We start from the raw sequence: 72,089 nt of genomic DNA, 5'->3' as shown, positions 1-72,089 counted from the left end.
GTCCTGAATATGTTCCCCCGCCGCCTCCAGAGAGGAAAACGTATTACATGCAATGCGGTAGTGGCATTGAAAGTCAGAACCCCTTACGAGAAGTACACCCAGTTATGGGTACGGATAACGTCCTGAAACGTGTGTATGTTCACACACCATTGACTAAGTTAGAACTGTTAGAAATGAAGAAATTAGTTCTGTGCCATGATAAAGACCCTGCAGGTTTTCACAGAGAGCTTAAAGACATGTTACTGATGGGGGATTACACGTATGATGATATTATGAAAATGTTAAAAGTACTGTTGCCCACGGGCATTTACGAGAAATTAAAGGAAAAAGATTGGGAGGTGGGAGAGTCTAAGATAGCATGGGCAGAAATAGAAGACGAAGAAAGTAAACGGATCCCAGGGTTAGGCCTTGGGGATAGGACTAAAGCATTACCAGGTTTGATAGTACAGGTTTTGCCAAGATTATTGACAACTAGAAAGGAAGATTGGGACGCAATCTCGTCCTGTAAACAGAAACAAGATGAAGATACTAGTGACTTTTATTCAAGATTCGAGAAATGTTTCATCATAAATAGTGGCCTAAAAGTTAGCAGTGAGTCATATCCACACCTTTTTGTAACAAAACTAGTCGAGAATGCCCTACCATTAGTCAAAAATAGAGTGTACAAAGTTGAAAGTACTTGGCAAGCAAATACGCCATCTCAGATGTTACAAATGTTACAATATCACCAGAACAGAATTAGGGAAGAACAAGATCAGGAACAGAAACGTATGAAAGACACGAAAATGAAAATGTTAGTAGCTCAGACGGTCCCAGCCGACGGTCATAGGAAAGGTGGGGCCCAGACCAATCATTCTGCCGCTCCCGTTAAAGGAACATGTAATTATTGCAAGCAGCCAGGTCACTACGTACATGAATGACCAGTCCTGAAACATAACATCGAGACAGGTAAAACTAAAGAAAGACCGCGTCCGCCTAGACATGAACAGGGTCATCAACAGACCTCACAGAACGAACAGCCAATGCAGAATACACAGTCTATGCATGATCAGTCCCACACAGTACAGACAGTAGCAGTACCGCAGCCACAACATGCCCAGACACAGCCCGTTGCCGCAACTCGGCAAGTATCACAGCAGATGTACCAGTATGCCCAGTCGGCATATCCAGATTATCCCCGTTATACATGAAACAGCCTAGGGAGGGAAAGTGATTTGCCTCTTATTGAAATTCCTGTAGATCAAGAAGGTCCTTATGTACACAGTCACGTATTGGGAAAGGACAGAAAATTTTTAATTGACACAGGGGCAAGTCGCACTACAATAAGTCACAATGAAGTCCCAGGGGCACCCCTCTCAGGCTCACAGAATGTATCCCTTGGTTTTTCAGGACAGCCTATTGTAAATGAAGTATCGGAACCAGTACCATTAGCTGTAGGTCCATTATCTCGAGTTACAGATTTGTTACTTACGAAATCATGTCCAGAAAATCTGTTAGGAATTAAAACACTGAAGGCTCTAGGAGCTATAATATGCTGTTCCCCGGAGGGAGTCAGACTCTTTCTACGGGATTTCAAGGGTCATTATGTTTTACGAGATTTTGATGTCAGATTGAAAAATGTACCAGATCACTTATGGGCAAAAGGCCCAGCTGATGTAGGTTGTATGCATATCACTCCATATCGTGTAACACTAAAGACAGGAGTTGTTCTACCCAGAATCAGACAATACAAGTTACCACCCGATGCTGTAGTGGCTTTACTGAAAATAATTGAAGAGCTTATTGCCCAGGGAGTGGTCGTAGAGACCAACTCCAATATCTGTAATTCACCCATCATTCCAATTCTTAAACGTACAGACCGCAATGCACCGCCAGTATATCGGCTGGTGATTGATCTTCGAGAACTGAACAAATGTATTGTACCACAGTACCCTGTGGTCCCCGATATCTCTTCCCTATTGACTGCTATTGATTCAGAAGCAACGTTCTTTACTGTAATCGATCTCAAGAACGCTTTCTTCAGTGTACCTATTGATCCGGAGAGCCAATATCTCTTCGGATTCAGTTTAAATGGACGAAGTTTCAAATTTTCCCGCGCACCTCAAGGATTTACAGAAAGCCCCAGCATCTATAGTCAAGCACTGAAAAGACAACTAGATTGTATCCAAATGCCAGTTAATACAGCTTTACTGCAATACGTCGATGATCTACTGATCACCGCACGAAGTGAGCCCGAATGTGAACAAGCATCTCTGACAGTTTTGCATTTCCTGGCCGATAAGGGACACAAGGTGTCTCCTTCGAAGCTACAATTCTGTGTTCAGCAAGTTGTGTACTTGGGTCACTTGCTGTCCAAAGTGGGGAGACAGCTCACTCCCGATCGCATTCAGTTAATTGTAAATATGCCACGACCCCAGACACAAAAGGAAGTGCGGGCCTTCATAGGCCTCACCTCGTACTGCAGACAATGGATTCCTCAATATGCATTTCTAGCTAAACCACTCATCCAGTTAACGACACAGGAGGCAGCAACTTCGCCTGCCCTCCCTTGGACTCAGGAACATACACAAGCCTTTGAGGAATTAAAGAAAGCTTTATGCCAAGCACCAGTTTTAGCAACACCATGTTACAGCAAACCGTTTACACTTTTTGTTACAGAACGTGAAGGTACAGCGTTGTCTGTCCTCACTCAAGATCAAGCAGGTTCACATAAGCCTTGCGCTTATTTTTCAAGTACATTGGATTCAGTAGCCCAGGCACTCCCTGCATGTTTAAAGTCAGTAGCAGCAACAGCGTTAGCAATCAGACAAAGCGACTCAATTGTTTTAGGTCATCAGTTAACAGTACAAGTTCCACACTCTGTAGAGGTTCTGTTAAACAGAACCCAGACTCAACACTTGACTATAGCACGACTCACAGGTTACGAATTGACATTATTCCAACCACACATAGAAATCAGACGCTGCAGTATCCTGAACCCAGCAACACTGTTACCTACAGTTATGACAGATCCAGCTCCGCATGATTGCATAGAGATCATTAATACAGTAACAAAGCCCCGACGAGACTTAACAGATGTTCCATTGACAAATCCAGACCTGACACTTTATGTGGATGGTTCATGCATGAGAACAAGTACAGGAGAGTTAGTGGCCGCGTATGCCGTGACCACTGAAACTGAAGTTAAAGAAACACATCGTATTGATACACTGTCTGCTCAAGCGGCAGAGCTCATCGCTCTGACCCGAGCCTGTATTCTAGCCAAGAACAGAAATGTTAACATATACACTGATTCCCGTTATGCGTTCGGAGTCGTACACGACTTCGGCATGCTCTGGCAGGAACGAGGTTTTCTGACCTCTCATGGTACAAAGATACAACATGGCCCTCTCATTCAAGCACTGTTAGAAGCAATACATCTGCCTTCAGCCATATCCGTCATGAAGTGTAAAGCACATACTAAAGCCACAGATTCTGTTTCCCAGGGTAACGACCTGGCAGATCAGACAGCAAAACATACAGCACTGACTCACACTCAGATAAATGATACGACAAAAACAACAGATCCGACAAACTGTATGACAGTCAGGGATCCCACACTAGATGTTATTGACATTCAGACACATGCTACTCCAGAAGAAATAAAGAAATGGATTGAACTAGGAGGGATCCAGACAGATCAAGGTTGGATGACGAAGGGAAAATCTACATGGTTTCTCCCTGACTCTATGGTTCAAGTTATGATAAATACAGCACATAGTCCTGCACATCTAGGAGAGAAAGCAATGTTAGACAGTTTGCAGAATCTCTGGAACAATAAACACTTACGAGCAGCCGCAAAACAGAAAGTGCGTACTTGCATGATCTGTTGTCAGTTCAATCCAGGTAAAAGCGTCCCTGTAGAGCAAGGTGGATTTCATCCTCCCGATCACCCTTTTGAAGTCCTCCAGATGGATTATATCCAGATGGACCGTTGTCGAGGATTTAAATATGTTCTCGTAGTTGTCTGTGCTCTGTCCCGCTGGACCGAAGCATACCCAGTCCCAGATTACACTGCTCCGACCACTGCCAAGCAGTTGGTTCGTGAATTCTTCCCACGATACGGCCTGCCTCGTGTCGTGTACTCAGATAATGGTCAGCCATTCTCGTCTGCCTTAATGAAAGAAGTTTCCTTATTACTAGGATACCAGTGGAAGTTCCATTGTGTCCGACATCCAGAAGCCGCAGGCCTTGTTGAGAGGCATAACCAGACACTAAAGATCCGCCTTGCCAAAATATGTCAGGATAAAGGGGTCGACTGGATAGTCGCCCTGCCGGTGGCACTATTCTATATGAGAATGGTCGCCCATTCGAGATCAGGGCTATCCCCGTACGAGGTGATCTTTGGAAGACCACCGAATATGTGGGGGACGCCCATTCCTAAAAAGATTACTGATGTTGATTCTAATATGTTGACAGATTACCTTGCCTCCTTGATGTCTGCACTCCAATCATGTCGTTCACAGGTTGCCGCAGCCTTCCCTGACAACACTGATGTAAAGGCACATGACGTCCGTCCCGGTGATACTGTCCTCGTCCGCAACTTCGACAGAAAAAGTCCGTTGGAGGCCCGCTGGAAGTCTCCGAAGACCGTTCTTCTAACAACCAGGACGGCGGTGAAAATCGAGGGAAGAAAGGGGTGGGTCCACCTAAGCCATATCAAAACATTCCCAGGACTGAAACCGGAACAAGACACACCCACCCCCACCAAAGACTGTGTTACCAAAGACTTTACCGAATCGCAACGAGAAAAGACTCCTCAAGAACAATATCGCATGAAATTACGATCTAGCAAGTCAGACAGTTTAATTGTTTAAGTCCTCCCCTAGGTGAATCGGTTAAATAGTTTCTGACATGTATCCCCTAGATCGAGATAGAGAGAGAGAGAGAGAAGCAAAGAAAAGTACATATTGCAAATCACTTCGTAGTCACTGCATAGTGACACTAATAATAATGTTTATTCTCAGTATTTTAATTATTGTTGCTAGCATCTTATTGCCTATCTACTATCCTATTTTCAAGCGTGAACAATCTGCTTACAATGTCTCTGCTGAACACACTTTTAGTGAGTTACCTCCTCATGAGCTTTCCTACAGACTCGCGCTGCGCAACAATACATTCATTAGTATGTTACATCATTCTCATCAAACTAACAATGCTACAAATTGCTGGATATGTGGCCGACTCCCTCCCTACCAGAATTACAAGGGAGCTCTGCCCCTCTTTCCGTACCCGTTCTCTCACAATGGCTCCTGCGGAGCATGGTTCAAAATAATTAATTCTTTAGATCCCGACATTGCTGTTTTCAATGGGGGTTGGGTTTGGGGAAACCTGAACTTGGTCCTACTAGACGTCTGTTACCCAGATAAGGAGGGACTCCCCACCAGAATAGGAACAGATCTAGAAAATGAAGTATATGGATTAGGTAATTATACAATCAGTCTTATGATTCTTACTGTCAAATCCGAAGCCACACCAGTTCTACCTATTATGTCAGTACTGCCAGTCACTGGTGAATTATGTATCAAGAAGAAAGGTTCAGTACACTTAGGTCATAGTAAATGCACTACTGTGGTCGAATTCAGTGATCATGGAAAGTCATCTTTCAAAACTGTCAGTCATTCTTACTTTGTTTGTGGTCATACCGCATACATACGTCTACCTCCAGATTGGGATGGTACCTGTTACATTGCATTCCTTCTGCCACCTGTTTTCCTAGCTCCTCCTGATTACCATAGAAATAGCAATCTAGTAAAGAATAGACTCAGAAGAGATATCCCACTTGTCGACTACGCAGAAACGGCATGGGAACAGTACACCGATTTTAATAAAGGATTCTTTTTCTTTTTAGGACCTGTCCAGAATAGTAAATTAATACGCAGATTAACTAGAACACTTGAAGCAGTAGTAAATGAAACTGCCTCCGCCTTAGGTAACTTAACAGAAGAGCAGTCCGCTATGCGGGTTGTTGTCCTTCAGAACCGTCTTGTAATTGACGTCATCTTGGCAGATAGAGGTGGAGCCTGTAAGGTCATCGGGTCGAGCTGCTGTGTTTTCATTCCACAAAACGCACCATCTGTATATCTAGCTATCACCCGTCTTCATAAAATTGCAAATCAGATACATCAGAATCCAGGCACCTGGACTTGGTCCGGTTGGTTCTGGACAACGTTAACAGCTTGGGGATGGAAGATCCTATCCTTCCTAGGCATTGGCCTAGTCCTTGTATTCAGTTGCTGCCTGTGCCTGCAGTGTGGGCCAGCGATTTGTGGACTGTGTGCCACCTCTTGTATTGAACATTCCAGTTTTCACTCAAAACGTAACCGAAAGAAAGAAGAACAAATAATGTTACAAGAACAGACTGATCGATTCATGAGGATCGATATTTCATGAAGGGTCCGTAGGGAACAAGGAGGGAATGAGGAAAATTAAATTTTGGCCATGATGTGTTCCCTAGCGCGTACCCCACCGACTCCATGTACCAGCTTAAAGTGCATGTAACTTCCCTCCTGTGCCAGCTATGAAGACGCAAATACATTTGCGTCCACCGTTAACTTGTCCTCTTTCACATCCACCATGAATGGATTATGTAGTCCGTTCCTAAGTATGCTATGCCACCGTCTCTTTGTAGTACACTTTTCAAGTATTCCTGCTCTAGCAAGAGTAGGCCCTGAATTCCTGCCATCTGAACCTCTTTTGTGGCTCCTGACTCTGCCCAGGCTACCTCTGTACCCGTGAACTCTGTCCTACTTTCAGCGCGGCCCCTCGCGCTCAGCTCAAGCCTGCTTTCTGCCAAGACTGACTATAACCTTCAAGTTATCTGTCCGCTCCCCGAGAATACATTCCTGCCTACTAGATCCTGTAAACATCCTCCCCAGCTGCAGAGCCAAAGGGCCGACCTGTCTTAATGCAAGTAATTCATAGCCTCTGTTGCCATGCTTCCATGGAAGGCCCCGTGCCCCCACGCTTCACATGTAGACACTCAGGCGCTTATACACGCATCCACAGTTAGCATAGAATAGCTTCTGCCCTAGAGACCTTTCCGCCCAGATAGTATAGTTCCTAAAACATCAAGATATCAGATATGATAGAAGTACAAGTTGATCTGACATGCCAGACTTCTGTCTCTTTCCGTCAGTGTAAATGTCAAGTCCCCTGCACCCCGTCAATCACACGTCATGCAGCTGCGCGCGCATCCAAGCTTCCGATTTCTGCTGACATCGCAACATTCTGTTAGCACCACCCCTTGGTGCCACCCACTTGCGTCACCTATCAGTGACGTTTCCAGCACACACCTCTGGTTCACGCCTAGTTTACGCCTCTTGATGATGTACTAGTATCACGTGTATACTGTTATCTTGTCTTCTCTCAGCTGTTACGCCTCTTACATTGATTCATATGGTGTAAATCAAGTATATAAGCTATGTATTGTCAATAAACGAGAGCGCTCTATCCCTTCTGACACCCCTGTGGTGGTCAGAACATGATATCCTGATTCCTTTATGAGGAATAAAACCCCTAGAAACTCTAACACCACGGACTCTGTCTTTTTTCATTCTGATTGAGTTATTATTGATTAAGTACTTACCTGCATAGAAATTAAGAGAGTAAATTAATTATTTACGTCAATAGTATGCTATTCCATTTTATATATTTGGATTACAGAACTACAGAAGCTCTGTGTGTGCTCACCTGACTGCTGAAGGCATGGCCAGCGCTAGGCATGGGCAGTGGGGGCGCTGCCCAGGGACTCACACTCAGACCACCGGCATGGGACCCCACACCAGTGCAACACACCACCAGTCCTCTTGTAGCCCTGCTGATCCAACTGAAAGAGTGGTGTCTCTTGACCCTTCCCTGGCCTCTCAGGGATGATGTGGGGAGACCTAGGGGTGGGAGACACTTCCTCTTATCCAAGTTGCACGAAGACACATTTTGCAGGTTTGTCCTGCAATTAGGCCTCCTGCCCGGCTGCCTATTCAGAGACACTGCGGGACACCAATTGTCCAGCACTTTAGGGCCCCCCACAGTTTAACTTCAAATCCACAAACAATTCTCACTCATTCATTGGCTGAGAGGAGGATTTGTGGCCCAGGAGGAATCTGCACAAAGGAACTTCCGGAGACCTGAATGTTTCACTTACATTAAATTAGAGGGGCCTCGCACACTCCCTTTCTGCCCGGGCCCCAAAAATCCTAGAACCCGCCTTGGCTGAAGGAAGGAAGCAGAGGAAGTGGAAAGACATGGCCAATTCCAAAACTTGAAGATGAAGAGCAGTGGTGCAGCAGTCGCCGAACAGGACAGCTGCAGTGTTATAGTCGGAAGGGACCAGGACCCTGCGTCTGTATCATACCCTTCACTGTTTCCTACCCCCTGACCAAAAACCCGCTCCCCCTGAAGCTCGAACTTTTAGCCTGAAACAAGCAAACAGGACCTGACAAGTCTTGCTGTTAGCTCCGCTTTTGCCTGTCAGCTCGTCCGGGGGGGTGGGAGGCTTTTCCAGTCTGTGGCCCCAGGTGTTGGGGCTTCTTTGGATTTGTGCCTATTATTGTATGCCCAACCACCCCAAATTGGGACAGGGGAGATATAAGGCAAGATGAGACAAGGCGAGCTGTTGTGGAGCTGCTCATGTCCGTCTTAACAGGCTGGTGGAGTTTAACTCCAGCCTAACTCCGGTCCTGAAGCACTATATTTCTGCCTTATTTACAATTTGGGGCGAGCAAGGCCTCTCCAAAAACTGCGAGCTGCCACTCTATCTTAGCTACAAAGTTCCTTGCGAAAGCCCTGTTCTGGGGCTTTTTCAGTGGGCTCTTCCCCTTCCCTGGTATTACGGAGCTGCAATATGCATCAAAGAAGGTGAGGTGGCGCTTTTAGAAAAGAGATTATTTCATTTTTGTTCTACAACAGAACTTCCCAGTTATCGATCTGATGGTTGCCACACTCACAGCATCCTCCCCTGCAACATACCACACAGTGACTGCAGCATTATCCATGAGACATGGGCCAAAGCAAGAGCCGCTAAATAGAGGATGAATGAGAGATGTGACCTTGATGTAGAAAGACCAATTTGGGTGGGTTCTCCCTTAATAAGCCCTAACACAGCTTCCGAAGATGAAGCTGCAATAAATGGATTGTATGCTAGTAATGCGGTACGCACTTCACCAGGGAGTTCGGTGCCTAACAAAAGTGGTGAGAAACCATGCTCTGAAGACCCAATACTAACATCCATCAAACAAATAATGCACAAGTGTAGGTGATTAACACCATCACAAACTGTTTGGGATCCCTGCGGAGAATGTGCTTGCTAAGGCTACTGTGAACATTCCTACGCATATTCTCACATACCCACCTTCTCAACAGCAGCCTATCTGGTTTGCCTCCTGCCCCTTTGCAGTCCCAACTACCGGTCACTAATTGTTTAGATCACAAGTTAATTTCAATAGCCACATAGCCCTCTCAAGAAGTTGATCTTGAGCAAGATGCAATAAGATGTAGCAAAAGGCACCCGGTCACAGAAGCACATGACTCGATTGCAATTGACCCTAAAAATCTGAATAGTCTCTTGGAGATGGCTAAAGTGCACCAGACACTAAGAAGTACACTGAGTACCCCCAATTATTCAATCTATGTCTCCAGTTGTCCATTGAATTGGTCAACCAACGACACTGAACTAGTCCATGCCTTGTGTGGCTTGGCTTACCAAGGGCTTGTGAAGGATGTGAATATAATTCCAGGTTCGCACTGGACTCCAGTTTCTCATTAGATTCCTTTCCTATAAATGATGAGGATCTGATCAACATGAAATATTTTGATGATGTAGACACACACTTCATTGGCAGTCTACGGACAAACAGTCCAGTAGAGGACTATCCTCTTGCAGATCCTGTCCTCACAAGTGAAGGGCAACCCAAGGAATATGAAACACCACCTGCACAACACATTTTTAGTCTTATGAAAGCTATGTGCAGAAATTTAGACTCAATAGCACTGCATTGATGTTACAGTCATGAAAAATTGATTAGCAAACTCAGGTACGAAGAGAAACCTTAAATGCTGCAAAGGTAGTAATCCGGATTGATCAAAGAATGGCCACTATCGAAGAAGTTGTGTAGAGCAAGTTCAGCCAGACACTGACACCAAGGCAGCTGTGCCCCTGCTCCCTCATCCTGAACAAACTGCGTGAGGTACCACCTACCATAAGTATAAGCATCAAGGAATATAAAAACAAGCTCTCAAGGATGGCCGACGAGACACTCACTAACACGCTAGTGGACCAGCTCTCCCTAAAGAATTATCCTGGTAATGACTCCCAAAAAGAGATCTATGCTCAGGATCCATTAGGATCTAACAAAGTCTTGCGTCAGGGGCATATTAATCAAAATCCGGGTGGAACAGGAAATCCTTGTCTACATCAAGATCAACTTAAAAAATCAACAAAAGAAAACATGGAATAGGGCTTCCTATTGGGCACATGGGAAGGCCCTAAATATCTCTAGATCTCTCGATCCACCTTTCAATGTCTTGCTTCCAATACTGCCCCCGTCATTCAATACTTCGGAAGACAAAGCGTTTGCTATTCTGGGAGCCTTACCAGGTATTCCAGAGCTTTCCCAGTCCACTGACACTTCACTTCCACATCCGCCCCCCACTTACCCTAGCCTGCAATGTGATAAAAAGTGCAAGATACACACTAACATCAACAGATTTCCCACTGGCTAGAGATTAATCCAGGCACATATCCCCATGACCTGTAAAGGTGAGAGAGAGCCCCCCATACCTGCTGCACTAATGATACAGCTATATGCCTAAAGGTTGCCCAGGCATTTCTATTACAAGCATAGACTCTCCACCTCAAGTGTGCTGCCATCAGTTTAATACCATGGGGTCTCAGGGAAAGACCCGACAACATATTTATGCCACCAGGCCCTGGGGTGAGGTCAAATCACCTACAACTAACGATGGCACTAGGAAATGAGATAAGTGGGTCAGCAGAAAGAGACGCATGGAAGGATTCATCAAAGGATGACATGCTGCCATATGGATATTATTAGGGATTGCCTGGGACTCGATCACCACAAACGAATACTGTGGCTCGAGTATGTAAAAGCTTTATTACATGAACTGGGGGAAAGCCTTACCTATTCAGATTCACATTGTATTTTACAGTTTAGTAAAAAGGAAATAAGAATATTTTTTGGGGGAAAAAAGAGGACATTAGAGAGTCCCAGGAAAGAAAGAAGCCCACAGTGGATTGATATTGTAGGAGTTTATCCCAACAGGGGATCCATGGATACTTGGTAAATGTGATAATAACCCAGGACAGAGTCCAGTTAACTAGATTACACCTAGAGCTCCATCACCGTCTAGGGGCTTTCCCCAAATCAGATTTGTGGCTTATGAACCTCCCAAGGTGCCCTTGTGATGGAAAGGCCAGACAAAAGACAATTCTTTTCATGTTGTTCTGCAAATTTTATAAAGATATTAGATCTTGCACATTACGTTCCCTTTTTTGACACAGGGCTTTATCTATCATCAGGAGGCTTTTAGTTTACAAAAAAAACTTTCTAACATGAATATATGTGGTACAATTCTTGTTTACATAAAGAAGGCTATTTGAAGATGTAAATCATTGGCATATTTAGATTGCCTGTGCTATGAAGAAATTTGCACTAGTAATTGAGATGTCTAACGATTGACTCTTGCTGCATCCAACTGTTAGCACTGTGCAGAGCAAATCAATGAAACAGAAACTCTGAATATTTTGGATTGTTTAAGTGCAAGAAGTCTCCTGACTTTGTCTTTTTTGCACTTTAGTTCCCTGAATTTATGTGGATCTCCCTCTCTTCTTTTATATTAAATGTGTTTTTAATAGGACGAGGCTTATCAGTACAAAAGGAAATAGTGATAAAATCGTAATATTTACTTTGTTCATTTGTACTTTTAATTTACACTGAATGGTTTGGCCTCGGTTGTTTGTTAATTATCTGTTTAAATGTAAATATTAGTTATGTATTCCTAATGTATTGTATAACTGGTTTTATCTTAACCAGTGTATGTGGACCTAATATCCAATTTGTAACATTATTTTATGCTGCTTTTATTGATTTGTATATAAATCTGAATAAAGAGTTTTGACTTTGACATGCAACCAGTTATCCAATGCAGGATGGCATTTGGCACAGGAGCTGCGTTAGCTCAGGAAAGCAACTTCACCGATGTGGCTCTACCTAATGCCAATGATAACTTAATGAACTGCTCCGCAGCTCACCTTCAATTTAAAAATCAGAACATAGCGAGAATGGTGGTAGAAGACGATAATGATGACCTTCTCTTTACTGCCTCTACTAGATCCATGATACCAGACTACTCCTTAAGACCCGGGCCAGTAGCCCCTAAAGTTGTATCAAAGGTCAGCCTCCCAACTTAGGTCAATGACGGGTCCAAAGGTAGAGTGGCCCTAGTTTTTACCCAGATGTGCCAGTCAAGTAGGAACCATGACATCCTAAACAGGGGTAACATCCTCAAACTGGCTACCTCACTACCAGGGTAATTTCAAATAATCTCTAATGACCTGATTAGGGTACGTTTTCTCTCGCAGGGGAGGGAGCAGGCTTTAATGCTCTGGTGTAATTATGCTGCAGCAGACCACATGATTAGGTACGTCAAAGACTTCACAACCTGGGGTGTAATAATTTAGAAGCAGCATGTTGAACCATACTCTCCCATGTTTGAGGTGGGACCTAAATTGTATCAAAGCCAGAACCCAAAAGAATGGCCCAACTACTGTCCGATTTTAACAGACCACGTAGTCCCTCAGATCCCCTTCTGGTGCTTAGCCCCGGTATTTAAGTGTCAGCACCAGTACCTTTGACACCTGGTGGCATTCTTTTTTAATTCAGAGATGAGTACTACTGATGTTTATTAATTAAATATACATTAGGAATGACTAATACCTGATGCCAAATTCTTTTAACTTAGGGGTCCTGATATTGTCAGAATTGTAACATGTGTAGGAGTGTGACTTATTAGTTATGCTGTTTCTTTAATTGGCAACAAGGGGTGGTGATGGACAGAGTCTCTGAATTAAGCAGAATACTCTCACCCAGTCAAGAGATCAGGGCTAGATCCAACACCGTTTTTTAGCTCACTGCACCATCCCAGCTCAGAACCTGGCTATATGCAAATTAGTCTGTTCCTGTCCCAGTGCATGATGGGAACAGGGCAAACCAAACTACCAAGCCAATTCTTACACTGGGAAGGAAACAAGCTTCCGGGGACCGGTTTCTGGCATTACAGCCGTCTTCGGCCCGGCTTGCTTGAATCCTGATGGTGCAATGAGCAAGGGACTCACATCTGAGTATACCCTTCCACGCTTATGGTGGACAAAATATTTAACAACAAGGGGTGGTGATGGACAGAGTCTCTGAATTAAGCAGAAAACTCTCACCCAGTCAAGAGATCAGGGCTAGATCCAACACCGTTTTTTAGCTCCCTGCACCATCCCAGCTCAGAACCTGGCTATATGCAAATTAGTCTGTTCCTGTCCCAGTGCATGATGGGAACAGGGCAAACCAAACTACCAAGCCAATTCTTACACTGGGAAGGAAACAAGCTTCCGTGGACCGGTTTCTGGCATTACAGCCGCCTTCAGCCCGGCTTGCTTGAATCCTGATGGTGCAATGAGCAAGGGACTCACATCTGAGTATACCCTTCCACGCTTATGGTGGACAAAATATTTAACAACAAGGGGTGGTGATGGACAGAGTCTCTGAATTAAGCAGAATACTCTCACCCAGTCAAGAGATCAGGGCTAGATCCAACACCGTTTTTTAGCTCACTGCACCATCCCAGCTCAGAACCTGGCTATATGCAAATTAGTCTGTTCCTGTCCCAGTGCATGATGGGAACAGGGCAAACCAAACTGCCAAGCCAATTCTTACACTGGGAAGGAAACAAGCTTCCGGGGACCGGTTTCTGGCATTACAGCCGTCTTCGGCCCGGCTTGCTTGAATCCTGATGGTGAAATGAGCAAGGGACTCACATCTGAGTATACCCTTCCACGCTTATGGTGGACAAAATATTTAACACTTTCTCACTGCACCATCAGGATTCAAGCAAGCCGGGCCGACGACGGCTGAAATGCCAGAAACCGGTCCCCGGTAGCTTGGCTTGGTAGTTTAGTCTGCCCTGTTCCCATGATGCACTGGGCCAGGGACAGACTGATTTGCATATAGCCAGGTTCTGAACTGGGATGGTGCAGTGAGATAAATGAGTGAGATAAATAATGGTGATGGATCAAGCCCTGATCTTTGGACTGTGTAAGAGTGGTCTGCTTAATTCAGACACTCTGTTCATCACCACCCCCTTTTCTGAATCGTTTTTGGCCACTATAGGTGTGGCAGGGTATACTCAGACATGAGTCCCTTTCTCACTGCACCATCAGGATTCAAGCAAGCCGGGCCGACGACGGCTGAAATGCCAGAAACCGGTCCCCGGTAGCTTGTCTCCTTTCTGGTGAAGAATTGGCTTGGTAGTTTAGTCTGCCCTGTTCTCATGATGCACTGGGCCAGGGACAGACTGATTTGCATATAGCCAGGTTCTGAACTGGGATGGTGCAGTGAGATAAATACCGGTGATGGATCAAGCCCTGATCTTTGGACTGGGTAAGAGTGGTCTGTTTAATTCAGACACTCTGTTCATCACCACCCCCTTTTCTGAATCGTTTTTGGCCACTATAGGTGTGGCAGGGTATACTCAGACATGAGTCCCTTTCTCACTGCACCATCAGGATTCAAGCAAGCCGGGCCGACGACGGCTGAAATGCCAGAAACCGGTCCCCGGTAGCTTGTCTCCTTTCTGGTGAAGAATTGGCTTGGTAGTTTAGTCTGCCCTGTTCCCATGATGCACTGGGCCAGGGACAGACTGATTTGCATATAGCCAGGTTCTGAACTGGGATGGTGCAGTGAGATAAATAACGGTGATGGATCAAGCCCTGATTTTTGGACTGGGTAAGAGTGGTCTGCTTAATTCAGACACTCTGTTCATCACCACCCCCTTTTCTGAATCGTTTTTGGCCACTATAGGTGTGGCAGGGTATACTCAGACATGAGTCCCTTTCTCACTGCACCATCAGGATTCAAGCAAGCCGGGCCGACGACGGCTGAAATGCCAGAAACCGGTCCCCGGTAGCTTGTTTCCTTTCTGGTGAAGAATTGGCTTGGTAGTTTAGTCTGCCCTGTTCCCATGATGCACTGGGCCAGGGACAGACTGATTTGCATATAGCCAGGTTCTGAACTGGGATGGTGCAGTGAGATAAATAACGGTGATGGATCAAGCCCTGATCTTTGGACTGGGTAAGAGTGGTCTGCTTATTCAGACACTCTGTTCATCACCACCCCCTTTTCTGAATCGTTTTTGGCCACTATAGGTGTGGCAGGGTATACTCAGACATGAGTCCCTTTCTCACTGTACCATCAGGATTCAAGCAAGCCGGGCCGACGACGGCTGAAATGCCAGAAACCGGTCCCCGGTAGCTTGTCTCCTTTCTGGTGAAGAATTGGCTTGGTAGTTTAGTCTGCCCTGTTCCCATGATGCACTGGGCCAGGGACAGATTGATTTGCATATAGCCAGGTTCTGAACTGGGATGGTGCAGTGAGATAAATAACGGTGATGGATCAAGCCCTGATCTTTGGACTGGGTAAGAGTGGTCTGCTTAATTCAGACACTCTGTTCATCACCACCCCCTTTTCTGAATCGTTTTTGGCCACTATAGGTGTTGCAGGGTATACTCAGACATGAGTCCCTTTCTCACTGCACCATCAGGTTTCAAGCAAGCCGGGCCGACGACGGCTGAAATGCCAGAAACCGGTCCCCGGTAGCTTGTCTCCTTTCTGGTGAAGAATTGGCTTGGTAGTTTAGTCTGCCCTGTTCCCATGATGCACTGGGCCAGGGACAGACTGATTTGCATATAGCCAGGTTCTGAACTGGGATGGTGCAGTGAGATAAATAACGGTGATGGATCAAGCCCTGATCTTTGGACTGGGTAAGAGTGGTCTGCTTAATTCAGACACTCTGTTCATCACCACCCCCTTTTCTGAATCGTTTCTTTAATTGACAGCAGCAATGTGCAGTGCAAGCTGAAGTGACCTGCTGGCTAGAGCCCTAGCACTTTTTTTTTTATTTTACATATTAAGCACTGACTTAACTTGTTTTCTGCATAGCTATAACATCTTTACCAATCTGTTTTTACCTAGCAGAATGATTGCACAATAAGCTCACTAGCCGTTTCACCCTAGTAGGCATGCTGTCCTCATTTTGTCACTCTCCTGCACTAGAGCTGTGACTTTGATTCATTTCATTTTATGCTCAGTGGCGACAGCCACATACAAAAGGTAGAGGGGCAGGGAGGAGGGGTACGCGTGGGACGGGGAGCACGGGGGAGAATAAAAACAATGAAAAAATGGACCTTAACCCCTTCGACGCTGATGACGAGCTCAGCTCGTCATGAAGTACACCTCTCGTACGCTCAAACCGCGGGATTTTCAAATCTTCAGCGCACAGCGGGAAAATGCGCCGCACCGATGGTGTTAAGTTGATGGCCGCGTCCCACGTCGCGCCAGGTGCTTCCTCTTCCGTGTCCCAGCAGGCACTGGGGCTGCATCAGACTCCATGTCCAATCCCCGTGCAGCAGAGCAGCGCAGGGATTGGCCTAAGCCAGCTGGAAAGACGCCCTGCTCTGGTCAGGGAGTCTGTGAGGTTTCTGCCCAGCTGCATTGAGCAGCCAGCTGTAGAAACCCTAGTGCACAATGTGTGTTTTGGTCGGCCTGAGAAGGCAGAGCAAACACGTTTGCGCACGTAGGGAGCGCACAAGTACTCCTTCATCCCCCTCAGATACCCAGGCCCTGCCTCTCCCTGCACAGGCTGGCTGAGCCAGCTGCTTAAAAATAAAGCAATAATCAAATATTGTTTTATTTTTTAGCTGCTGGCTCTGCTGGTGGGGCGACGCTCCTCTGCCATTGCGGAGGAGCCACTGACTTCATCACCCCACACGCCCTCCCCTCGGAAGAATACATTCTACTGGGAGACCTCAATTTCCATCTGGAAAAGAGCAACGACAGTAACACTACCACCCTTCTGGACAATCTCGCCAATCTCTGACTCAAACAACTTGTTAACACCCCCACACACTATGCAGGACACACACTCGACCCTATCTTCACTTCCAGCAAGCATATCTCCTTCACTCACACCACACCCCTCCACTGGACGGACCACAGTTGCATCCACTTCATTTACAATAAGACCACGGTCCACAACCACCCTCAACCAACTCTGCGAAGAAATTGGAACAAAATCACCATCGACCAGATCTCCACATCGCTTCTTCAAAAACCCCCTGCCTATTCAACGAACCCTAACCAAGTCGCCATCAACCTCACATAATGGTTAACCCAAACCGCCGACAAACTAGCACCCTTGAAAAAACATCAAATCAAGCAAGGAAGCAAGAACGCCCCCTGGTTCAATGATGACCTTAAGAAATCCAAGAAGTTCTGTCGTTCCCTTGAGAAAACTTGGAAAAAAGACCCAAACACTATCACCCAAGCCGCCTTCAAAAACGCCAGCCGCAAACACCATCAACTAATCCGGACAGCCAAGAAATCAGCACTCAAAGACCGACTAGATAACAACGCCCACAACAGCAAGGAACTTTTCAACATCATCAAAGAATTACCCAACCCCACCGCCAGCTCAAACGACATTACCCCCTCTCAAGCCCTCTGCGACTCCCTCCCCTCATTTTTCCATGACAAAATCGCCGACATTCATAACAGCTTTGACAACCAACCCGCAAACCAGTCCACCCCACTCATCTCCGAACCTGTACCTCCTCCGAATAACCTTTTCGACTGGAACCCAATCACCACAGAAGACACCATTCGCCTGATGAACTCCATCCACTCAAGATCCCCTACAGACCCATGCCCCCATCACATCTTCAACAAAGCAGACTCCATCATCGCACCCCATCTCCGAGACGTCATCAACTGCTCCCTCAACTCCGCCACATTCCCTGAAAGCTGGAAACACGCCGAACTCAGCGCCCTTCTGAAGAAACCCACAGCTGACCCCACCGAACTCAAAAACTACCACCCCATCTCGCTCCTCCCATTCCCTGCCAAAGTCATTGAGAAAGCCATCAACAATCAGCTCGCCGCCTTCCTCGAAACAAACAAATCACTCGACTCCTCACAGTCTGGCTTCGGAGCCAAACACAGCACCGAGACCGCCCTTATCGCAGCAACAGACGACATTCGAACACTACTGGACAACGGAGACACAGTCGCCCTCATCCTCCTTGACCTCTCTGCAGCCTTCGACACAGTCTGCCATAGCACCCTGATACAACGCCTCAGAAACATCGGAATTCAAGGAAAAGCATTGGACTGGGTCATCTCGTTCCTCGTTGGAAGAACTCAGAGAGTCCGCCTCCCCCCTTTTAAGTCAGAGGCCACCGAAGTCATCTGCGGCGTCCCGCAAGGATCATCACTCAGCCCCACCCTCTTCAACGTCTACATGAGCCCCCTCGCAACCATCGCACGTCAACACAACCTCAACATCATCTCCTACGCTGATGACACTCAGCTGATCCTCTCACTCACCAAAGACCCAATCATCGCCAAAACCAACCTACATGAAGGGATGAAAGAAGTAGCCGAGTGGATGAAGCACAGCCGTCTGAAACTGAACTCGGACAAAACGGAAGTCCTCATCTTAGGTGCATCCCCTTCCGCCTGGGACGAATCTTGGTGGCCAACGGCCCTAGGAAAAGCCCCCATACCTACGGACCACGCACGGAACCTGGGCATCATCTTGGACTCCTCACTCTCGATGACCAGACAAGTCAACGCCGTCTCATCATCATGCTTCAACATCCAACGCATGCTCAAAAAAACATTTCGTTGGATCCCCACCGAAACAAGAAAAATGGTAACCCACGCACTGGTTACAAGCCGTCTGGACTACGGAAACACCCTTTACGCCGGTACCACCGCAAAACTGCAGAAAAAACTCCAACGCATCCAAAATGCTTCAGCCAGACTCATACTAGACATCCCCCGCACAGACCACATTTCCCGTTCACCTGAAAGACCTTCACTGGCTCCCTGTCAACAAGAGGATAACGTTCCGTCTCCTCACCCACGCACACAAAGTCCTATACGAACTTGGACCTGATTGTCTAAACACGCGCCTTTCCTTTTACACCCCCACCCGCCAGCTGCGTTCGTCCAACCAAGCCCTCACCGCTGTTCCGCGCATCCACAAAGCCACCATGGGGGGAAGATCCTTCTCCTACTTAGCGGCCAAAACCTGGAATTTCCTTCCCATCCACCTCCGCCTTACTCAAAACCACCTAGCCTTCAGAAAACAGCATAAAACCTGGATATTCGATAAGTAAACCTCCCCCCTCCCTTCCTCAAGCGCCTTGAGACCCTCTGGGTATGTAGTGCGCTATATAAATTCTGATTTGACTTGACTTGTTATGCTGCTATTCTGCTACCGCATGACCCCACTCAGAAACATAGTGCTTTTGATAGTTCCAAAGTGAAGGACGACAGTGACATCAATCTCTTAGATTAGCCCTCTATGTTAATTTACAAGATATGAGGATCAATTGCAATTGTGTTGTTTTATTTGGAGGACGTTCTGGTTTAATGTGTCAACATTTTGTTAGGTAATCTGTCATTTGTAAAGTTTATGCTCAATTATTGTATGGCTTTATTTCAAAGCTGAAGCAATAAAATACAAATGAAATGTATTTGGATATCTACCTGTTTTTGTGAAGTAATGCCGGAGAGAGAGAAAAACAGCAAACAATTCTGGGAGGATATAATATGGGGCTGCACTGAAAGCCAAAATGCTCAACTAGTAGAGTAGGAGTGGAAGACTAGGGGGCATATTACCAAGCAATAGCGATAATTATCGCTATTGCTTGGTTAGAGACAAAAATTTACCGCTGCGCTGCGGCGATTTTTACCGCAAATAAACCTTGGTATTACCAAGGTTTATCGCAAATGCGATAAAAATAGCCGCAAAAGTCAGCGATATTCATGCATTACCGAGCTAATGCTCTTAGCCATGTTATCCACCTCCCATTGGATAACATGGCTAAGAACTGCTCAGGGCAGGTGTTAGCTTTTGGAGATATTCGCGCTTAGCGCGAATATCTCCAAAAGTTGGTAATAGGAGATAGCGATGTTAGCGACTGTTTTCAGTCTCTAACATCTTGGCACGCCCACTTTGCATGTCATTAGTGATAAATATCACTGACATGCAAAGTGGGGCCCAAGATGGTCGCTATCTCCTATTAGCTGTCGCTAACTGGTGTTAGCGACAGCTAGGTAATAGGGAGATAATTTTATCTCCGCTTTCTAGGCTTTTAAAGCCAAAAAAGAGGAGATAAACCCCCTTGATAATATGCCCCTTGGTCGCTTGTCACGCAGAAAGAACCATGAGCGATTGACTGAGACAAATACTTGGATGACAACAGTAGCATAGACACTACAGAGACGATGAAGGAATGTTACTTGAAAACAAAATTAGCAATATTATTTAAAAAAAATACAAAAACAAGTAGGCTTTTCTAACCAGGTACCTATCAATAAAGGAAAAGTTAGGCTTTCATTCTTACCTAGGTAAGATCACGATGTGCATGGTACTTGAAGTTTAGGCTTGAAATGATTCTGGTGCATGCATCAATCCATCACATGGGATCTATAGAATGCTGCTAATCACCCATGAGGAAATCCAGGCACTCAGAGACATACTGCTCAGGTGCAACCAGGTCTTGACTCCATTTCTGAATTCCTGAAGAGAGGGTGAGGTTCGAAGGTGGGCGGGTAGACCGTTCCAGGACTCATACTGAGGTAGGCAAAGGATCACCCTCAATTGTTGCTCAGTGAATGTGGGGGGGGGGGGTGAGTGAGGGAGAGGGAGTGCCTGGAGGGTTGGTGGAAGCTGAGGCGATGGTTGATGTATGATGGACCTAGATTGTGCAGTACTTTGTAGACATGGGTTTGCATCTTGAATTGACATCTCTTGTGGACCAGGGCCAGTGGAGTTTCTTGAGTTGAAGGGTGCTATGGGTCTGTTTGGAGAGGTTGATAATGAGTCTGACTGCATAGTTCGGTATGGTCAGCAGTCTTTTTAGGACATGAGTGGTATTTCCTGTGTAGAGTGTGTTGCCATAGTCCAGATGGCCAGTGATGAAAGCTTGAGTGATATCCTGTTTGGTGTTGACTGGAAGCCATTTGATGATCTCTCGGAGCATGTGAAGAGTGAGGAAGCAGGCGGGGGAGACTACATTTATCTGGCTTTTCATGGTGAGTTTGCTGTCCACTCAGAGGATGCAGAGATTCAGGCTTAGTCTGTGGAAGTGGGGGAGAGTCCTAGTTCAGTAGGCAACCAGGAGTTGTTCCACAGGGAGGACTTGTTCCCGAAGATCAGTACTTTTGTTTTGTCTGTATTGAGCTTCCGGTATTTGTTTTGCATCCAATCAGCGAAGCTGATCATGCACAGGTAGAAGTTGGCCCTCATGGTGGATGGTTCTTCTGATAGAGAGAGGATGAGATGGGTGTCGTCTTGTCACGATTCCCCGGTTCCATCAGTCCCTTCTAAATAGACACATGCCAAGTACCCATCAGTGATGCACTTCTAGTACATAACTGGTTAATAGGTGTTTATCCCATCTGAGAAAACCCACCCCTTTCCCGTGCACCAGCACCTCTTATGTATGTATGTATTTTAAAAAACTGTTTGTGTTCTGGGTAAAAGTGCTTCTTACTAACGTTTGCCATAGTAAACTGGTTAAGGTTAAACAGGAATGTCAATGCCATGATTGTTAGGTCTCGCATCTGGCCTGTTTTCGAATTAATGTAGTATTTCATTTGCTTCTGACACATTGCAGTTGAAAGCTTTCACACGCGATAGACGCGTGTGCTGTTATTCTGCCGTCTGACAGAACAAGCCTTCCGCTCGCGTTGCACGCGGAAGGCTGCAGACTGTTGCCACGTGCAAGCGCACGTTGACATTTGGTGCGGAAGGTATTTAAACCGCACCCTCTTAGAGAAACTCGCTTTGCCTCTGAGTTTCTGAGACTGCAGCATCGCGACCTTCGGATTCCAGTTTCCTGCGCCCAGAGAAGACTTCGAGAGGATTTCTCTTCTAAATCAAAGCCTTTTGGAACAGTTAATTTCAGCGCTCCTGGACAACTTGCCAAGCTGATCAAGGATATCGACGAACAAGTTAAAAGCTAAGTTTTCTTTGGATTTAAAAGGCGCCCAACGCAAGAGAGAAAACTTTTAGAAATTAAGAACAAGACTAATACTATTTTTCTGTTTTTTGGGGAAAAACATGTAAACGCTATTGTTGCTTCTTAACTTCAGAAATTGTTTAGTGATTTAAGGTATTCACCTTTCTTGACCTTCTATGTTGATGACATTCACAAGAAAACTCATTGTGATTTCCAGATTATATTTTAGAATGTTTAAAGATACCCTCTTGTCAGGAAATATTCACTGAAGCTAAAGTGAGTAGTTATTGCTGGAATTGTTGTTTTCTCTTGGTGAACTTTATTTTTTATTAGGAGAATAAATGCAAAGGTTCTTCAGAAAACAGACACCCAAACACTTAGAAGAGAAGAGAGTTCATTACGTAAGTGTGAGGTAATAGGAAATAGAGAAGGTACTAGGAGAAAAAAGGTGTAAGGTTAGACTGTTTATATTTATTCTATTTATTTGCAGACTTTAATCAAAGAGCATAAGTTAAAGAGGACAACTCCCAAGACAGCATCCCTGACAAGACAAAGAAATACTGGACGGTGGACAGAACCAGACTGAATCGCAGGTAGGAATCAGCTAGTGATATCTAGCTCTTACATGGAGTTAGGGGAGGGGCACTGACTAGTGGTAGGAATACAATTTAGATAGCGTGAATACTGAGTTTTATTATTCTTATTATTCTGCAGGTCGACAGTCAAAAGCTAATCCTCCCGTCAACGTCCAGTACCGGCCCTCCTCCCGAAAGTTCTAGTTAATGCTTAGCTGTAAGTTTAGTCAGCAAGTTTTAGTTAGAGTTTTCTGGAAGTTGGTCCCTTGCGTCTCTGCGAAAATCTCTACGCTATCTACAAAGAATACCTGTCACAGCTAAGGTAAGAGACAGCGTACTTTGGTCTTGACAGAAGGCAAAGCCCAAGAAGAATATTTCGCCCAGACGCAATGGACCAAGTTTCTTTACAGGAAATAGCAGCAGTGTTAAAAGATATTAGGGATGAGAACGTTTCTTTACGAAATGATATGACTGCATTACAGGCTTCTATTCAGCAGGGTGCAGCTAGTGCGCAGGTTTCATCTTCTGACTCTGGGAGGGGAACCCAGATTCAGGTAGTTACCCCAATACCTACGCCTTTAGCTCCACCAGAACGTTTCTATGGGGATTGTAACAAGTTTTCCATATTTTTGCAACAGTGTCATCTACATTTTTTAGCCAAGAAGACAGCCTTTCCGGATGACTCCTCCAAAGTAGCTTTTATGTTATCATACTTTGGAGGAGATGCTGCTCTTTGGTCCATTCCTTTAGTAGAAAGAGATGATGCAATTCTGTATAATTTCAGAAACTTTGAACGAGCTCTAAAAAAGATATTTGCAAAACATATGTTTGTGCAGTCTGCAGACAACGAGTTATTGAGTTTAAAACAAGGGTCTTCTGACCTCCTTCATTACATCTCTCAATTCAATCGTTTGGTACTAGAAGCTAATTGGCCTTACGATAAAAGAATTTCTATTTTTTATAGAGGCCTTCGTGAAGATTTAAAAGACATGGTTACTCAAATTTTAGAACCTCCCGATGACATCAGTGAATTTATCGATCTTGTAATTAAACTGAATCATCGCCTTAGTGAGAGAAAGGGGGAAAAAGGAAAGATTGACCATAAAATCCTTTTTGTTAAAGATAGAAGTACTTCATCAGGCAAAGAGGTAGGTCCTAAAACCGATCATTCTGAGCCTATGCAAATAGGAACTGTTCGAGGACCACTCTCTAAGGATGAAAAAGAAAAAAGACGAAAATTAAATCAATGCCTTTACTGTGGTAAGACTGGACATTTTGTACGAGACTGCCCTACCAGACCTAATAAGTTTAAGACAAAGTCCTCGGACGTTGCTTTAACTCAAGAATCGTCGGAAAACTAGAAAGCTCGATGAAGGAAGAGGTCGGTTCATCGAGTGTAATTTCCAGTCTGGCCTCTACTGTTCCACCTTTGGGATGTAAACATTTTGGTATCCTAGTTGAGTTAAGAAGTCAGTCATCTTCCTCTCCATCTAGAAGGGTAGAAGCTGTAATAGACTCAGGAGCTACGGGGAATTTTATGGATACTCAGTTTTTCTCTCAGTTAGGCTTTGAGTCTATTTTGAAGGATCATCCTGAGATAGTTAGAGCAGTAGATGGCAAGGAATTAACCTCAGGACCTATTAGCCAACAGTCTGAGATCCTTGAGATGGATTGTTCCCCTATTCACCGTGAAGAGATTCAGTTTGACATCATAGATGCCCCGCAGTTCAAACTAATATTGGGAATTCCTTGGTTGATAAAACACAATCCTAGTATTGATTGGGTATCCCAGACTATTACCTTTCAGTCATCACATTGCGTAAACAGATGTTTTCTTCTGGAAAGATCGGGAGAGATTATTCAAGGGTTTAACTTTCCTTCCGATTCGTCTAGAGTTTTAGCAATAGAAGGTGTGCCATCAGTTTACTCTGATCTACAAGACGTCTTTGACAAGAAGAAAGCAAATACTCTCCCTCCACACAGAGACTTTGATTGTAGGATTGATCTTGTTCCTGGTGCTACTTTACCTTGTAGCCGAATTTATGCATTAACAGAAAAGGAGAATGTCCATCTTAGAGAGTACTTGGATGAGTATTTGGCAAATGGCTTTATTCGCCATTCAAAGTCTCCTGTCTCATCAGCTCTCTTTTTCATTCCGAAAAAGGGAGGAGAATTGCGCACGTGCATCGATTATAGAGCTTTAAACAATGTGACAATAAAAAATCGATATCCTTTGCCTTTGATCCCCACTCTGTTAGATCAAGTGAAAAAGGCAACCATTTATACAAAATTGGATTTGCGGGGAGCTTACCATTTGGTACGAGTCCGAAAGGGTGACGAATGGAAAACAGCTTTTCGTACAAAATTTGGATTATTCGAATACCAAGTCATGCCTTTTGGTCTATGCAATGCCCCCGCAGCCTTCCAATTTTTTATAAATGAGGTTCTGCACGAGTTTATCGATGTATGTTGTGTTGTCTATATAGATGACATTCTTATCTTCTCAAATTCAGAAGAAGAGCATGTGCAACAGGTCCGAGCAATTTTAACGAAACTGCTTGAAAATTCTTTGTATGTAAAATTGGAGAAAAGTTTGTTTCATACTTCAAAGGTAGAATTTTTGGGATATGTCATCAGTCCTAAGGGGATAGAGATGGACCCAAGAAAGGTGGAAGCCGTGGAATCCTGGCCCAGTCCTTCTTCTGTGAAACAAGTTCAAAGTTTTCTGGGGTTCGCGAATTTCTACCGCAGGTTCATTCAAGATTTCTCTAAAACCATCACCCCTATCACTCGATTGTTAAAAAAGGGGGTAAAATTTGTGTGGACAGAACTAGCTGAAGAAGCCTTTCAGAAACTTAAAAAGAAATTTATTTCAGCTCCTATTCTTTCTCATCCGGATCCCAGTCAGCCTTTTATTGTAGAGGCTGATGCTTCCCAATGTGCTATAGGAGGTATTTTATCCCAAAGACATGTAGACACAGGGCAATTACACCCAATTGCATATTTCTCCAGAAAATTATCTGAAGCAGAATTGAATTATGCAATTGCAGACAAAGAATTGCTGGCAATAAAGGCAGCTTTTGAGGAATGGCGCCATTATTTGTTAGGAGCAAGACATCCAGTCACTATTTACACGGACCATAGAAACCTTCAAGCATTGAGGTCTGTAAAAGCTCTGTCAGCTAGACAATTGAGGTGGTCAATGTTTTTTAACGATTATAACTTTGTAATCACCTATCGACCAGGTAAAGAAAATCTGAAAGCAGATGCTCTGTCTAGAATGGGAGAGACCTTCATTGATGCTCCATCTGAAGTAAAACCTGTAATTCCAATATCACGGTTTCAAGCAAGTATATCAGTTTGTGATGTTATCTCTGATATTAAGAAAGAGCTGGCAAAGAAAGATTGTAAGGTTTGGAAAGAATCACACCCTTATTTACAGGGAAGAGATGAATTGCTCTTTATGCAAAACCTCATTTTTGTACCCACTGACACATTAAAAGAAAGAATTCTACACTTTCATCATGACACTACCTTATCTGCTCACCCGAGTAAGATTAAGACGTATGACTTAATCAAAAGAACCTTTTGGTGGCCTTCAATGTTTAAAGATGTTCAACTTTATGTAGAAACATGTGGGGTTTGTGTTCAGAACAAATCATCTCATCAAAATCCTAGTGGTTTGTTAAACCCTCTACCTTTACCACCTCGACCATGGCACACAATATCTTTGGACTTCATTGTTGAATTACCAATTACCAAAAAGGGGTTTACCACTATCCTTACTATTGTAGATCAGTTTTCACGCATGGCTCATTTTGTCCCACTCAAAAGGCTACCAACTAGCATGGAGTTGGCACACTTAATTATGGAACATGTTGTCCGCCTACATGGGATTCCATCTGTGGTGATTTCGGACAGAGGGTCCCAGTTTATTTCACGGGTTTGGCAAAGTTTAAGGTCTCTTTTGAATATGGATATACGTTTGTCTTCTAGCTATCATCCTCAGACCGATGGTCTCACTGAACGCACTAATCAAACTATTGAACAATTCATTCGCTGTATGCTAACTAATGTAGATGAGGAATGGTCAACCCTTCTAAGTCAATTAGAGTTTGCTTATAACAATGTAGATCATTCCTCCCTTGGTATGTCGCCTTTTTTCTGTAATCTAGGTTATCACCCTAATTCCTTTCCTAAGGAAATAAAAGAGCTTAATCATGTACCTGCCATTTCAGATTATGTTTCTAATTTGTCTTCTATTCAAGAGCAAGCATCTTACAATTTGGCCAAAGCAAAGGAAGACCAAAAGAAGTTTGCTGATAAACATAGATCTGAGCCTCCACTTTATTCTCCTGGGGATAAAGTTTGGTTAAGCACTAGGAATCTGAAACTAAAAGGGAATCGAAAATTCAACCCTAGATACATTGGTCCTTTCCCTATCGAGAAGATCATAAACCCAGTGAGTATGAGATTGACTTTGCCTACCAAATTTCGAATCCATCCAGTGTTCCATGTATCTTTAATCAAACCTTTTCATGCCCAGACTCGATCTGTCCAACCCCCCTCTTCCATTGATATAGAGGGAAGTCCAGAATTTGAGGTTAAGGCGATTCTAGATTCCAAGAGGTCTAGGGGAAGGTTGCTATATCTGGTTGATTGGAAAGGTTACGGTCCTGAAGAAAGATCTTGGGAACCTTTGGATCATTTGAAAAATGCTCCCAAAATGCTGAAAAGGTTTCATACTCAACACCCAGAAAAGCCTAAACCCATTGCACCGGTTTTAGGGGGGATCTTGAGGAGGGAGTACTGTCACGATTCCCCGGTTCCATCAGTCCCTTCTAAATAGACACATGCCAAGTACCCATCAGTGATGCACTTCTAGTACATAACTGGTTAATAGGTGTTTATCCCATCTGAGAAAACCCACCCCTTTCCCGTGCACCAGCACCTCTTATGTATGTATGTATTTTAAAAAACTGTTTGTGTTCTGGGTAAAAGTGCTTCTTACTAACGTTTGCCATAGTAAACTGGTTAAGGTTAAACAGGAATGTCAATGCCATGATTGTTAGGTCTCGCATCTGGCCTGTTTTCGAATTAATGTAGTATTTCATTTGCTTCTGACACATTGCAGTTGAAAGCTTTCACACGCGATAGACGCGTGTGCTGTTATTCTGCCGTCTGACAGAACAAGCCTTCCGCTCGCGTTGCACGCGGAAGGCTGCAGACTGTTGCCACGTGCAAGCGCACGTTGACATTTGGTGCGGAAGGTATTTAAACCGCACCCTCTTAGAGAAACTCGCTTTGCCTCTGAGTTTCTGAGACTGCAGCATCGCGACCTTCGGATTCCAGTTTCCTGCGCCCAGAGAAGACTTCGAGAGGATTTCTCTTCTAAATCAAAGCCTTTTGGAACAGTTAATTTCAGCGCTCCTGGACAACTTGCCAAGCTGATCAAGGATATCGACGAACAAGTTAAAAGCTAAGTTTTCTTTGGATTTAAAAGGCGCCCAACGCAAGAGAGAAAACTTTTAGAAATTAAGAACAAGACTAATACTATTTTTCTGTTTTTTGGGGAAAAACATGTAAACGCTATTGTTGCTTCTTAACTTCAGAAATTGTTTAGTGATTTAAGGTATTCACCTTTCTTGACCTTCTATGTTGATGACATTCACAAGAAAACTCATTGTGATTTCCAGATTATATTTTAGAATGTTTAAAGATAACCTCTTGTCAGGAAATATTCACTGAAGCTAAAGTGAGTAGTTATTGCTGGAATTGTTGTTTTCTCTTGGTGAACTTTATTTTTTATTAGGAGAATAAATGCAAAGGTTCTTCAGAAAACAGACACCCAAACACTTAGAAGAGAAGAGAGTTCATTACGTAAGTGTGAGGTAATAGGAAATAGAGAAGGTACTAGGAGAAAAAAGGTGTAAGGTTAGACTGTTTATATTTATTCTATTTATTTGCAGACTTTAATCAAAGAGCATAAGTTAAAGAGGACAACTCCCAAGACAGCATCCCTGACAAGACAAAGAAATACTGGACGGTGGACAGAACCAGACTGAATCGCAGGTAGGAATCAGCTAGTGATATCTAGCTCTTACATGGAGTTAGGGGAGGGGCACTGACTAGTGGTAGGAATACAATTTAGATAGCGTGAATACTGAGTTTTATTATTCTTATTATTCTGCAGGTCGACAGTCAAAAGCTAATCCTCCCGTCAACGTCCAGTACCGGCCCTCCTCCCGAAAGTTCTAGTTAATGCTTAGCTGTAAGTTTAGTCAGCAAGTTTTAGTTAGAGTTTTCTGGAAGTTGGTCCCTTGCGTCTCTGCGAAAATCTCTACGCTATCTACAAAGAATACCTGTCACAGCTAAGGTAAGAGACAGCGTACTTTGGTCTTGACACGTCTGCACAGGATATGATGTTCAGTCCATCGGTTCTGATGATGTTGGCATGAGGGGTCATGTAGACATTGAAAAGGGTAGGGCAGAGGGGTGAGCATTGAGGGATGCAACAGATGATGTTCTTGGGTTCCGATGAGAATAGTGGTAGGTGAAATCGCTGGGTTCTTCCGGAGAGGAAGAAGGCAATCATTTGATAGCGTTCTCTTGAATACTGATCTGATGAAGCCTCTTGATCAGGGAGTGGTGGTGTTGTGTTTCTATCTAGGACCCTAATTCGATATTCCCGATTTATGCCCTCATGTGGTTATAACAAACTAAATCCTTATAAAGGCATAAGAATCATATCTGTATTTAGTAAAAGCCCATGCGTTTCAAACACGGCCAGGCTACTCCCCTAGACTCCTAGAAAGTACAACACGTTCTTTAAACAAACCAAGCCTCCAGCAGCCCGGGAAACCCCCCCTCCTGCTTTTGTTTTGATTTGAACAAGAACTCCTGGAGTCCAGAAAGAACTGTTAGTTCTTAGTGACGTCTTATGTCCAACCTTAAGTCCAACTCGGCACCTTTCAGGTATAAATATACCAACAGTTGCCTTAAGCAAACACACAGTGGTTTGGAGCAGAGCGGCTATCTACTTGCCCGAGAGCCCAGCTGATGCGAGAGCCCACGGAAGCCGCCCCTCCCGTTTGACGCACTGAGAGAGATGCTGTCTTTTTCTCCAGCCGAGAAAATCCAGCTCCGGTGTTTCCAGCAACCCTTGCGGGTTGCTGGGAGATCGAGTCCTGAAGAAATAGATACCAGACATCCCACATTCTATTACCAAGGTATGGAGCTGACTAAACCCTTAAGAGAATTCTTGATTCAGATTCTTGGCAAAACCAACTTAACCAACTTAACTTAAACTGCTACTTACTTACTCCTTCCCAAGTATTAGGCTTAGGTCAGGTACACCGGGGTAGGCGTAGTTAGAAGCACCAGTTGAGTACGTTAGTCAATGTTTTTATGTATGTATATATTTTATCTATTTCAAAATATCATATGGCTAAGAAACCATATCAATGCTTTTACAGTATTATTTCATAATACTACTTTTACTGTACGCACTTTACTTTATGATAAGTATTGCAATTGTGGTAATTCATTTCTCTTGCATGAGAGAGAAGACTGCTCAATAAATACCACCTTTTATTGAAAACGCCCGTCTCTTTATTTCTCTGCACTCTGGTGAAACTAAGTATGCACGGTTGACTGAGTGAAATAGCTACCTATTGTTTTCACACAACTCTAGAGATACACTCTTTTCTGAGGGAGCAAAGTTGTCATGTTTGTATGGTTGTCAGAAGCTAATCCCTTCTTGTCTAAATCCGGAGAGTTAACTCTTTCCTGAACATTCGAGAAAGCTTCTAGTGACCTCTGAGCTAGCTGGCAAAACTAATTAAGTCTAATATAGTCAGTAGAGACCTAGTTGACCTCAGTCCTACGTCTACACTGCTGTTTATATTATTCCAATGCGCAGAGCCTATTGGGAATATAGGAACTACACTACATGGCGCCCAACGTTTGGTAAGGCGATAATCTAACACAAGACACTAGAATAACTCAGTCGTGCTTTTTCACACAGAACCCTTTTCCCGTAAAAACTCCAAAAGACATCTGGAGTGGGTGAAAGGTTAATATCCGCCGGAACTTAGTAGGAAGAGATTCCTATGTATTAATTTTTGGTTTAGTCAACGTTGAAGGATACAGTGTTGCAAAATATTGTGCACCTAATCTTTGTTTCCTTGAAACTTGATCTGCAATAAAACTTTCTGTCAGTAAAATGGGAGAAAGTGAAGACGAAAGGGAGCAAGCTAGAATAGCAGCTCAACTCATAGCGGATGACACAACCATCCAAGAAAATGACCCGGGTGCTATACTCATTCCGGTCAACGTAAGAAGAACTATAACTCTTAAAATTATAGAAAATGGACTGACATCACGAGGTGGTACAGTCATATTCGTGGTAGAGGCCCATGAATATCGGCAGACAGAGGTATTCTATTCATGGATACACTTTCCTGCAGCAAAAGCTGTAACAAAAGAATTCCACTATTACAAAATAGAGGAACCTCCGGATATATACACTCCTTTCGAGGACGTTAAAATCCCACTAAATTACCAAGAGCACCTGCTCTGGTTTAAAGGCGCCCTAAAACATCAAAATCACATCACCAGGCACGGTCCACTAGGTAGACCCGGAGCAACGTGGCTGGTTCTAGCCAGCTACACACCACATCCAGACATTGATAAAATGTCAGACCGGGAACTTTTAGCTCAGCTAAAATTACTAATTAAAATACATAGACAATGGGTCCAATATGTCAAGGGGACTTCAACAGTCCAACCCACAATTAATATTCCACAGCTGACCCCTCATCAGGGGAACACAAACAAAATTACACCACAGAACATACAATCATGTCTTGGTAAAGTACCCGCAAAACGGGAACAAATTCCATTCTGGTTAGCACAAAAAATTACTCAAATAGAAGCAGTATTTCCAGATACTACTCCTACTGAGAAACACAGAATTCTGACTATCTGTCTTCCAATGGGGATCGCAACACATGTGGAAGACTGTGACACTTGGGGCATGGTCTTTGCTTCCATCTACACAAAAACACATGGTGTTCCGTCTATGGCGGTTATACCAGATGTACTATGACAGATTCTAAATGAATACGGTCCAGAACCTGCTTTAACTCTGAGTATGAAATTACTGAAAGACTTCAAGCAGATCTCGGCTATATTATTAGCCAACATAAAAGGAGAAGCAGCATCTGTGGCGATCCGCCAGAAATTGCAAGAAACAGATATAGCAGACCAACCATTTGAACTTGCCAGAATCATGGAAAAATCCTATGAAGAACTAGGAAGAGATAGTTTGGATGGGAAACCAGTAAAACCCCAACTAACTGAAAAACGTGAAAAAACCTTTATTAAAAATAATCTGAATACTCCAAAAAGGAGTTGGGATGGTAATGAACAGTCCACTCCCAGGGAAAAATTCTAGTTCAGAGGAAGGTCTCCTCAACGGAGAGAAAATTCTCCAGACCGAGGAAACAAGTCTCCCCAAAGGGAGCCCTCTGAGAAATGATACAACCTTAGAAATAGGGATAATTTGAAAAAACCTGATAAATATCAAGATGTTGATACACGTCCCTCTCGATCTTTTCAGACTTCCTCACAGAAATCGGAAAGAAAAGGACGGTCAGAACACAGAGAAGAGCATGTCAAGTCCAAAGACAAGGAACCTGCTCATCAAAGTAAAAAATTATAATATCCAAGAAAGAAGGTAGCTAGTATTAAAATTAAACATGCCGAGGATACTGAGGACACAACCGAAAAACGGAGAGTGGGCCCAGACAATGCTAGACAGCGCAGCAGAAGTGACCATAGCTCGCAAGATCGTGATGAATCTTCTGGAGACAGTGGACACGAATGAATACATTCAGGTGGAAACTGCAGATACCAGGGTTAGCAAACCTCATAAAATATACGAAATAACATTGCGTGTAGAGGGGAACAAGACGAGGAAAGTAAGGGGTCTCTTTTGGGATAACCTTTCAAAAGGCTATGACATCCTGTTAGCTGAAAAAGATTGGCCACCAGAGTTTGTCAGGGAGTGCCCTCATGGCGAAGAAATGATTATGCCTGCCTTCTCAAATCATATTCCAATTCATAAAAAATACACATTCGCAAGAAAATGGGCAGTGGCCCAAGCTCCTGCATTATGTAAAAATCATGTAGGATGGGATGAGGATTCACCTCACCACAAAATCCAGTTACAAAATCAGCCCACTGCTCAAAGTCAGTACCCAGTTAAACAAGAAGCTAAAAAGCAAGTCAGGGAGATCTTAGATCAACTTGAATATCAAGGGGTGATTGAAACATGCACCTCACAAATGAACAATCCTTTGTTTCCTGTCTCCAAGCCAGACGATTCATATTGTCTAGTTTTGGACTACAGACACCTAAACTCCTATTGTAAAATATTTGCCGTACAAAACTCACATAGTGCAGCACTAATGAATAACATTGTGCGCAAAAAATATAAAACAACATTAGACATCTCTAATGGATTCTTTTGTGAAAACATTGCACCTGAAAGCAGGTATTTGACCGCTTTCTCAATAATGGGGTCACAAAAACACTTCTGTCGACTCCCACAGGGATTCAAGAATAGCCCAGGATTATTCTCAGCAAGGGTAACAGAGTTACTACAAATATATGATGATGAGGCATTATCCTATGTCGATGATATCTATCTCACAGATGATGACCTGGAGATTCACTTAAAAAGAGTGAACGCCATAATACTTGGGTTCGCATCAGAGGGTTACAAATTCAAATTTAAAGAGTCACGAATTGCCCATCTAACTGTCCTGTTTTTAGGATATGAATTATCAAGTGAAGGCAAGAGCCTAGCTGACAATTTCTTAGAGAATGTGTTGTACTCCAAGCACCAAAAACGCTGAAGAATTTACAATCAATACTAGGTTTCCTGAATTTCGGGAGAACATACATTCTAAATTATGCAGAGAGGTTTAAACCTCTCTATGAATTAATAAAACCAGATTTCAAACCAATCAATTGGACTCAGAAACACACAGAGATTTTGAGATCATTGCAAACAGACATGTTAGCTAAAACAAAATTACAAACTTGTGAAAACGCACACAACCTTGTAATCCGAGTCAGCCCAGGAAGATGTGGATTCACGTACCTGACCTATAATGAGGGAGAAACGGTACCAATAGTTACAAATCTCATTTGTACACACAAGCTGAAATGAAATTCAGTTCAACAGAAAAAATTCTAATAGCGATTCAAACTGCTGTAACAAAAGAAAGAGCCCAAGCCCAAGGCAGAAGGATAACTGTTTTAACAGCAGAATCAGCCCTTGAGGCATTAACAAGCCCACGCAATTTAAATGCTGTGGCATTAGATCCGGAATGGATACAATGGGAAAATTCTCTTGCTGCAGAAGACGTGTAATACTATTTTGACCCGAAACTGAAAAAACTAGATGATCTAGAATACGAACAAGATTATCCTCTGCCAATCGAAATTCTGCCTCTCGAACAGTACACATGTGTAATCTACATGGACAGATTTGCACAACACCACGATGAAGAGAAAAAATCCTACAACGCTGCGTGCGCGATTGTTAAAGGTTGCTGGCGCTTTGGTAAATTCAGACCAAAAATCACCAAAACTGAATCACTCATAAACTGTTCAGCTCAGCGAGCTGAAATAAGAGCTTTAAAGATGGCGCTCGAAAATGCCGACACTAATAGTGTGCGATTCGCATTTCTGCGTCAAGTCTTACAATAATGACTTGCAGAACTGGGTTCAAAACGGTTACAAAGATCACACTGGTGCCACAATAAAGCATAAAACGCTTTGGGAACAAGTAGTTCTTTTAAAGAAAGAACTACAGAAGACTCACGTGATACACGCACTGATTCATCGACATGATGGCGTTCACGTTGCAGGGAATTCATTGGCTAACAGAGCCACAGCGGAAGCGGTTCAACCGGCTTCCGTAGCCACTAAAAAGCGTTCAGAAAAACACATAGATGGGGAAACCATGCTAGCAGTAAAAGCCTCATTAAAAGGCGATTATGCAGCATTACCTCTCAACTATTCACTCAATAATACGAACATAATTGATGCAAACTCCGTTCCTTTTGCTCAAATCCCTGGAGTGGGGGATAGAGTAATTCCAAACACGAACCGGAGAGTTTTCTTGATTGAAAGCGCACACATGGGACTGGGTCCGAGGCACCAACAGATCTTGAAATCTCTAATAGAATTACAATCAGAGAACTGGTGGCCGGGAATGAGTGTGCAAATTTACAAATTTGCAATGGAGTGTCCAGACTGCAACAGAGATCGCAGTTGTGAACCGGACCAGACAATTGCCAGGACACCTTTATTAGAAAGCATAAGGCGATCTATATGCAGAAATCCAGCAGGAGAAATGCTTCCCAATAATTATTAAGACTAGATTCACTTAAAATGTAGACACCAGCGCTCGGCTGACGCCAGAACTGTTATAAAAGATTTGCGAGTCTATATCGGCACATACGCAATTGGCATGCTACATTCTGACCAGGGTCCTGCGTTTAGCTCTCGGCTTACAAGGAGGCCATGGCCAGCATGGGCATTGCATTGCGGTAATCTTCTCCCTTCCATCCTGAGGGAAATGCGGTAGTGGAAAGAAAAAAACGGGACATAAAGCAATCTATAACGGCGAGGGTATTAGGTTCGGGTGATGGGTGGGTCAAACATTTAACAAGTGTCCAACGTAGTCTTAATAATCTGCTAAGAAATTCTCTAAAAGGTCTCACTTCATACGAACTATTGTTCAGTACTAGAATGCACATTCAGGAGCTTGATTGTCACACTTCAGTGGTAGAAGAAAAATCCTTTGATATCAAAGACCGTTTGGCTGTTTTACAGGATTTAAATGAAACAAGAAAAAGCCTGAGTAACATAAAGTTGAAACAACAGCCGACAGCCACTGAAGAAAAACCACCTGTCCCAGCAAGACCTGTCTGGATTCCAAAGATTGGGGATCTGGTCAGAGAGAAGATCGCGGTGAAGAAGGAATTTGGGCCTTCTTACAGAAAAGCAGTACCTGTCTTAGCTGTCGGCGGAACAAGATCAGTTGTACTATCGCCCCTTGCTGGTAAAAAGGAGAACAGAGTTGGATCCATCGACCTGGTAAAACCACAATCATGTGGCCAATAATAAGTAGTAGGCCCAGTGGACTCCCAAGAAATAGCAGAATAGCGAAATTTGCTACAATCGGAGAGGCTCAAACTGAGAGTCTAATCACATTTGATAAACCTGCAGTGAATAAAAAAAGGACTATGTAATAATGCCATGGAACTTGTGCCTCTTGAAACCCAAATTGCAACAGTTCGTCAAGAAACACCAGTCTACAATGATGTAGCCTCTGACTATGCTAATGAAAGAAAGAAAAATGCAAAAGCAAAGGAAAATCCGGAAATAATTCCAACAATTGACAGAACTGCATCTGGCTACTTCATCAATTTCGATGATTTTTCTGCCGATCCAAGCGAGCAGGAAGAAACGCCTGCAACAAAAACTTTCAAAGACAAAGTAATTGAACTTTTTCACCAACTAAAAGAAACTGATTTCACCATGGATTGAATTTTGGATTGTGTTAGGTGTACTTTTTCTCCTGCTTTGGCTCATCATGGTTCTATGTTTGGGAAATTAATTGATGGAAAATATAGTACAATGGAAACAGCAAGTCAGAACATCAACTTGGTCCTAAAGCCTCACACATCCTCTCACATCGAGAAAAGAGAACTGTCATCAGTAAACATCTCAGCCAATCCAATACCCGGTGGGGTAGCATGGGACAGAACTGATTATGACATTTTTGGCCCGGTTGAGCTCTTGAAATATCTACACCAGTTCAAGGATTCATTAAGTGACTTTGTGACACCAAGTACTTTCTCTGATGATTGGGACTTTGAAAACATTAATAATATGATGTCAGATTTAGTAATGTCAGCCAAATTTACAGAGCATGATTACTTACAGGGTTCATCGAATTATGAAGAGTTATACTGTTTTGGTGATCACTATTTGCATGAAACTGCTCAGCCTAGAAATGTTTTATCTTATAACCAATGGGAACACTGTCCAACTCCGCCGAAAGGCAGCTCGAAAACATTTTATGAGAAATTCCAGTACTTCTCGGGGTTTAACAAAAGTGATCCAGAAACGTTTTATTTTAAAATGTTAATTAGGACAGGAATGAAAACAATGTTGACAAATACTAAATTGATTTATTCTGAAAAATGTTATGACAAAATGTCTACATTTGGTTTTGAATTTTGGAAAAACAACATTGAAACAAAAACGATCTGGGGTACAAAAGATTGGCAAGTGCAAGGCCTAGAAGCATTATTTAGGGCCTGCATGATCCCAGAACAAATGATATTCTTGAATGACGCAATTCAACAAACTACTTGTCTTGGCCTAGCTAAGATAAAAGACTTATATACACCGTCTATTCCGAAACCCTTAACTGATAGTAATAGCACTACAGATGTGGAGATAGACGTATCCCATATTTTACACCAACACAGAACACATCCTGATTGGAAAAAGTGGTTGATCTGGCCAACAGACACAAATAACTGTCAAGATAGATTCCTGAACAAAACACAGGCGTTCAAAATGACCAGGCCAGACCCAAGATACTCCCAGAGACAACATCCAGGGATAGTTACAACATACAGTGTAGGGAAACTATGCCTTGAGTGGCTACAGAAATCCACACTGACTGAAATTAAGCAACACTTGACTTTACTTAAAGACAGTGCTGACTTGTGTGATTTCATACTGGGACCACGCAAATAGCGTCAAAAACGTTTCATAGCGGCCGGTATATATGCTGCGTACAACGAAGCTTGGAAAGTAATGCAAATTGAAACAACAGTGTACGAGAAATTGATCGTATAAATTTGGAAAAATCACTTTCTGTAGTGGACAATGGGTTAACGACTGTGTCCTTCAGAATATTTTCACTGGACAGCATTGTATCATCTGCTATTGATATAATAGAGCAGGACTTACTAATGTTACAACATGGTCAGTCTCAATTACGTTCTATTGTACAGCTTGGTTGGACGTTGCAAAATCTGCATTCAGGCTACATACCTTGGCGTTTAATCAACACAACGTCATTATTCGGTATCTTTAACCTTACTGATAAACAAATCAGTTTGGCACAAAAAGGAGCAGACTATATGATTCTGAGCATTGAAAAACTTGAGAGATTACCATTGACAATGTCAGAGAGACCTGTCATTGAATGGAAAATACACGGAACAATTTCAATTCCGATAACAACTTTCCAGTTTAAATACTGCCAAGAGTATATACCTGCGGCCCAGTATGAAAGGTTGGGTAAAGAATACATCAAATCAACCTCGGGTTTATCTTATACACACAAATGTTATAGTGAAGGGAAAAACGAGGTATTCCTTAGTGGTAACAATTGTAAAAAATCACTAAGCGGTACACTTCTGTGTCAAGGTATTAACTTGAATGGAGCCTGCGAAGGGTCTTCAAATAACCTTTCATGTCACCTGCATGGCACGCCTGCAAAACAGATAGAGCCATTTTTTAGACAACTTTCTAACACCAGTTACGTTTTAATAAGTGACCACAGCTGTTGTGGAATGGTGCCAGGGAAAGCCTATCTTGTGACCGTTACTTCCAGGGTCGTTTGCTGTATGCAAGTATTGTATCCACACAGCAATCCAGATATGGGGGCTGCGTTATGGCCATCCTTGAATATCTCTTCTATTCAAATTGCTACTTTAAGCAGAATGAAGTCTATTCTTTTACAGACAACTGTGCCTTCAACGTCATCCAAAGAAACGTATGATCTGCAAGTGGCAAGGACATCGGCAGAGATCCATTACCTTTTATCAACAAATTGCCCCGTGCATTTCGTAGAAATGTTAAGCCAAATCTTAAACATGTCTGATACCAGTGGCATCGCACATGTATTTAAGACGTTTTTCCGGGACTGTTAGCACCCTTTGAAACAGTTCTGTTCATCTTCCCGAATTTTGTCCATTCTGTCTTTGGCGGCCTACCCTTAATCTTGGGACTCGTGGCAGGAATTTTATTTTTGTTCCTTCTGCTCCGATATGGCAAGCCAATCCACAGACAAGACTCCAGCAACGATGGAAGAAACGATCCTAGCAATACGATACCGAGACCGTATCACTAAGGTCCTCAGGTTGGCCCGGCTAAGAGAACTGAGTACAACCTGGCTTCTTTCATTCAGACCAATCTGGCAGGATTGCATCCTTCCTGTGCTTCGATGTCTGCAATGCGGAGAAGAATGCGTGTTGGACGTCTGTCTTACACTACCATCAGCAGTACCAATGGATATCGATACTTTGCTAGGTCCTGTAACGACTCATGCATCGTGTTGTCCCAAGCGGCTACCTATTCTGATGACGGCATTCGTTGAGACTTCACCACTACAAGTAGGTGGCGGTGAGGTACGAGAGGAAAGCAGCACCAAACAGGTACAACCTTCTGTGAACATTGCTGATCCAAACATTGATGATAGCAATCACGCACAGAATTGCACAGTTGCAGTATTTTCAAACTTGGTCGAACTTTCACCTGATGTAGACCAATTTTTTGCGAGTCTGTCTGATATGATGTTCTCTCCAGTCAACGAGAATAACTTTTAAAAAAACAATACACTGCGTTCCCTGAACTCTGAATTCGGCCTTCAGTTTTGATAAACAAAGCTACTGAGAATATTTGGAACTATTTTTTCCCCTGAAAGCGATTTTTTTTTTCGATTTTCCAAAATATTTACCTTTTTTTTGGCACATGGTACTCTGCTTAAAGTAGAACTAATCTTAGAGAACAGAGCTTCTATTTTTAGGATACTAGAGACAATATTTTACCTCAGCCTCTAGCACATATACAGCATTTCGTATAAATATGTGATGGAATGGTCTCGACCTTCTTTTCTGTATTCAGAGCCATTTCATGTGTAATTTTCACAATTTATTCAGCTGCTATATATATGCATTTAACTGAATGATGACACTGCTTGAAAAACGTACAGTACCAATATTCATTTTCGTGTATTTACCATATACCATTTCAAATGCGAAATATGTATTTGGGGGTTGGTTGGAAAACACACATGCATTGTTATATGTTTTCTATTGCTTAGTTTTTAGTAATGATGGACATTAATCCGTGGAGTGGGTGTTGTGTTTCTATCTAGGACCCTAATTCGATATTCCTGATTTATGCGCTTATGTGGTTGTAACAAACTATATCCTTATAAAGGCATAAGAATCATATCCATATTTATTAATAGCCCATGCAGTTCAAACACGGCAAGGCTACTCCCCTAGACTCCTAGAAAGTACAACGCGTTCTTTGAACAAACCAAGCCTCCAGCAGCCTGGGGAATCCCCCCTGCTTTTGTTTTGATTTGAACAAGAACTCCTAGAGTCCAGAAAGAACTGTTAGTTCTTAGTGACGTCTTATGTCCAACCTTACATCAAACCCGGCACCTTTCAGGTATAAATATATCAACAGTTGCCTTAAGCAAACACACGGTGGTTTGGAGCAGAGCAGCTATCTACTTGCCCGAGAGCCCACGGAAGCCGCCCCTACCGTTTGACGCACTGAGAGAGACGCTGTCTTTTTCTCCAGCCGAGAAAATCCAGCTCCCGTGTTTCCAGCCACCCTTGCGGGTTGCTGGGAGATCGAGTCCTGAAGAAAGAGATACCAGACCTCCCACATTCTATTACCAAGGTACGGAGCTGACTAAACCCTTAAGAGAATTCTTGATTCAGATTCTTGGCAAAACCAACTTAACTTAAACTGCTACCTACTTACTCCTTCCCAAGTATTAGGTTTAGGTCAGGTACACCGGGGTAGGCGTAGTTAGAAGCACCAGTTGAGTACGTTAGTCAATGTTTATATGTATGTATATATTTTATCTATTTTAAAGTATCATATGGCTAAGAAACCATATCAATGCTTTTACAGTATTATTTCATAATACTACTTTTACTGTACGCACTTTACTTTTATGATAAGTATTGCAATTGTGGCAATTCATTTCTCTTGCATGAGAAAGAAGGCTGCTCAATAAATACCACCTTTTATTGAAAACGCCTGTTTCTCTATTTCTTTGCACTCTGGTGTAACTAAGTATGCACAGTTGACTGAGTGAAATAGCTGCCTATTGTTTTCACACGAATCTAGAGATACACTCTTTTCTGAGGGAGCAAAGTTATTATGTTTGTATGGTTGTCAGAAGCTAATCCCTTCTTGTCTTAATCCGGAGAGTTAACTCTTTCCTGAACATTCGAGAAAGTTTCTAGTGACCTCTGAGCTTGCTGGCAAAACTAATTAGGTCTAATATAGTCAGTAGAGACCTAGTCAACCTCAGTCCAACGTCTACACTGCTGTTTATATTATTCCAATGCGCAGAGCCTATTGGGAATATAGGAACTACACTACAGTGGGGCATGGTGTGGAAGCCTGCTGAGAGGGTGAGGAGGATCAGGGCGGCCCTTTCCCCCGGTCAAGGACGGTTCTGATGATGTCAGTGGCTGCCATCAGGACAATATTGGTGCTGTGGTTCATGCAGAATCCAGATTGGGATAGGGCCAGAAGATTGTTGTTGCCAAGGTGATGGCTGTATTGAAGATGACAGTGAGTTCATTGTTGATGGTCCTATTTCTGAGGTTGAACAGGTAGTGGGGCGGGAGTTTGCGGGGGCTCCTGAATGGACAGAGTGCATGATGGCTGTTTATGCTCTGTGTGGTGAGCTGGTCCAACGTGGTGATTCAGTGGTCAGAGTTTGCGTCTGTGGAGGGGATGTGGCTGAGGGTGTCAGAGGTGGAGGGTTGTGGATCTAAGAGTTTGTAGATGGTGAGCTTGTCGTGGAATAAATCTGTCAGGGTGTTGCATAGTTTTTGGTAAGGGGTGATGAAGTTTCCAGTTGCTAATAGTTTGGAGTACTCCTTGATGATGCTGAAGCATTTTTTCCTGTGGTTGGATATGTATGTATGTATGTATGTATGTGTGTTCTTATATAGCGCTCGATTTTACCCTTGGGCATCTCGGCGCTTGCCTTGGGAACCCGTCCTGGTTTTTCCCTGTGAGATCACCCGTGCTGGGCATCCCCAAGGTGAAAGCCAGGTATCCCGCCGCGAGGGGGCCGTTGTGGAGATTAAGCAAGCTTGTTGCCCAGAGCTGCATAGTGTGAACTCGTGCTTAGAGTGGGCACCGAAGCAAGAATTATCGAGTCCGTGGATAATTGGGTTCAGGACCCTGCCGCGTCGGGAATCGAACCCTGGTCCCGGGTCTGACCTCAGCTTCAGGGTATGCCTCCTCTAACCAGTGTCTTTGATGCAATCTACTAGGGTGTTCTCTTTCATCTCTTTCAGGAGTTGCTGGTCGTGGTTGAGTGATGTCATGTGGGTGGTACGGTCTGTGGGGTCCTTGCTGCTGCGACAATTCCTTTCTAGTTGCTGGCATGTTTGGTGGATCTCTTGAGTATGGTGGATTTGATGAGAATGACTCTGCTGGCGCAGTTGGTTATCTAGGCCATAAAGTTCTTGAAAGCCTGTTCAAAATTGTTTGTGGTGTTAGGGTGGGAGGTGCTGAGATCCAGTCCATTAGCTTTCGGAATGTTTGTTCCAGCTGCGGTGTAAGAAGCTAGACTTTCACAAAGGACAAGGGAGACCCTACTCACAAGGAACCAGGGCGATTAATTATATCAAGAACATTGGTTCCAGTGGCGTAATCTAAATTGAAAACTTTTAATTGTTATGCTCAATGGCAATAATTATTACTGCTGAGGATTGAGAATGCCGGAAAGAAGTACACTCACAATTATATTGTATACTTTTTACTTTATAGACTCTTATTGAAAGAAATTTTTTTTTTCCTACATACTGATTCATAGGAAAAACACAAACAATACATAAGGGTGCAGTGTGTCCCAAGTGTGTAAAAAACAACCAAACTCACAGTACATAAAACATGAAAGCTCAAAAGGCACAGTGGTTTCCAACTGAATATATATATTGGAAAAAGACCCAGAAAAATTACTATAATTATAATGAGTGAATCTACACAATCATAGGCACTCTCTTTTAAGGGTTCTTTTTCACGTGGGCGTCGACGGCGTTTCGACCCTATGGGATTGGGGTCTCGTCAGGACAGGAAAATATAGGACATCTAAAAATTAAAGTACAAAAAGGGGCTATGAGTCAAATGTATGACCGTGGTATATATTAATTTAATTAATTTAGAAAAAGTGGGGACCTGAATACCTGGTTTCTATTCCTATGATCACCCATGCGTGGTGAAAGGAAAAAGATTCAAACACTTACAAGTGACCCAGCCGGGCACTGTTGGATTTTTCAAAAAACAAGAGAATAAAGGAGTAGTTAGTGAAAGGTTAATGCCATATGAGTAATTTAGGCAAACAAGCACCGTACATAAATTTGGTACTTACCACTTGTAGTGGTCGGGAATGCGCAGTATGTAGCGCGCAGTAATAGAGTTAAAAACGTTTGATGATGTAGGTTACACCTAGTGAAATAATATATGCCATAAGTACATCGCGTTTAAGATTGATGGTTCGTCTAACCCCATGGTATAGAAGTAATTACCTGCAATGGGTGTGCCATATATGAGATATCTCAATGATATCCAATTCCGTGTGTCAGATTATACATCAGGCTGGGGTAAGTTCGTTTTCAATTTTGTCAAGGGTAATACCTATATTAATAAAAGAAGGGGTAGAGGGTGGGACTTATTACATATACTATGCGAAATGTTTGTATCTCGCAATGCCAAAAGAATTATGCGAGGAGTACTGGGACGTACCTTATTTCTGTAGAGCCCAGTCGCGTCTAACAGCTTCCCGCTTCCGTGTTACACGGCTCCTCCTGCTCTTGTTTTGCAGTTTCACGTAAGACCTGACGGCGCGAGTTCCGAAAACTCGAGCGCGGTCAGGTGAATGAATCAAACGCTACCTCCTAGTTTGTAGAGGACAGACTCGGGGGATTTTGGAAGTTCTTTTCTCTTTCTTATTTCTTAACGTAATATTCAGAACAAGTTCTAAAATATGTATTTTAGTGTCATTATTTCCAACGATTTTTACATTTTGTAAAGGGAATCGTTAGTATAGCAAAATCAGACTAGTTTATGCACAGGGTGACAATCAGCATTTACTAGTCAAGGTTGATAGTTGGAAAGCGCTAGAGCGGATGATAGCACATTATTATGTACTATCAAGGCAATGAGCGACTAAAAGGCAATTTAGTCACTACAAGGGACTACACACTTGGATGTGTTGTTTTTGTATGATATCGCAATTATATATCATAATCCGAATCTAAGGGACTTACAGATAATTAAAAAATTGAAGAATGAGACAACCAATGGAAAGTAAAAGGTGGCGCAATCATATGTATCAAGACTTCAATACCTGGCATAGCCATACTTGCTTACAGTCACATTATAATTAGTGCAATCGAATATACACCATATAATATCTAGAAATTAGTATCCATATACACATACATTTGTAAATATTACATCCATGTGAAAGAATAATTACATCCCACATGTACATTGAATTAGACATTGATCAAGCGGAGCATCATCATTCTTTACAAAAGGTATAATAGTGTAACACAATCTTTTCAAGCAGCATATCAGTATAAAGCAGACTAGTATGTGATGTTTGAAACATATCCTCTCCATTCATCTGCTGAGTTCAAGCCATGGTTGATAGAGTCAATTCTATCTATCCAATGGCATTCTCTGCGTTGTAAGATGTTTGAAATATCTCCACCTCTCTCTGGTACTGATATGTTATCTATCACTTGCCATCTGATTTGGTCAGCGTTGTGATTGAGAACTCAATGGAGAGGATATGTTTCAAACATCACATACTAGTCTGCTTTATACTGATATGCTGCTTGAAAAGATTGTGTTACACTATTATACCTTTTGTAAAGAATGATGATGCTCCGCTTGATCAATGTCTAATTCAATGTACACGTGGGATGTAATTATTCTTTCACATGGATGTAATATTTACAAATGTATGTGTATATGGATACTAATTTCTAGATATTATATGGTGTATATTCGATTGCACTAATTATAATGTGACTGTAAGCAAGTATGGCTATGCCAGGTATTAAAGTCTTGATAGATATGATTGCGCCACCTTTTACTTTCCATTGGTTGTCTCATTCTTCAATTTTTTAATTATCTGTAAGTCCCTTAGATTCGGATTATGATATATAATTGCGATATCATACAAAAACGACACATCCAAGTGTGTAGTCCCTTGCAGTGACTAAATTGCCTTTTAGTCGCTCATTGCCTTGATAGTACATAATAATGTGCTATCATCCGCTCTAGCGCTTTCCAACTATCAACCTTGACTAGTAAATGCTGATTGTCACCCTGTGCATAAACTAGTCTGATTTTGCTATACTAACGATTCCCTTTACAAAATGTAAAAATCGTTGGAAATAATGACACTAAAATACATATTTTAGAACTTGTTCTGAATATTACGTTAAGAAATAAGAAAGAGAAAAGAACTTCCAAAATCCCCCGAGTCTGTCCTCTACAAACTAGGAGGTAGCGTTTGATTCATTCACCTGACCGCGCTCGAGTTTTCGGAACTCGCGCCGTCAGGTCTTACGTGAAACTGCAAAACAAGAGCAGGAGGAGCCGTGTAACACGGAAGTGGGAAGCTGTTAGACGCGACTGGGCTCTACAGAAATAAGGTACGTCCCAGTACTCCTCGCATAATTCTTTTGGCATTGCGAGATACAAACATTTCGCATAGTATATGTAATAAGTCCCACCCTCTACCCCTTCTTTTATTAATATAGGTATTACCCTTGACAAAATTGAAAACGAACTTACCCCAGCCTGATGTATAATCTGACACACGGAATTGGATATCATTGAGATATCTCATATATGGCACACCCATTGCAGGTAATTACTTCTATACCATGGGGTTAGACGAACCATCAATCTTAAACGCGATGTACTTATGGCATATATTATTTCACTAGGTGTAACCTACATCATCAAACGTTTTTAACTCTATTACTGCGCGCTACATACTGCGCATTCCCGACCACTACAAGTGGTAAGTACCAAATTTATGTACGGTGCTTGTTTGCCTAAATTACTCATATGGCATTAACCTTTCACTAACTACTCCTTTATTCTCTTGTTTTTTGAAAAATCCAACAGTGCCCGGCTGGGTCACTTGTAAGTGTTTGAATCTTTTTCCTTTCACCACGCATGGGTGATCATAGGAATAGAAACCAGGTATTCAGGTCCCCACTTTTTCTAAATTAATTAAATTAATATATACCACGGTCATACATTTGACTCATAGCCCCTTTTTGTACTTTAATTTTTAGATGTCCTATATTTTCCTGTCCTGACGAGACCCCAATCCCATAGGGACGAAACGCCGTCGACGCCCACGTGAAAAAGAACCCTTAAAAGAGAGTGCCTATGATTGTGTAGATTCACTCATTATAATTATAGTAATTTTTCTGGGTCTTTTTCCAATATATATATTCAGTTGGAAACCACTGTGCCTTTTGAGCTTTCATGTTTTATGTACTGTGAGTTTGGTTGTTTTTTACACACTTGGGACACACTGCACCCTTATGTATTGTTTGTGTTTTTCCTATGAATCAGTATGTAGGAAAAAAAAAATTTCTTTCAATAAGAGTCTATAAAGTAAAAAGTATACAATATAATTGTGAGTGTACTTCTTTCCGCCATTCTCAATCCTCAGCAGTAATAATTATTGCCATTGAGCATAACAATTAAAAGTTATCAATTTAGATTACGCCACTGGAACCAATGTAAGAAGCTAGACAGCATGGTGTTGGTATTGGGGGCTGCTGTGATGGTGAAGTGGACGATTGAGTGGTCCAACGAGGTGAGCTCAGTGATATGGATGTACTTGACTCTGTCACTGGCAGTGAACATAGGGTTGAGCGCATGTCTGGCGTTGTGTAGGGGGTTGGTGACCAGTTGGGTGAGGCCGATGTTCTACATGCTTTTGAGGAGGTTTGCTGTGTTGGTGTCATTGGGGACGCTTAGGTGAAAATTGAGGTCTCTGACGAAGATGTTGTTTTTGGTGTTGAGGCCTTCTGGTGCAATGAATTTGGGGATGGTAATGCAGAAGCCTGGGCATGGTCCTGGAGGTTGCCTCAGATGGTGGTGGTTTTGCCGTATGTTTTGAGTTGGAAGATGAGTTGTTCCATGATCGGGGTGGTGTTGTCTGTGACAGAGGTGCAGTGGATGGATTCTTTGTGGTTGATGGCAATTCCACCTCCATGTATGTTGATGCAGTCCCAGTGAACTATTTTGTGGCCGCTTGGAGTGGCCATGGAGATGTAGGGCATGGATGCAGAGTGCATGTCTCACTGAAGGAGGGGATGGTGTCCTAGATCTTGGCGATGAGTTTGCAGAGTGATCAGGAGGCAGTGGAGTTGTCCAGGCGCGGTTTGGAGTAGTGTTGGCGGTTGCGCACGGTTGTGCCGTTGTGTTGTTGGAGAAGAGACAATAGCAGCATGAGAAAGGTCCTGCTGTTTAGCTAGGAGAGTTGCAGTAGCAGTTGTTTTTGCTGAGTCTGGGGTCCAAGGCTCTGAGCTCAGTGCTGGTGTATCTGCGTGTGATAGGAGTCCGGGGTTCCGGGCACTGGGCTTGCCTTCAGGCATACATTGCCAAGTGGAATGGAAAAAACTCAATGGTGTTAGTTGCTGCAAGTAGGGTGTATCTGTAACTATATTACATTTTGTGTTATTTTGTGCAAAAACAACCGCAATTCATCGAAAGATGGCTAGTCCATCTGTTTAAGACCTATGACATCAGAAAATTATACTATGCTTTGTCACTGTGCTCCTAACCTGACAGTCCAACTAAATATATACCTATAGCAACATATATCTGATCAGCTTGGCTGTTTATCAGGGAGGCTTTGCAATGAGAGCTTTCAAAGACTTATCTATGCTCAAAGTATAACTTGTACACAGAACAATGACATGATAATAAATCTTAACAATGAAATCATGCCTGTTTTCACGTTTTTGTTGCTTTTACATATACCCACCATCTTTCTTTTACTTTTTCTGGTTTTATACATTTATGCTATCAATGTATTGTTTTTTAGCTGAATTAATATTGGTTCCTGTGTCAAAAAGTTAATGAGTAGACAGTTTCTTCTGCAGATTTTAAATACTATAGTGAGCAATCTGCCGGTATTCAAGTCCTGACAGTAAAGGCAGGCAGCATTGGGAATGTGGCCGTTCTGGGGAGAGGGTGTGCAGGGGTGATCATGCAGAATACGTCCACGTACATAAACATTTGTGGTATTCACCAACATTTTGCAGTCTGTTTTCCACATTGGAAATACTTGTGCAATTAATCCAGGAAAAAATATCTTACATCTCTTTCCAGAATGGAAAATGAAAGAGTACACCTCGATAATATATGGAGACCAAGTAAAGGTGTTTCTCTACAGGGAAAATGTTTTGCATATACAAAACAATTAAAGAAAAACATGTGTTGCCTTCTCTAGTGGATCAACAAACTCATGTGAAATCAAGTGAAATGTGTATGGAGGACTTATTGTATGTGTATCTCCACGAAGTCACAATCCTCAATCCGCTAGAAACACAAACAAAACCCATACTATGATGTATGTATATTTTCTTGTGTAAGCCATGCATATAGCTACACAAATCGTGGATTTAACTCTATGATTCCTAGATGTGTGCATTTTGCTGAACTTGGCCCTACGTGTTTTTATGATACTTTAGTGAACATTGTAGGATGCTCTGCTTCAAGCATTTCAAACTACAGAGTACTAAAGTAACTACATTACAGGCAAAACAAATGACAAATTATATGAAATAGACAATGGAGTTATGTTCGAATTCTAATGCTTGCTATACTGTGTGCCTTATTGTGTCAATGGATATCACTAAAAGGTCAGTAATTATGTTTTGCTTTGTTTTCCTCTTTCGCTTATCAGACCTATATGTATATTTCACAACAGGATTAAAACTTTCAAAAATTATATCTTATTGCAAGCTAAAAAGCAAGTTATTTGAATTCTGAATTTGCAACATCACCCCATCTCGAATATAGAATTAAAAATCTTAGAGGAACTTTAGGTCATTTTTCCTACTAGTTGATGGAGGAAACAAAATCCAACTACTACAAAGTCTGATGAGGCAATGATATGTTACACTTCTTTCCATAGAAGAACATCATAGTGTTACAGTTGTGGCCGGCACATTTAAAAAGTGGTGAGGACTTAAACTTACCTACTGCCCCAGCCTCCTGCGTCGCGCCTCGGTGCTGGGTCTGCTGTGTTCCAGGAGACACTGGGACTACGTCAATGACTCCCTGTCTAATTCCAGCGCTGATTGACCTGAGTGGGCTGAAAAGACACTCCGCTCGGGGAGTCTGTGGGGTTTCTCTAACCCGGTAGTTCTATACAGTCAGGTTAGAAAAAACTAAGTGCGCATGTGTGTTTTGGTCGGCCTGAGACAGCCGGCCAAACACATTTCCGCACTAAAAGAGTGCACATGGCACTCCTCCTCTTCTCTCCCCCCCTCCCAAGCCCCGGCCCGTCCCTCCCTGCACACACTAGCTGAGCCAGGTGCTTAAAAATAAAACAAGAATTAAATATTGTTTTCTTCCTTTGGCTGCTGGTTCTGAGCCACTGGGGCGACGCTCCTCCACCATTGTGGAGGGGCCGCCCCTGCAAGCAAGCTCTTCTGAGGAGAGCCACAATGACTTGCTTCACTTGCTTGGTGCCATAAGAGCTTTGGTTCAAAGTGGGGGTTATTTTAATTTTCTGGCTACTGCCTTGACTTTTGACACAGATATCCATTTTTTACTTGTTGTTCATAAATTTCAGTCTTTCTACTAGAGCACATTGTGCTATGAACCAGTATCAAGGAGCTGCATGCAAACGGCAGAGCATGTGTTCAGGACCTTGTTGTTTTTTCCTAAATTTTTCAATATTATAAGGTTATCAAAAAGGGTTCCTTTGGGTAGTAATAACGGCTTATTAGTGCAGACTAACACAATCACTGTGTTAAGTTTTAAATTCAAACTTTAAGTTTCTTCCAACCATGCAAATATAATATACACATTGCTCACTACCTTCTCCAGGTGAATCATTGTATGATGCTGTGCTTTGCAGGACTCTGAGCACCAGCATTCTCATTGTGTGAATGAGATGCTGAGTGTGGGGGTTAGAAATCGTTTATGAATCACAAAGCCCTTCACTTCAATACTCCCAGGTACCTTACGCAAAAACTTGAGCTATCTTGTGCTGCAAGAGCCTCAAGAAGCACCAATACTTTCCTCTTGAAACCATTCATCCTTAGCAAAAAGAGAACTTGTCACAGAGCCTTCTCCGGTGCTGCCCCAAAGATATGGAACTCTCTTCCACCAGAAGTGCGGAGAATCTCCTCAACGATTGCGTTCAAATTGGAAGCTAAAACATTCCTTATGAATAAATTCCTACCCTAATTGGGCTAGGCTTATCTGTCTAAAGACACTGTTTCCTATGTCCATTGTGCCATCATTTGTTTCTGCTCCTCTTTACCTCAGACTGTGACCCCCCTTCATTGCCTGCTTATACCTGTTTTATTGTATTACCCTCCATGGTGAAATTGTCCTTGAATCTGTGATTAATCCTGTTTGGATTGTCTTTTTACTCCTACTTGATGACAATATTGTATTCATGTCCTTCCTTCCATCCGATTGTAGAGCGCTCTGATATCCCTCTGGATCTTTTTCGCGTTATATAAAACTTTATAAATAAAATAAATATAATGCATACCGGTCAAGACAATATGTGACACCATGTAAACCTTGAAAACTAAGGAGAGGGGCTTGTGAGATCCGAAAGGGACAGAGCACCAGTAACAATATTGTGAAAAGTGATTTACCCTTTGGACTTTTAGGCGAATACACTTATCAACAACAGACACTCTGCTTTCATATTCCTGGAACAACTCCAACGGTAAGTCCTGTATTGGTGTTAGAAAAGTTTATTCATATATAAAATATATAATGTTTAAAAATGATAAATTCATCATGGTACGTTACAATACAATGGCTAAAACAAGTAAAAATGGCTCTCAACAATCTTAACAAGAAGCAGCAGCAAATACGGAAGGAAAAAACAATTTCAGGCAACAACAATGTACCCTTCTTAGGTTAATCTGTACATTTCTAGTAACATTGCATGAAACAAAAATCAGTCAATATGCTCGTTGTCCTGTCTCAGATTTAACAGTTGGGATTGTGTCTAAGTGTTTCGGCGGAGCTATATGTTTACTTCCACCATCTTCAGGACAAGTTATAAAGAGATCCTTCCACCTTGTCTTCAATAATCAATATCTAACAGAAACATAATACAGTTAATATTTTAAAATACACATTGATATAAACTAAATCCATTGTTCTAAGTACAATCTGGTCAGCTTCATGTCACGTTATATCTAACCAGAAAACGTAACCTAATTGCATCATTTAGACATCAGACAATATATAGTTAATCAAAAAAATCACAATACTTCCAGCTAGAAAAATGTTTGGGGATGTTCCAGTACTTTCTACAATAATCCACTTCTATACACATACCGCACCATTACCTATCCTTATATGTCTTGACAGACTTTAGTTAATACACCCTATCTAATGTAGGGAACAACATATTTTTTTTTAATTCAATCCTAAGTACTATTATACAATACTTTAGGAGTTCAATCTATGTTGTGTATATATATTTTTTTTACATTCATCTAGTTTCCTGATAATAGGTCCTGATATTTGCTCCTTTTGTTGCTTCGTTTTGACAGTGTTCAAATATCTGTCTAATTCTCATATATACTATAATGCAGAAAAAATGAGAGACAATACTCTATCTGTCACCTTTCAGGGTGGTTCCTACCAAGAAATAATTAATTCTCACCTTATCCTCTACTAGGAGAGTTCCATATAGCAGTATGTTTGCTCGCTGGGATCCATTACCCTTATCTATTCTCAGTTGCATGCCCTGATTAAAATGTCAATACTTCCTCTTTTTAACTTTTTATTTTCTACTATTCCAGTATTTTTTGCCTGGGTCTTTTTTTGTTAGCATAGAATCTATGTTTTCTAAATTTGTCTGGGCAAATAAATGCCTAGAATCGATATACGGACTTTATATGAAGAAACTGAATATGGAGGCCTCTCACTACTGAATTTAAAAGATTATTATAACGCATACTTTGCGCAGTACTTAGACAGATTTAAAGATACAACTTCAAGTGCGGGTTTATTTATAAATTTTTTCTTTGAGTTAACGGACAGGGAACAGGCTGTCCATCTTGCCAACTTCACTGCTCCCCCTAGGAGGGTGACTTGCGGAGTCCCTCAAGGCTCTTCCCTGTCCCCTTTGCTTTTCAATTTATACATCTCACCCCTCATTTTTACTTTACAGCAGATGGAGGTCTCGGTGTTTAATTACGCCGACGACCTCCAACTTGTTTTCAACCTTTCCTCTTCCCCTCTTCCCCTTCCTCAGCCTCTAACTTCCAGAAGGTAATGCTTTTTATCCAAGGGGGGATGAACTGCAACCACCTCAAATTGAACCCGGACAAGACCGAATTGGTCCTGACGGGGGGTGGTTGCAGTCCCTGGTCCCCTTCCTTCTGGCCCTCTGCCCTTGGCCCTTCCCCTCTTCCTGTTTCCAAGGTTAAAACCTTGGGTATTTTCATCAATCCCATGCTTACCCTTCATACGCAGACCAATGCAGTTGTGTCTGCCTGTTTTTTCTCCCTTCGGATCATCCGAAGGGTCGCCCGCTTCTTCTCAACTGCTGCACTCAAGCTCATTCTCATGGCCATGGTGCTCTCGCGCCTTGACTATGGGAACGTCATTTACAACGGTGCGCCGGCCTACCTGCTCCGTCGGCTCCAACAGATTCAAAATCAGGCGGCTCGCCTGATTTACGGACTCCCCAGGTTCAATCATACGACCCCCCTGTTGCAGTCTCTCCATTGGCTCCCAGTGAGGGAGAGGGCCCTTTTCAAGCTTGGATGCATCACCTACCAGGCCAGATCAGGGACCGCCCCCGTTTTCTTGTGCGAAGCCATTTCCCCCTACCTACCTTCTCGAGAACTCCGTTCCACTCATTTGGCCCTTCTGTCAGTTCCTCGTTTTAGAAAACAGAAGTCCGGTGGGGCCAGATTTGCAGTGCTGGCTCCTTCCTTCTGGAACTCACTCCCATTTACTCTTAGGTCGTCATCTTCCTACCTGGAATTTCGTAAGCATCTTAAGACCTTCTTGTTTTCCAGATCTGTAGCTGTATAGCCCTCTTCCCCGCATCCACTGGTCTTCTGCTATCTAGCGCCATGAAACCGATTCTGGTATAAGAGCGCTTTATAAATATTTTAAAATTCAAATTCAAATTCAAATTAATATGCTTAGAAATTCAGATTCCATCCCCTCTCCTTGTGCCTAAATCACCCAAATTCGTTCGATACAAGACTCTGAATTGGTTTTTCAAACGACGGGATGCCATGATTAAGAGATATTCCTTCCCCCTTTTTAATCTAACAACTCCCTTAATAGGAGCTTTTGCTTTCTTAAGGATTCAAATTGAACCCTCAATTATTATAAACTGGGGGCGTGTTGGGTTTAAAACGTTAGCCGATTTTATGGGGCATGGGTCCTGGCTATCTGTTGATGCAATGACACCCTTAATTCCTGGCAACTTTTTATTAATTGGGTCCTATATTGTGATCTATAAATTTCTGCCGCAACTAGACCTTAGTCATATTAGTATCCATCCCAGTTGGCAGAAGATCTCTTTGTAAATGTCTCAATAAAGAAACCTGGGGAATGGAAACATTGTTTGGCACAGAGTCGGGAGGAAGAGTTGAGCTCCAAAGCTATACGAAAATGGCACACACAGGAAAATTTAGTGTTACCGATCGATATATGTAAAACTATTAATAGGTTCAACTTTGGTTCACTACGTGGTGCCAACTGGCGTAGAATGCTATTTTTTAGCAAATGGCTTTTATACCGCACCCCTGCAATTATTGCCAAAATGTACGATAACACGTCTGCCAATTGTTTCAAATGTCTTCAATGCGACCAAGCCAATTGGTCTCACATTATGGCCTACTGTCCAAAAATTAAGTCTTTTTGGGACGAAATTTTCGATTTTCTAAAAACCTATTATGTGATTCCGATTTCCTGTACTGTAAAATTAATACTGTTTGGCTTTGATCCTTATTGCAAACTTTCAGATTATGTATGCAAAACGGGTTGGGGGGATAAAAAAGTTTGCAAAGATCTGGGGATTGTATTTTGAGTAACCTCCTGTTATGTTGGCAAGAATGATAATGTATATTTGTGAGATTTATACTTTTGTATCTGATTTAAGAGACTGCAAAACAACTTCAATAAAAAAATAAAAAAATAAAAAAGTAAATCCAACTGTTAAATCTGAGACAGGACAAGTAGCATAGTGACTGATTTTTGTTTCATGCAATGTTACTAGTCATTTACAGATTAACCTAAGAAGGGTACATTGTTGTTGCCTAAAATAGATTTTTGCTTCCGTATAGTAGATTGTAATACTGCCGTCAATTTGCTGCTGCTACTTGTTAAGATTGTTGAGAGCCATTTTTAATTGTTTTAGCCATTGTGCTTGATGTTTTTTAATGTATTGTAACCATGATGAATTTATCATTTTTAAACATTATATATTTTATATATGAATAAACTTTTTAATACCAATACAGGACTTGCCTTTGGAGTTGTTCCAGGAGTATGAAAGCAGAGTGTCTGTTGCTGATAAGTGTATTCGCTTAAAAGTCCAAAGGGTAAAATATTTTTCACAACACCTTGTAAACCTCATTTTCTTATGGAACACATCCTGTACATTGATTTACACACTTGTGTGATTTGATGTCCATTCATATTGTGTCTGTGTGATGTAAAGTACTCTGACACCTTACACGAGATCTGCAGCACTATAAAATAATCAATTTAAAAAATAATAAATTAGTAAGTGCTACTAAAATTGTTATTTGTTTAACTACTCATGTTGAGAATACTTTTGACATTATTACAGTGCATGCATATCTCTTATATACAGGGCTGAACAAAGTCAAAAACCTGCCTCCAGATCCATGTGATTGTGAAGTGATAACAACCTGTTTTCCTTTGTTTCCCTCCATTGCATTATCATGTAGGTGATAGGCTCCTAATAGGTCCCTGCCAGGATCTTACTCAAACAACATGGTGGCTGATGACCCCTTAAATTCTGCCTTTGTTTTCGGCCCTGCTGTGATTTGAAATAGGAAGCCCCTTCACAGTTTGTACATCACTGCTCAGAACAGAAAGCAGACAACCTGTGGGCTGGTACTACTGATTGTGCCCATGTTGGCAAATTACACCGGGGCAAATTCAGCATTTTTCACTGGTATCTGTACTGTGTCCAAACCATTTCCCATATCATCTCAATATTAGCTACCAGATTCGGCTGGATCCCCTTGTTTTCTGCACTGGTACAGTTGGGCTGGAGATACTTTGCCTCTGTAGGAATTTAAACTGAGGGGACATGCATTTGAGTCACATGGCTCTACAAATAGAGATTTTTAATTACCTGCTGTTGAAGCTGAAAAGGCTGTTGTGAGCGCATGGCTTCAGCTCGCCGTCCCTCCTTGTCATAGGTGCACTACTTTGTTCGGTCCATTCCTGTCTGGTCAGAGCACAGCATGAAATCCATGTCCATGCTGGACTTTTGGTGCCATGTAGCTCTACAATGAATAGACTTGGACTAAACAACTGTGGGGCAGATTTACAAGCCCCTTATGTAATTTTAGCGACGCCGTTGCGTCTCTTTTTGTGACACAGAGGCGGCGTAATCCTGCGGCCCATTTACAACGTGGTGCATCTCGGGAGATGAGTCACGTTGTAAAGTCCTGCGTCACATTATACCTGCGTCAGGTATAATGTATGCAGTGTGGGCGTTCCAATGCAAAAAAAGAATAGTAGAAGTGACGCAGTGAAATCTACAAGATTTCACTGCGCCACTTCTAGGACGCCACTGCGTCAAAACCTTATGCCGGCTTGGAGCGGGTGTAAGGAGTGATGTAGCACAATGAGGATAGACCTCCCCATGCATTGCTGGAGATGCATCGTGCTTGTGACACAACTCCAGCAATGCGTGACTTTTGAGCCAACAGATGCGTCAGAATTTCTGTTGCATCTGTCAATCCTTGTGCCATGTTGCGCTGTGTTGCAAATACTGCACATCCATTGTGGCGCAAGGGTTTCTCAGGGTGGCACAGGGAAAGTGACGCATCTGTACAGATGTGTCACCTTCTTGTAAACCTGCCCCTATATGTGAAAATGTTTCGGTGGATTTCTTGGGTGGAGCTCCCTCAATGTGTTAGGTGCCAAAATACATTTGTTGTTTGTTTCCCATCTTCACCCATGGGTCTCTTACTGTGTCATTCAAATTTTTCTTCCCCCGACTAACATATGCAGCATGGGGTCTTTGGGAATCCCAATTCATCCAGAGACTATCTTCAGTGCGAGTAACCCATTCTGCTCTTTCTCAAGGAGCAGATCTGCATACAAAATAGTTCCGTTCAGTGCTAGGGATGAATATGGTATTGTATGCTTTTAGGTACCAAAAAAAGTTTGAATTTTTGTACTTTACAAAAAAATTGGTTGTGGGTCTGGCATCTTCCACCAACCATGTTTTCTTAGTACCATCGCCAAACAAGGCAACACCAAACCGATTGGCTTTACCAGTGTTTGTTTTTTATTTCGCATATGTGGTTGCAATGACAATAAATTACCCATGGTTTATATTTTTAATAGACTGGTAAGGGGGCTTTCTAGGACGCAACATGTGTGTAAATCCTTTTTAGTTTTATTGCACATATAGGAAAATATGATACTTTTTGTCTACGTAGGCTCTGTAGTCTGCTCCTTTAAATAAGAGTTTATTCTTGCTGAACTAACTCACTGTGAGTTAGTGGGTCCTCCGCTAAAAAGAAAAAAGACAAGCACTGTTAAAGTCAATAGACCTGGCCTTGGCAAGCATGCACTTTTCCCTTTCCTTTCCTTTCCCTTCCTTTTCTTTTCGTTTATTTTACCAAATGTATGCAAAATAGCTAAATGTAGAGAAAGGTAAAAATGCCACTGTCTAAACATGCCGGGCATATGCTGGAAAAGAATAATAAGCAAAAAATAAACAATTTCAATGGGCTGCTATCTTTCAATGGTACTGTGTATACTTTGCACATATGTTCGTTCATTGATAGAAGCTAGTTTCCCCCCCCGCAAAAAACACAATTTCAATGAAATTTCAGTGAACAATAATACAAATGTTAAAGTTAAAAAAACATAGCTCTCAATAACCTTGTAGTACTCCAGATGGCAAAACTAAAATCACATTTATCAATTTCAAAAGACTAACTATTACAATAGTGCTTTGATCTCTCTGATAATGCTGCCTAGAATGGTCTGTTTCTAAATGTTAAAGAACAACAAGATGGTGGATCAAATGCTAAAATTAATCTCAGCCACTGGCACTTGCTTGAGGCCACATTCTAGTCTATCATTTTCTTGTCCAGCATGCTACTTCAGATTAGACTCAGCCATAAGAAAATCAGCTTAGGTCCTACTCCATTGGAACACAAATAACTCAAGACTGTTTTTGGCCTCATTGTGCCTCAGGTGCACCTTTCTTCCAGTAGCAGGGAGCGCACTGGACCAATGTCTGGGCATACCCTCACAATAAGTGTGTCAACTGCAACAACCAAGGTGATGGATGGAGTGCTTGCAATGTTCTCAGCCAGTGGTAATCACCTGTGGCCACATCATAATCCATTGTTTTCTTTACCCACTATGTCACCTCAAACTTGTCCCAGCAAAAAAGAAAATCAGCCTTGTTCCTGCTTGTTAGACCTGTCAGTCTTAGGGTGGTCTTCACCCCAACTTTTGGCCTTCCTCCTCTATTTTTCTGACTTTTTGTTTGCTGGTACTCTGTGCACTTTACCTCTGCTAACCAGTGCTAAAGTGCTTGTGCTCGCTCTAAACATGGCAATATTGGCTTAGCCCCAACTGGCATACTTAATTTACTCAACCGTCCCCAATAAAGTGGCACTACTTGTGCGCAGGCCTGTAAATTAAATGCTTCTAGTGGTAGTGTAGCAAAGATTGTGCTACCCATTTAAGTAGTCCTTTAAAGATGTCTTATGACAGCCAGTGCAGAGTTTGTGTGTGCATTTTTAAACTGCCATCGATATCTGGCAAAATAAACATTTTGCGGGCCCAAATCTTCCTTTTTTAAAACATATAAGTCACCTCTAGGAAAGGGTCTGGACAGCCCAGATTCAAGGGTGCAATATATGTAAAAAGTAGGAGTTAGAACTGGCATCGTTTGGCATGGTCTCCCCTATCTTCATGGTTTCCTACCTCCTGTTTAGATCTTCTTTTGATGGTTTAGGACTTTGAGTGCTTTAACACTGCCATTCGGTGCCAAAGTGGTGTGATTGTCATATACATACTGGTGATTGGTGTATATATATATATGATTTGCCGATTTGAGTTAGCTGTAATTCCCTTGTCCAGTGGTAAAACATATATCTGGGGCATGTAACTCAAATGCTACCCCATGGGCCTGCTGCACTGGTTGTGCCACCCACCGAGGTAGCTCTCCAAATGTACCACATAGCGAAGCCTGTATGTGCAGGTTACTATTACTCGGCCTGGGATTTAAAAGCTACTTGCCAAAGTTCTGCATGTCTCTTGATACGCTACATGCCCTAGTAGTGAATACCACCCGATGTTGTGTTCAGTACTGTGAGGCCTGCTTCTCGCATCCATTAACATGAGGGATCTAGGGAAAGCCTATTGAGTTGTATTTCCTATGTGCAGATGAGTAGCAGTATGGTGTTTGTGATCGATGGATTAGTGATGGCAAATCCTCTCTGGTAGTGGGAGTGGATTTGACATTACTAATATGGACATGTCATTTTGAGAAAGTGGGCATTTCAATGCTAGTGGCTGTCTGTGTGTCTGCTAGACTGTCTCCAATCCGCATCTGGGTGCTGGATGGGCAGCTACATCTGTGCATTCCTGATAGATGGCCAGAAACTAGGAGAACCAAAGGGGAACTGCAGACCTCTGATCCTAGGAGCCTTCCTGGGATGGATAAGAGGGGGTTGAATTGGCACCTGCATTCCAAGGGGCAGGGTCCTGGCCCTGCTAAAGGTATTGATCAAGCCTCCCGGGGTAGGATGGCAGACAAGACTACATTTAGGGGGCCTGTGCATTTCAAAGGTGGCCTTTTGAGCTGATTTCCTCTATAAAGGCCATTGGGGGTATAACTACTTGGGCTCCGTCCTCAGGAGTGTCAAGACACTTGTGGGATTGGAACCATACTATGTTGGTTTGACACTGGGACATCGACAAGAGAAAGCATTGGGGCAGAAGAGACTGCAGCTGTATTATCCGCAGACTTGTGGTGGCATGGGGCTGTTGTGTTCTAGGAAGGGGATTATCACTTGGTGGAATTTGCTTGGATGCAGCCGCGGTCCGTGCAGGTAACATCATTGGGGTGGTGGGGTCGTGTACAGAGGGATTCTGAGGCACGGTGCAGAGGAAACATGAAATAATTTTCCTTTGGCATCATCCCTCTGAATCTCCCCTTACACGGCCCCACGGCCGCACGGCCCTACCGCTGTTACCTGCACCGACCGTGGCTGCTTGGATGTTGCTTGTCTTCAACTAATTGCCAACGGTCGTGTCCTTGGTCCCTGATCACTCTCCAAAGGCCAGTTGGCTGGCCTCCTGTCCACGAGATCCCAGGGACAGAAAGGATCTCCCCGCTTCCACAAGATTGTAAGGACTGCGCAGGGGGTGGCAGAAACAGGTGGTAGTTATCATCGGTTGGGACAAGGATCTTCCTGACGTATGCAGTAATCAGACTGTGCAGAGGAGTGTGCTCATAAAGATCAACGGCCCACCTGGGGTGCCGTAATATGAGGACTTCAAGGAGTACTGGGTGAGTTGGCTGAGTCTGAGTGACCTGAGCTTGCAACTGGAAACCTGTGTGAGCTTGCACTTTGTAGCATGTGGTGTCCGAGGGATGTTAATTTGCCGAGTCTGCGGGACCAATGCCAGAACCCTGGACTGTCTCCGACCTATGACTGGTACATATATGTTCATACTGTTCTGCTGCTCATAGGAAAGTTTGACAATTGCACATAACTGTAAAGCATATATCCAATGTGTATGTTGTTTTGATTTCAATGTGGGTATTATACAAAGACAAGAGTTTTATGCATACGGTGTGGAATCTTTTTATTGTGTACTCAGAGTGTTGCGAGGGTGGTGCTGTGCCAATACTTTGCACTTTGACGGTAAGGATAAGCCTGACTGCTCTGTGCCAAGCTACCAGATGGTGAGCACAGGGTATCTGATGAATGCATCATACTCATCCTTGTAAACCTGTAAACTTGCAGATTTATAGACCGCAAATTGTTGCCCGGAGGCGTCCAAGCGCTAGAATAACCAGAGCCTACTGATGAGCAGAGGCAGGCAGTTAATAGGAGGATGCAAACAAAAAGGTCTTTAATTGTTTGCGGAACACAGTGAGGTTAGGGTTAGCTCTGAGGTGGAGTGGCAGAGTGTTCCAAGTCTTGGACGCATTGTATGCGAACGTCCTTCCGCCAGATCTGGATCTTTTTATTCTTGGCACCACTGCCGAGAAGGTCTGGCTGGAACGAAGGCTTCGGTTTGGGGTGTAATGGGTAACCAGGTCGCGGGTGATGCTGGGTCCTATGTCCCAGAAGGCTTGATGAGCTATGCATAATGCCTTGAACAAAACTCTCTGCCGGATCGGTAGCCAGTGAAGGCTAATCAGTCCGGCCCTCACTGAGTGTCTGCGGGGGATTTTGAGCAGTAGGCGCGCTGTGCAGTTATGTACAATCTGCAGCCTGCGTAGGGTGTATTCTGGGGCGCCGAGGTAGAGTACATTATTAAAATCGAGGCGTGATTGAATAAGACCCTGAATGGCTACCTGTTTGGCTTCCATGGGAAGGAGGAGAAATATTTTATTTAGCACCCTCATGATGCCAAAACAGGTGGCTGAAAGTTTTGTGGCTTGGACGTTGAAGGATAGTGAACTGTCCAGCCACACTCCGAGGCTTTTGATGTTATTTTTGGGGGTTGGGGGGGGCTAGACAGGGGGGCCACAGAGAGGGAGGAAGGGCCAGATCTGATGGGCCTAGGAGCATCAGCTCTGTTTTGTCCCCGTTCAACTTCAGGGATGATGACGACATCCAGTTCCTCACTTCCTTGAGGCATTCTCTAAGCCCGCCTGGCACAGTTCGGTTTGCCTCCTGCGCCAGTGAGACCACCAGCTGCGTGTCGTCCGCATAGGAGATGATCTTAACTCCAAATGGGCGGACGACATCGGCTAGCGGTCTCATATACAGATTGAAAAGTGCGGGGCTTAGAGAGGAGCCCTGAGGAACACCGCACTTTAGGGGTCTGCTGGAGTACACGGATTCGCCATCAAAAATCCTAAAGGATCTGTTCTCCAAAAAAGATTTAAACCATGCCCAGGCTTTATCCTTAATCCCCGCACAGGACAGGCGGTTCAGTAAGGTGTCATGGCTGACCGTGTCAAATGCCGCGCTTAGATCAAGGAGGATCACTGCCACTGATCCTCCTTGATCCAGGATTTTTCTAGTTTCCTCGGTAACCATGGGGAGGGCGGTCTCAGTCCTGTGTTTTAGTCTGAAGCCCGTCTGAGTGGGATCTAGTATGTGATGGTCTTCCAAAAAGTTCACCAACTGTTGGTTAATATATTTTTCAAGGACCTTGCTCACCCATGGGAGCAGGGAGATGGGGCGATAGTTGGCTAAGTCAGACGGGTCCAAATTGGGCTTTTTAATTAATGACCTGACCATGGCTTGACAGTTGGCAGAGTGCTAGAGGAGATGGATGCATTTAGTACCTCCCTAATGACGGGCAGGGTGATCCGGGATGCTGCCATTAAGATGTCAGGAGGGGCAGGGTCGTCCGGCGAACCTGATTTGACACTGAGAGCTAGTGATTCAAGGGTGGGGAGATTCAGTGGGGGAAAGTTGATTAGGCTGTGTCGAGCAGGGGGAGGGGAAAGGATTGGGGAGATGTTGGGTTGCTTTGATGAATTAATATTTGGGGAAGGAAATGCTGAATAAATTTTGTTTACTTTCTGATAGAAAAACTCGGCGATATTATTGCACTGAGTGACAGATTTCTCGACGTGCAACGCAGGGGGGGGTTTGTTAACTTTTTAATGATCTGGAAGATCTCTCTGGGTTTAGGTTTGGCCTGCAGAATTCTATCGGCGAAGTACGTGGACTGGGCTGCTTTTATTTGGATTTTATACTCGCTAATAGTTTCACGGTAGCGGGTTTTGTTATCTGCTGAGTTATCTAGACGCCAGCGTCTTTCCGCCCTTCTACAGAGACGCTTCTTGTCCCTAAGAGACTGCGTATACCAAGGGGCAGTTTTGTGGGGCCGCTTCAGTACAGTCTTATAGGGAGAGTGGTGTCAAGGGTATGATTGATCCAATTGACATAAGCCTGATTTGCTAGGTCAGGATCCTCCTGTTTCTCAGGTTGTGAGCTGGCAAGTTTAATGGACCAGTTGTCAACCTCGAGGCGCGACCAGGCTCGCCTGAGCCTTGTGGTGGGGGCGGATGGTGGAGTTTTAATCGAGGTCCAACTGAAGGGGATCAGAAGGTGGTCTGTCCATGGCAGGGAAATGCCTGGGTCCACTGAAATGTCAGGACAGTTAGTGAAAATTGGGTCCAGTAAGTGGCCTTTGGCATGAGTGGGGGTAGTGACACGTTGGATGAGTTGTAGAGCTGCTAGATCCTCTAGTAAGGTGGCAGCTGTGTGGTCAGAAGGGGAGTCAAAATGAAAGTTCAGGTCACCTAGCACGGTGAAGTTAGAGGAGGTACTACCTCTATCGGCCATGCTGGATGGCAGTGTTTCATGGAACTGCTTCGGGGGGCCGGGCGGGCGGTAGATAAGGGTGCCCAAAAAACAGCTATTGGGTGAGAGTTCGATACTAAAACCAATACTCTCGCAGTCCGAGATGGTCTCGGAGGTGACTCGGCAGTGGTATTGTTCCTTGTGGATAATAGCCAGGCCTCCTCCTCTCCCTTTAGGTCGGTCTTGCCGTATGATTTGAAAGCCATCAGGGACGCGGGATCGGACTCAGTAGTGAGCCAGGTTTCCGTCAGGACAGTGGATAGGACAGTGGATTCTGTCTGGCTTTGGTGTGTCCCGGCAAGCCAGAAATAGCTGGGTCTAACAGTAGAACATATGATTTCATTTTTTTAACAACAATTTTTACTGCGGCAATCGTCAAATACAAAGCAGAGCTCTGTACCCGGAGGCGGACTGCTACACAATACAATAGAAGTATTGTGTTGACTCTTACTATATGCAATTTGCAAAAATGAAATAATAAAGAAACAAACACCGCCCCAGTGCACTGTCCTTGCGCCACACAGTGAGCAACAGGTATTCACCCGCCCATAAATTACAAATCCCGCTGGACCCGCTAGATCCCCTACCAAGGACATATGCTTTTACGTTTTACATGTCCTGGTAATGAAAAACACTTGCATTAATTTTTCACGACTTCAAGGCCTATCTCTCCCTAGGATAAGTTAACAGAAGCAACAGGACAACAAGACCAAGGTTTAGCACAACCAAAACACTAGTCCAGATAAGAATAAAGATGGTGCGACACACTTCCCGTGCCCGTTGTCCCTGGGCACAAATACAACAACCAGATATGGAGACAGAATGGAAGGCGCACTCAAAGGAATTACGCAGGTACTTGTAGTCTTGAATTTTCTTTTCTTTATTTAGGTAATTATACCAAAAAGGTCATACACAGCCAACGCGTTTCGTTACGTGTTGTAACTTCGTCAGGGCTAGGTCTGTGATGTTGTTTTAGAATAGTAAGTGACCCGTGAAGTACAAAGGGTAGACGTAGTATGAAGCAGGCACCGTAGCAGATGACGGAAAATCTAAGTAATATACTCGGTAAAGCTGCTACAATATGCCTGGTTCCAAGAGAACTGAAATGTGGCCTGCCTCCGTTGAAGAAATTCGATATTGACAGGTACAGAAGTCAGGATAACACCGAAGTTGCCAATGTATATTTTATAAGTATAATTTCCAAATGAGAAGACATAACTGGTTCATGTTTGGTGTCTCTGAATCACAATTTAAAATATGAACTTATAATTATTTCAGATTTTAAATTGCAATGCTCAAAATGCCATTAGGATGGTGGGCGGACACCCTAGCGGTGCTGGGACTGGTCGCCAGTGTGCGGTGGTCCCGCCCCAGCGATTAGGATGCCACCGGCACCATGGCGGTGGCAGCCTCCATTCCCAGCATTGTGGCAGGCGGTGCTCACAGCACCATCCGCCTCAATGCTGGGAATGAACTGCTTGCATTGTCATGCACAAGGTGACAGGCACCGCAAGATGCCTGCCACCATGTCCATGACAATGCAGGGGGGTACCATAGGTACCTCCCATGTGCACCCTCCATCCCCCTAATACCCTAGGGGCCCGCAACGGGCACCCGAAACACAATCTGCATGCCTTTCCGTAGCCGCAACGTCCGCAGCGGTACCCCCGCCATACTAATATGGCAGGGGTAATTGGGTGGCGGGCGGAGAAGGATGTAGGGCGGATCGCCACCGCCATGCGGGTGGTGGCGATCTGCCCTACAACCTAATGACTCCCTTAGTGCCTGCAGCCTATCTGTGGTCATGTGACTGGGTGCAATTGGCAGTTAGGATTTGTGTATTCCTCCTAGACAGCCCGCAAATAAATACCAGCATTTTTAAAGCGCACAGCTACCTCCAGAGAGGTGTCCCAGTGCTGAGGGCCATTGGAAAGATTAAGCAAGCTATTGTCCAGAGTCACAAGGTGCTGGGCTAACATGCCGCAGGCAATCGAATTGTGAACCCCCGTGTTCCAGAGTCAGCCGCCCTGGCTGCTGCGCCACACCTCTTACCTCACACACTGTGAGCTTAGGTGTGACTGGATCGGCCATCACTGGCAGGATGGGAGGGAGGAGCAGGGCAAAGCCTCACTTACACCTGACTAGGATGTGTCCTGTCTCCACATAGAGAGCCTAATGACCTTTCATTGTCACTCCAGCCATCTTGGGGCAGGGGACGGGAGGCAGGGGATTCTTTGCACTTCATAGCCACTGTCTAGAAGCTTTTCTCAACTTCCAGAACCAGTGTACTATGGTTTAAAAGTTGGACTTCAGACACCACCCCTTCAGTACACTTCAGGACCTGTGTATATTTTGCCAGGAAGAAGGACTGCTGTGCTGCTGAAGGATTGCCTCTCTGCTGGACTGCACTCTGCTGGACTTTTGCTTTGCTGTGCTGACTTGATGCCTGCTGCATCTTGCCTGAATGAGAAGGGCTGGCCCTGCACCTCTTGAAACGAGAACCAGAGTAACTCCAAAGGCTATTTGGCTGGCCTCATTATATGTAGCCTTAGGGGTGACAGAACAGGCTTCCAACAGCCTTGTATCTGCATTTGGTCTTTGCCATTTGTGAGTCTACCCTACCAAGTGGCGCCACCCCAGTGCTGGACCCTTGGACGTTGGCTTAAGGTGCTCTGCCAGCCTGTGGATTCAATGGAACTGATGCATCTTCTTTGCATCGTGGTGCATACCCAGGCAGAACCGATGCATCATCACTGCTGCATGGATTCGAACCATCTCATAGACTCGAATCGCCGCTGCAGCCCATGCATCGCCCTTAGAACTGCTGTTAAACAATGCATCCTCAGGTCCTTGCATCTTTTGTCACCAGCAGCCTCGATGATGACAACGACAAACTCCTCATCTCAACCTCTCAGCTCTTTGGAACTGATGCATCGCCCCGGCTGCGGACACCATCCCCGATGCAAGACTTCACATCGCAAGCCCTGTCAATGTTGATACAACAGGATCTCTTACCACAACCTTGACGTATTTCGGAACCAATACATCGCCTTGGCTGCACAACGATTCTTCAATGCAGATCCAACCAACGCTTCACAGATTTAAGATCCTCTGTTCAGCTGGTCTAACTGGGTCCCTGTAGCCAGCCAGCACTGTGCCATGATCGGTCAGAAGTTGTGACTTTGTCCCGGTCTGGCGCGACCAGATGGTGCACAGTCTAAATATTGAGTTTTTTATTTCGACCTACAATAATATCGAGTTGTAAATATCGTCGGGACAGAATATCGAAATCAAGAATATTGACGACCAGAATATCGACCTGAAGGTAAGAAATATAGTTTTTGTTAATATCGAAGTTAGTAATATCTGTAGCAAAAATATCGATGTTACTAATATCGATATTTATATTAGTGTTATGTATTTTATTATGTATTTCATATGTTTGTGTTTATATTTTTTGTTAAAATATTGTACTAGCTTTAGAATATGTGCATAACATTTTTAGAAGTTAGTACATTTTTTTTTAAATATATTATGCGTTTTAGTACCGTAGCGGGTTGTGGGTTTATAGGGGAATAGGGTGGGAAGTAATTTAAATATAGTAAGTTAATTAAAAGTTTTTAGGAATCAGTAATTATTTTTAAGTAAATTTTGCGTTTTAGTTCTGTAGCGGGTTGTGGATTTATAGGGGAATAGGATGGGAAGTAATTTAATTGAAATTAAGTAATTATTTTTATATATTGGTATTGATAATTAATTGTATGTTAAATAATTATTAATTGACAATTAATTTTTATTTGGTAATTATTTTTATGATTGAATAATTGTAATTATATTATGGGGTCGATTCGGATCCGGTAAAAACCGCTCCGAATAGCCGTTCGGATAGTTTTTCCCGTACGATTCGTACCCTGCAACGTCCCCCGTACGTGCGACGGAGTACGATTTGTACCAGCAGCTGGACTCCGTACGAATCGTACAGAGACTGTACGACTCTAATCTCGGCACGATTCTCACTCGGAACCCACTGTACGCGACATATGTACGGTTCGCGGCTGGTTTATACGACCCAGCAAGTACGATACGTGTCAGGTACGCACCGTACGACCCTTTTTCTACGGGAGCTGAAAACAGCTGTAAAAGCAGAGTTCGCTCCGAAACAGATATGGAACGCCCCCCCACGGGTACGGCACGTACCCCCCCATGATCGCAGGGGTATGCGCCATTACCCTGCGATCATGGGCGGTACGCGCCGTACGGTGTGTATGTGATTGTGCGCTTTTCCGTACGAATCGCCCTTACCTGACGTGGACCATACGAATCGCGTCCTGATTCCCCGGTCCGGATCGTATTCGTCGGGTCGTACGGCATGTGTACGAGTCGTACGGAGACGGCTCCGGATGCGAATCGTACGGACGGTTATTTTACCGGATTGGAATCGGCCCCTAAGTGTATTGATATATTATTGAAGTGTGTTGTGAGTTATAGGGGAATAGGGTGCGAAGTAATTTAATTCTAATCAAGTAAATATTTTATTGTTGAGTATTGATAATTAACTTATTGTTAATTAATTATTAATTGGTAATACATTTTTAATAATTAATATTTTTTCTTTCGAAAATTAATTTATTGTTCATTAATTAATAATGGGTAATTACTTGTTAATACTTATTATTTATTGGTATTTATCAATAATGTACTGTTAATTAATTATTAAGAGCTAAATATGTTATAATAATTATTGTTTTTATTATTGAAAAATAAGTATCTGTTATTTATTATTTGGAAATTAATTTTTTATAATTAATATTTTTTTTTGCCATCAATGTAATTGTTAATTAATTTATAATTGGTAATTATGTTTTATTAATTATTTATTGGTGTTGTTAATTCTTTTATTGTTATTTAATAATTACATCATTATTTATTAAAAATAAATATTTTAATAAATAGTAAGTTATTTTTACCCCTACGCTATTCAACACTTTCCCTACTATTGCACTCTCTGGAGTGGGAATAGTAATTTTTACTCCTACGCTATTCAACACTTTCCCTACTGTTGCACTCTCTGGAGTTGGAATAGTAATGTTTACCCCTACATGACCCAACACTTTCCCTAGTGTTGAACTCTCTGGAGTTGGAATAGTAATTTTTACCCCTATGCTATCCAACACTTTCCCTACTGTTGCACTCTCTGGAGCTGGAATAGTAATTGTTACCCCTACGCTATCCAACACTTTCCCTACTGTTGCACTCTCTGGAGTTGGAATAGTAATCGTTTACCCTACGCTATCCAACAATTTCTCTACTGTTGAACTCATTGGAGAGGGAATAGTACATTTTTACCCTTACGCTATCCAATATTTACTGTTTAAGTGTATAATTTATTTTAAAAAAATGTTTTCTTAAGTTATATATATTTTTATTTTCATTATTGTAGTATGTGCATGTATGTATTTATAATTTATAAAATGTTTTTTAACAATTTATAGGTTATTACAATAACTATTTATAAATAATATTAAGTATAAATATTATATTTTATATGTATATGTTTAATTTTTTTACATTACATGTATTACTTATAATTTTAAACATATTTTTAACTATGTTTATTTTAAATATATGTATTATTTACTTTATTTTAGATTATTTTTAAACATTTTTAAAAAACAACATTTTTAACAACTATATTTTTCACAACAATATTTTTTTTCAATATTTTTTACTTACCATAATGTAGATAGGACTTCGATAATCTTGACATCGATATTTCATCTCCGATATTTTTGACGTCGATATTCTGTCAGTAATTCCGACCAGATATCTGCAGTTGATGCTTTAGGCCTTTTGGCGCTACTTTACCTAAAAGCTTTAAAATCCAGTATCTCTGGAAATATTAATTAGATATTTGTCATTTGGGCCTTGTTTTATTTATTAATTTACGATCTAGGTGTCTAACTTGGTGTTAGATTCATTATGTGTGGTGTTTTCACTGTTTTACTATTTGAGGAGTTTCACAAATATTTTACATATTGTCTCTAAGTTAAGCCTAACTGCTCTGTGCTAAGCTATCAGAGGGTGTAACACAGTTTAACTTGGGGTTTACTTGGACTTTACCCTGATACTGGTTGTGGCTGCTGCCTGACAAGGGCTCACACACCAGTCAACCAACAACCCAATTTCTTACAGTGCTCAAGTAAGAATAGACCAGCTCGAATCGTCAAGTCGGGTCATCTCTAAACTGAAACAGAATCAGGCTAAGACAAGTTTCCGCCTATTTGGGGTTCCTCAGTCAGATTGAGCATGCTTACAGTAGGACACAGAGCACAAGAACAATGTGTGGACATACCCTTGACATTCCACACATCAACTGCAACAAACAGGTGATGTAAGCAAGGGACATAGTAAAATCTAGGTATCCTCCAGCCACACCAGTGATGTGTCTCCTCTATACATGGCACAATCTATTCCAACACACACAACCAGAGATTAGATCTAGCTAGTGACCCTGTAAATTATTTTACCCAGTCTACCAGAAAGACTTTGCTTTTAAAACAGGTCCTGACCCTAGATATACAAGGCAGAGCTCGTTTAACAAACGATCTATTTTTCTTACACTCACTACACATGGGAAAATGGATCAGCCCACTTCAGCCATTGCCTGATTTATTTGTAAGTAATGACATTCTGCTCTTCTACAAGAAACACATACGCACAGAAAGTACTTCCCTTCAGTGCTGGGACCCTCCATGGCAACAAGTGTTTTTGAGACCCACATTTTTGTGTTTGTTTAGCCAATGTTTATTTTATATTGGTGAGGGCTTGGCAGCTCCCTTATCAATACAGTTTTATAAAAATCATGATAAAACAAACATGCATTGACAAAGTCAAAAGGCTGGTGGCCAACACCAGAACCATTAGCTTTGCCAATTCCTGTCATGCTGAGAAAGGGTCGTTTGACTGAGAAGTGAAACAGAATGGGAAGTTCTTATGTTAAAGAACTTAAGGAACCGGAAGCCAAATGATGATAGAATTAAGGGGAAAGGTAGAAGGTAAATAATGATTTTGAAATGGCCAAGTTTAAGGAAATTAAAATACTGATTTTGTATTGAGGCATGCCTTCAGTGTAGAGATCCCACTCACTTTTGATGCTTTAATATACATTTACATATCAGTTAAATATTTGTGGGTGTTTAAACTTGTAACTTTCAGATAGGATTTCCAGCAGCTCATGTACATGGGAAGATGGATGGCAACAAGACTGAGCTTCAAAACCCCTAGGATATATAGGCATGGAAGATGATTGAGACAATTTCATTTTAATAAACCCGGGTACAGTCTGAGTCAAGAGATGTGACCCACTTAAGATTCACTTAAGAATATGGTGAAGAATTCCCACCTGGGGGCCAAAGGAGAGTGACCCTTGATTGGTAGTGATGAAAGCTGCTGACAATTCCAGGAGAGTAAGAAGGCAGGAATCATCAATAACGAGAATGGAGAGTAATTTGGCAATGACTTAAAGGAGAACAGCATTCTCAATGTTACACAATCAACAGACGATAGGTTGATATTGACTGAGTAGAACTGAGCAGCTGGGGTGTTCAACAAAGCTGAATGAGCTTCCAAAGACAAGGGAGGGAAGTCATTCAGTGATAGTTGTAGGGATCTTTGAAGGTGAATAACCTTGTGACTTAAGCTATAGAAAACCATCCAAAGTGTGCAGATGTGTGCATTTAAAAAAAGAAGTTGATTGACTGCTCAGGGTAAAAGGGGTGCTGGTACTGCTTGGCAACTGCCAGCCCTCTCCCCTTCTCTCAGCCAGCCACCCTCTTGCATAGAGGAGTTTTCCTGCAAGCTCATGTAGGTACCTCACCCTTCCCATCTGTCTGCCTCCAGACTTTCCTGGCTCAGATAAATCCCCTGAATTACTTCCCACTCACCAATAAAATTGATGAGATCAACCCGCTCATACATTCCTGGCTTCCATCCATATCAGCTGTGTGTGTCCCTTGGGAATGTCTAGTCTATTCAGTCACATCTCCTGCTTATGAGGTCCCCCCAAGGACATCCTATGGGAGGATGTGATCAGGTGAGGCAAGGGAAGAATAGAAAGAGAAAGTTGGAATGTTATGGCTTCTTCATATGGGCCAGAATTGTCACCAAATGCTCATGCATAGGTAATTTTACATACAGCCATATATGTGGTTAGATAAAAAAAATGTCAAGTGCATTCTTTCCAAAGAGAGTCCACCTGTCATTTGATGAATTAAGATGGGGTGGCATTGTGAGAGTAAGACCCTAGGGCTGATATACAAAACCATTTGGAGTCACAAACCCTATGAATCTCCAAAGCACCGGGTTTGCAACACCAGTATTGATGTGTACAATGTATCCCTTTTGTGATTAGAAAAAGCCTTCCTGAATTGAAAAGTGGTTTTGTGACACATTCTGAATAAAATATTGAATGGGTGTGAAAGGAAAGCCCTCTCCTAACTGCAAACAAATATGAGATGTACTAATGATTTGTCAATGCAGTTGCGGCTGGAAGCCATTGAACAGTTACAGACATGTCAAGGGGTTGGTAACTGATTGAAAAAGGGAAAGCTGTCTTTTGGCTGATCTCGGGTGGATGTGTGTGTGGGGGGGCGGGGGGGGGGGGGGGGGTGGGGGAGTAAAAGTTAATACAGGGAATTGCTGCGTGCTCCCTCCAAAGTCTTTCCAACAGGGCACAATTTCTATTTCTAAGATGTCACCTGTTCCTTTAAGAAAGTGGGAGGGCTTTAAAAAACAGATCCTGTTTGGAATGCAAATTATGTGGAATGTTTGCCGTCTGTTGCTTGCAAGCCAAATTCCCTGTGTTCATATCCAATCACAAGAGGGGCATAAATACTGACCCGCCTCTTTACATTCACTATGCAGATGGCTCCTTTGCAAAATAAAAGGCAGGTCATGAAATGTCCGTGAACAATTTTTACCCAAGGTTTGCGTCCT

Source organism: Lissotriton vulgaris, chromosome 6, assembly GCF_964263255.1.
Source record: "Lissotriton vulgaris chromosome 6, aLisVul1.2, whole genome shotgun sequence".
NCBI classification, from domain to species: Eukaryota; Metazoa; Chordata; class Amphibia; order Caudata; family Salamandridae; genus Lissotriton; species Lissotriton vulgaris.
The sequence above is the reverse complement of the archived record's forward strand: the minus strand, read 5'-3'. Positions refer to the sequence as shown.